General features: G+C 38.6%; 1 protein-coding gene and 1 long non-coding RNA gene across 2 annotated transcripts; both read right to left on the bottom strand.

Moving 5' to 3' along the window:
* Positions 1-26,663: 26,663 nt before the first annotated feature.
* On the bottom strand, positions 26,664-29,200 carry LOC149181523 (uncharacterized). The gene is made up of 6 exons (XR_016257544.1): positions 29,058-29,200; positions 28,635-28,696; positions 28,263-28,390; positions 27,534-27,604; positions 27,255-27,370; positions 26,664-27,082 (listed from the first exon to the last, which is right to left on the bottom strand). It is a non-coding gene; the product is annotated as an uncharacterized LOC149181523 (long non-coding RNA).
* LOC149181522 (malate dehydrogenase, mitochondrial-like) lies at positions 28,259-32,602 on the bottom strand. Its single transcript, XM_089414242.1, has 5 exons — positions 32,408-32,602; positions 30,064-30,237; positions 29,058-29,226; positions 28,635-28,696; positions 28,259-28,390 (listed from the first exon to the last, which is right to left on the bottom strand). The coding sequence occupies exons 1-5, from the start codon at positions 32,600-32,602 to the stop codon at positions 28,259-28,261; spliced, it is 732 nt and encodes a 243-aa protein (XP_089270368.1).
* Between the last annotated feature and the right edge of the window lie 39,487 nt (positions 32,603-72,089).

Here is a 72,089-nt window from a genome sequence, read left to right as displayed (position 1 = left end):
GTCAATTATAATCGAAGATTCACCCTCTACCCAAGGAAAAGAATCCCCTCCTAAGGAACCTATCACATATGAAAGGGGGACTCCTAGATCTCCCACATGGAAAGAAAAGGTAGAACTATAGGACCCAAAAATAGTCCTACATGAGGCACAAACGGTTCTACAGGAGACACTATCAAAACTATAGGAGACCCAAAAGCTTGAGAAAAGGATAGAAGGACAACCAAAGGGAAAGGAGGAAGAAACAGAGCTTCAAGAACATGAGCCCGAGGCCAGTCTTGGCTCCTACTACAATCTTCTTGAGGGGGGAAGAATAATTCCACAAAAATTTGCAATTCCACTGTTCTTTGAATTAGAGAAAGAGAGGATAAGAACACATAGCTGGATGCAAATAGCCAAATCCAAAGGAGTTGAGGATATTGGCCATATGGAGAACAAACTCAAAGAAATGGGTAAAGAGTTGAGTGCTATCATACATAGGGAAGCAATTACGAGAAGCTAACTTGAAACAGAAAATGAATTGATAAGGAGGCAGCTGCAAGAGAAAGAGACCCAACTGGCATGCATGGCCAGCTGGTACATGGAGGTATTGTAATGTAGAACACCAGCAAAATCCTATGGCATGTATCTCAAGTACCAATAGTTGCAATTTCAGATAAAGACTTTGGCACAAAGACGCACAATGCCTTTCCAAGATTATAGGTAGTTTATGGACCTGTGTGACCAAAGCACATCAGAAGATAAGGCAAAGATTGCATAATTCTACCTACATAACATGGCCCTCATAGACATGAATGTGTGGGACCCCAATTCCAGGCTAGGGGACCTGCAACTAATGGCCATGGCCTCATGGATGAACCATGAAGAGTTAAGGGCAGCAGAAATAAGAAGGTTGATGGTAAAGGAGCAAAATGAGCCATTAATGATCAGAGCTGAGCCATCAAACCCCATGGCACTCATCAGCACACATAACCTACTTGCCAATAATCCTCAGATTTCCCCTAGATACATAAGTGATCAGGCATAAGACATTGCCAACTTTAAGGATATGGAAAGGCTACTTGGGGATGACTGTGTGCATGCATGTATGAGGAGATGGAACACCTTGCCACACAGTTTGCAGATCAGGGAATATCATTCCCCAATGAGGATGAAGGAGGCATTAAGGAGAGTGCCAATGTATAAGCGCTCCATGCAGAGGCTGAAGGTCAATTGGATTGGCCTCAAATTGAGTCCCCCACTGCTGTTAGGCATGCTGGAAGGCAGAAGAGAAGAAGAAGAGCAAGAGCAGTGGAAGAGATAGACAGGAAGGTAGGATTCTATGACAAGGAAGAGGAGACCACATCAGAAGCATGGGATGCTAGGGAGGCCACCAAGGCCATAAAAGACGAGGAGATGGACTAAGTTCCTTAGAGGATGAGCAACACTTTCAGCAGGGGGTGATGATGAGCCTCATAAATGGGTAATTATATGGGCTCATTTTACCTCTTAACCTAGTCAAATCAACCATTCTCTTAGCTTATTATATGATTTTCTGATCATATTTATGCTTATAAAGTGAGTTTAGTTAGTTATGATGCCATGCGATCTAACATGTGTTTAATGCAGATTATTGATGATTTTTGAGGTCAAAATCAAGGATCCAGTGGACAAATGGCAGCAATAACTTGAAGTGGACAAAGGAGAGGACTTATAGGAGGGAATCCCCCTCATTTATTACTCCTCACTTCGAATTCCCCTTCATTGAGCTCGGAGTACAAGCAACCAAGTCATGCACTAGAAGGCAGCCGAGCAAGTGGAGGATGACTAATGATTATCTCGAGTTTTGGGAGCCAAGCCTCCCTGATTTTAAGGAAGTTGTTGGTAGCTTCATTTGTATAAGTAGAGAGGCCTAGGGCGTCACTAGGGTCATATTTTTGTTGAATTTTTGTTGGGATTTTGTTGTACTTTTGCTTATGTAAACTCTGCTCAACTTCGAGCTTATTATTTTGACAGTCCCATGTAATCTTGTTATTGTTTTGGAAAGAAAGATGGAATCCTTTATGAGATAGCACTAAGTTACCCCAGAGGGCTAAAGCTCTTGGGTTAGGGCCCAATCCAAGAAACCAAGCTCCTCTTTACTTGTATTTGTATGTTTTATTTCAGTTTGTAGATTAGGTTGTTGTTAGATGAATTTATTTTATGGTCAAGAATAGGTTGCTTTTGATGATTCAATAGTTTGCTTCCATTTGTGCTTTCTATAGCAGGTTAAGCAGTGATAAAGAAAATATACAAAAGGCTAGCAACAGTGCCTTGGCCTCTTTTCCTCCCTCTGGGACCACGATTTGAGGCAAAGACCCTCTTGCTACCCCAAAAACACAGATTTTCCTCATTCATAGGACTTCTAGTGTTTACAGCTTTTTAGTTGGTTAATAGTCTAGTTTGCTTTGCTTCAGAACTTATTCATCATGTTCACTTCTTTATTTACCATATTCTTCTTCCATGCTTTCCTTTCTTGCAGCAATTATCAACATTTTCTTTCATAAATCACAGTTTAGGTTATTTTGATGCAAAACTCTGTTTTTCTAGATGCACTTATTTCGTTGCTTGCTTAATCTCATTAGTTGACTGTCAGTTTTTTATGCAGCAGATATCTTCTAGAAGCATGCAAGCCTATCATCCATCCCATCCTCCATCTAATCCATGCCCTACAGGTCACCCAAGTCTCCCCTCAATTATGCCTTAGTTTCCTGCATTTTCCATAGAATTTCTTCCTCTCTGCTTAAGCAAATCCAATCATATTTCTCTCTCCTAATGATTCTTGGTAGACCCTAGGTGCCATAACACTTCATTCCAGCCTTCATCCACCTTTTCCACCCACTCTCACACCCTCAAAATAGCCAAAACTGCTCTCGGCCTCCTCTTGTAGGCCTCCTGTAGAACATTGTTTTTCCTCTTGTAGATTTCTTGTGTCCTCCTGTAGATTTTCCTGTAGGCTCTCTTTTGATGGTTGAGTGTGGGAAAAGCCTCAGAAGGTCACATGAGACCTCCTAGGACCCAACCACACCATCCTACATCCTCACAAGTCCCAAAACCACCCTTCAACACCACCTATTCGCTACCACATTCACAAACAATAAATCACATGCATGTCAAATTCACATAAAAATACATAAAATCCAAAAAGATGTTTTTTGCTCATTTACTTCTAGAAATAGCTTAGTTATGCGTTGTTTACTTCCTTAAGTAGGTAATGGAATTCTTTTCATGGTTTTCATAGTGCTTTCTGCAAAAGTAGGATTAGTTGGTTAATTAGGATTTATTTGGCCTGCTTTACATTTCAGTCTTTCTCCTTTCTGCAGTTAGAGTAGTATCTGTAGAATAGTCTTTCTCTCTTTTCATCACATATAGAGCTTCTTCTAGAATCCATAGAAGTTGGATTGAGCTCCTAGTGATCTTGCGCCGGCTGACTAAGTGACAACCTGCAGTAAGAACTAGTATTTGTGCATACAGCACCGTCGCTTCCAAGTTTGTTACAAACTACCGAGTTGATAAGAGTAAAGTAAGTAGCCCAAGAGTTGCAGCATTATTGCTACAATACTGGCACTCACCACTATATCTGGCAATTCTATCTAGAACAAGCTAAGGACACCAAAATTCTTCAGCAAATATTGAAAAAGGATTCAGTATGGCTACCACAGATGATTGATGGAGTCCAGTGCATCAAAGAAGAATCAAGAATTTTCCATCTTTATCCCTTCCAGAACAGGATTTACCTTTCATTCTAGAAACAGATGCTTCTGACTTTTGTTGGGCTGCTATTCTTCTACAAAAGAATCATAAGAGAGATGAAATTTGTGCTTATGCTTCAGGAACATTTTCGCCAACTGAGTTAAAATATCCATCCTCACGTAAATAAATACTAGCTGTCAAGAATGGGATTAAAAGATTTCACCTTTTCCTAAAAAGTGTGCACTTTTCTATTAAGACAGATCTCAAACATATGAAAGGTATGACGCAAAATAAAAAATTGTTAGAACAAGGGAATTCTTGAATCCTACGATGGGCACTCTGGCTCAAAGGATTTGATTTTGATATTATCTACTAAGCAGGGAAAGAAAACTATCTTGCTGATATGATGACCAGAGAAGGGACAGGACATTTAAAGGTTATATCCATCAAAAATTTTGACATAGGAGAAAGCTCTTCTAAAATGAAATCTCAAATCAATTTATGTCCATCATGCCATTATCAGTTCAGCTCGGATTGTTTTTCTCAAAATATTTTATCACTTCCATTAGAGATCCAGAAAATGATTTTAGAAAAATGGTTCAATTCTGAGAATGGGAGACACAGTTATAACATCAACTTGAGCCTCATTAATAATAATCAAATCTATTTTGGTCAAGCCAGAGCAAACTACCCAAAAAATGTTTATATATTTGATCCAAGTATAACTTGGATGCATTATTATGGAATTCTGCAGTATTCTAGAGCTTGGGGGAGAATTTTTATTGTAATGTATTGTGAAGATTTTGTTTCCCGTTTCAGACATTGGAGCCAATAGATGGATCTGCCAATGTATTCATTTGTTCTAAGGAAAGATGATCTTGGTAAAGTAGGCCCACATTGGACTTTATATTTTCTTCATAAAGATATGGAAGAAGGCATTCTGAGATATGATATCTTTGGATATGATCTTATTTATCAAGGTACCACAGTATTGATCACCCCTAACAGCTCTCCGACAGGCCACCACTTCAACATCAACATCGATTATTTTGGAGAAATTGGTATTCTACCAGCCAATTGTGATCATTTTATGGCATCTTCATCCTTTTCAACTTGCTTTGGACATGAGCCACCTTGGCTCACTCAAATCATACCTAGAATAAATCTTGATCCTCATCATGAAGTACCCATTGATTCTGATTATGAATATGATTCTGACAGAAGTCTGAAAGGACAGGATTGGTAGACTCTCATTTCATCTTTCTCAGCTTTCGAGGGATTCACCCATGAAGAATCTCCTCTGTGTAGTATGGTGCATGGTTTACTTACTCTCGTGAATGGTGCACAGTTTACTTGCTTTTGTGGGTTCCTCCTCAGGAATCTCCACTGTGTTTACCTTTTTGTAATCTTCTTTCGTGGGTTTCTCCTCAGGAATCTCCACTGTGTAAAATTTTCCAAAGTAAAATCTTAGGTTAACTTTTTGGATGAATATCTGAAACTTGGAGCACTTCTCCGACTTTTGGTGGGACTTGACCCACATTTTAGAGAATCTACGGAAAATTTTAGATTTGAGATCTATAGTTTGTACACTTTATGTAGACAGGACAAATTTTGAGAAGAGACTGAATTCTCTCTTGAAATCCTATAAATAAAGAAAATGTGTCGCCATTTTGGCATTCAAGTTGCTAGAGCTCTCTTTTTCTACAAGCTCTCTATCATTCTATCTTAGGTTGAGTTCGAAAAGCCTTTGCATGTGCACTTTGATGCATATGTGAACCTAAAGAGGTGGGACTCTTAGGGAGCATTGAGTCTGAGACTTTAATAAGGTCGATCCGCGCGCTCCGCGCTATGCTAAAATCTGTAATTCTGGTATCACTTGTAAATTGATCGGAGTATTTCCATAATAGAAAGAGACTTATGTGTTTTCAATTCTGGTATCAAAGCCAAACCAAGGTAGAGGTAGAAAGGGTTTTTTGTTGTAGGTGAAAGATGAAGGTCATATGTTGTGATAAGTCCCTGTTGAAGACTAGCTGAGGTTGTGTTTTCAGCGTGAAGGTGTTAGACCATGAATTGCAAAGTATTCTTGTGATTTTTCAGGTGTCTCTTACTTTCTATATTTGGATAATATGGGTTCTAGGAAAAATTATCTATTTTATGAAACACGTAAAGAAGCACATGAGAAAAAATGGTCTTGGTTGTCTTGGTTATTAAATAAGGAAAATAAGGATGTATTGTATAATACACTAGTTATCACTCAAGAATTTTATCCTCAACCAAACTAGACTCTCCCAAATATTGATGTGGATAAGAAATATAATATGCCCGTGTTTAAATTTAGAGCTGCTAGTCTCTTCCAATTTACCTCTGTGAATATTCCCATTTCCTTGTCTCAGCAAGTCTACCAAGTTCCTTTGATCCATAAGCAAGATGTAGAGTGGGGTCTTCAAAACAGATTTAAATACATTCATATTGGGCTTATACTATTTGGAATCAAACCTCTAGTGCAACCTGGACTAAAAATTTCATGTTTAACTTGTGTCCTTGATTCCAGAGCTAATGATTTTAATGATGCATTAATAGGAGGTTTTCAAAGTCCTTTAAATAATGGTCATGCATGGTCATTAGTAATCCCTTGCTATCAGGTATCATTGGAAAACCCTTACATTAATGAATTCCTGCAATCCTTTATTCAATTCCATGGGTTTAACTTTGCTCCTAATACCCAGATAGCTCAAATTCATACCACAGTTTGTATTTGTTTTGTCATATCAATCATGCCCCCTATAAATTCCAGACTGCATAGAAGAGCACTCAAAGAGGGAGTTATAGTCGGCCCAGGTAATGCAACTCCACTCCAGATTGGATTTAGTGAGATAACTCTACCTAAAGAATGGTCAAGTTCGTACCAACCTCTCTCTCAAAAGTATCCCCAATTAGCTAACACATCCCACCAATTGAGAGTTGTACCCACAGGAGATGATCAAACTAGTATCAGGTTCCAGAATCCTAATATATTAAATCGAAGTTTGTCAACAAAACTTGAAAAAACACTATTCCTCCAAGATTGTCAGTTTATACTATACCTACTACTAGTTTTGGTAGTCATGTACAAATGCATAAATCCATTTCTTCTCAGTCATGTGTGTATTACCAAAATAACACAAAAAATACCAAAAAGAAATATCATACTATTGATACTCCATCCAGTTCTCAGTCACACCATGGTCAACATTTAGCTTGTCCTGATTGTGTCATGATTCCCACATCTGACATAAGAATGTACAGTCTTCCCATAGAAAAACTTGGAAACAGAATCACACTTCTTGAGAGAAGCTTAAAGCCAACAAATACTACCCCAAAATTAAAAAATGGCGTCGTTCAAACTGATCTTCAGATGTTGCATTATTGATCATCTTCATAAGTTGAACATACCGAGCCAGTCAAATTTCTCAATTACAATAATTATCAGTTTGTATGTTTGGCTCAAAACTTAGATGATTTAGCCAAAGACATTCTTGAAGTCAAAAATCATGTCAGAATGATACATCAGACATATGATACTATGTATGCTCATCAGAATCTGCAAGAGAAGAAATTAAAAGAAATCATCACTAAATTGGGAGTTATCAGTAAGGCAATGTCTATCTTTCAAGACTCTTTGCCTATACCCATATCTCCTCCCAACTATGAAGAAGTCGAAGTTGAAGGCTCGAAGTTTTCCTACTTCAAAAATTCTAAGTCATCTTCTAACTTATCCTTGAAAGCTATTTCTGATGAATTTTTAGATACTACCAGAATAACATACGGAACCATATTAGCTAAAGAAAAGCTAGATCTAATTAAAACCAAGTTAGAAAGATTCAAAACTTACAAAATCAAGATGGCAGGACAAGAAGACACTAGTGAGTCTTCTAAAAATAAAATAAATGAACCATTTCATTTCTCACATAAAGCTCCAAGAACTTCAGGGTCTGATATTGGATCTCAGTCCCAAACCAATCCATTTTCTAAATGGTCTCTTTTCATGTCGTCAACAGAAGCTCAAGAGGAAACTACTCCTACTCTTCGTATCCAAGGACCAACCTTTGTTATTAATTTTGACTGCTTCAATAGAGATCAAACACTGATCTTATTGCAAAGGATTAATTCATGGGCCAGTCAGAGAAAATTTGACGTCAAAGCCACATGGAAGGATGTAATCATACAGGTGACATGGGCACTAACAGGAAATGCAAGACATTGGTGGGAAACATTGAGAAGATCTAAACAACTTACAATTTTAGACAATGAACATCCCCTTGAAGCAATGTTAATGGCATTATCCCATGAGTTTCTTGGTACTCTATCAACACGTTTTGACCATTATGAACAAATGTTCATGAGTCAAAGGTTGTGCAGCCTAGATTTGTTAGATGAACACTATTGCACCATGCGAAAGTTGTACTATAAAATCCCAGACCACCAAAATATTTCATATCTGTGTCATGATATAGCATCAATTCTCGTAAAAATTCTAGAGCTTGTTCACCAGGAACTATCTTCTCAAAGTATCTCAATAGATACTCTATTCATAGCTTCTTTACAACTGAATATTCTTCAAATTACTAGGAACGAGTGTGCGGCTTATAAGACCCGAAAGAATGTCAAGAAGCAACTAAGTTTTAGTCCTAATCTTTGCAACTCTTAGAAAGTTACCACTTTGGATGCTTTAAGAACTCCTCCAGTAAGAGTTCTCATATATCCCAATGACAAAAGTGTAAGTGCTCCAGCTCAAGACGTAGATTCCCTAACCGTTCCAAATGGAAAGAGCATCAAGGAAGCAAATTCCCCAAGAATAGATATGTATCCAGAAGGAGATCAAAAACAGCTAGAGAATCATAATGCTTCATCTGCAGAAGAAAATATCACTAGGAAAATAAATGTCCAAAAAGAACAAAAGGGGATCCAGAACAAAGTTATGGAATTGTTTAGATCCTCACATAATCTAGTTGACTGGGATTTAGTCTTTGAATCAAATTTTGAGTTTGAATACTTTTCTATAAGTACTCACTCTGATAGTGACATTGAAAATGCATTTCAGAAAATTTCAGTAATAGATGATGCTACAAGTGAATGTGATTGTACATATCTCTCTGATTGCCTTATGTTTTATTTTAATAATACTCAACTACATATAGCCAATCTCCAGAGGCAGATGGATTCTCTCAATCCAATCCTAGTTATCTCAAGGAGATGGATCCAAGAGAAATTTAGTACACTGACTATGGAATCCCAGCTTCATGAAGACCTTGATCCTACAGAATGGTTTACAATAGAATCTACACCAGAGCCCAACAGAGAATCATGCCATGATGCTATCCTAACAGACATCAAAATACTTGAAGAAAGTCTATGAAGAGACAGACAACAATTAGTCAGCATATAAGAACAACTTCAAATTAAAGTCTAGAAACTAGACGAACTCAATTCCAAATTTTTATCGTCTATTTTTGACACAGCACACACAAAAGTTGGGCTGAGTATAGAAGAAGAACCAGTGAAAGAAATCAGTGGCATTGGAGACAGTATGGTCATTCCAGTTTCCATCAAAATATAAGGATTCAAAAGCTACTAGTTAGATGCGCAAATTGATACAGGAGCCATGAGTTGTTGCTGCAAATGTAAAGTTATCACAGCTTATTATTGGCAACCAAAAAAGGTACATTTCAAAGCTGTTAACAAACAGCTCATGAAGATTTATTATGTAGCTCTTGATTTTCCTATATATTTTTCCTCAACAATTGTATATGTTACTCTATATAATTATGAAACTAGATTTGATATTCTTCTTTGTCAAGATTTTGTAAAGAGACACATGCCCATGATTGTTGATAAAGAGCAGATCACATTTAGTATCCAAAATGAGAAAGTATCTGTCCCTGCGACAAATACATACTCTATCACGATTCCTCCTGATAATGTGGATACAGTCATGAAAGTTATTGAAGACCTATCAAAAAAAAAATATTGTCAAACATGCTGAGCTACATGGGCAAGAAGTTCTCAAAGATATTGCATGTAAGCTTCGAAAAGAATGCACAGCAGAGCATCCTCATGAATTTTGGTTCCGAGAAAAGTAATTTGTTTCACTTCCTTTTAGGACAGGGTCTAATCACAAACCACAAAAGGCCTCAGCCAACCACATGATCCCTACGGAGCAAAAGTTGTGCCAACAAGAAATCAAACAACTCCTGGACAAGGGCATTGATGGAAGCTTGAAAAAGTTCATGGGCATGCCCAACCTTCTACGTCAACAAGCACTCAGAACAAAAAAGAGGCAAAAAGAGGTTGGTGATCAATTACAAGGCTTTAAATGAAGCACTAGAATCCATAAGGTATCCTCCACCGACCAAAGACATAGTCCATGCAAAAATCTCAGGTGCTAATGTGTTTAGCAAATTTGATCTGAAAAGTGGTTTCTGGCAGATAGGCATAAATCCTCAAGACATGTATACGACTACCTTTGTTGTCCCAGGAGGACAATACTAATGGATAGTTATGCCTTTTGGCCTAAAGAATGTGCCTTCTGAATTTCAGAAACACACGGAGGATATTTTCCATGATTTTGATTTTGTTATTGTATATATTGATGATTTGTTAGTTTTTATAGAGACATACAACAACATAAAAAGCATCTGGAATGATTTTATCATGTTGTTTTCAAGCATGGATTAGTCCTATCTCCCACTCAGGATAAGTTTATTATTGCCCAAACCAAGATCAAATATCTTGGATTATATATTTCCCAAGGGAAGATACAACTGCAACCTCATGTTATGCAATCTCTATTAATATTTCCAGACCAGCTTCTAGATATCAAATCCGTCCAAATATTTTTAGGGTGTTTGAACTATATCCGGAAATTCTATCCAAAACAAGATAAGGACACCAAAATTCTTCAGCAAAGATTGAAAAATGATTTAGTATGGCTACCACAAATGACTGAAGCAGTCCAGTGCATCAAAGAAAAAATCAAGAATTTGCAATTTTTATCCCTTCCAGACCAGGATTTACCTTTCATTCTAGAAACAGATGCTTCTGACACTTTTTTGATTGTTATTCTTCTACAAAAGCATCATAAGAGAGATGAGATTTGTGCTTATGCTTCAGGGAAATTTTCATCGATTGAGTTAAAATATCCATCCTCACATAATGAAATACTAGTTGTTAAGAATGGGATTAAAAGATTTCGCCTTTGCCTAAAAAGTGTGCATTTTACTATTAAGACAGATCTCAAACATATGAAAGGTATGTTGCAAAATAAAAAATTGTTAGAACAAGTGAATTCTAGAGTCCTACATTGGGCACTCTGGCTCAAAGGATTTAATTTTGATATTATCTACAAAGTAGGGAAAGAAAACTATCTTGTTGATACGATGACCAGAGAAAGGACAGGAGATCCAAAGGTTATCCATCAAAAAGTTTGAGATAGGAGAAATTTCTTCTAAAATTCAATCTCAAATCAATTTATGTCCATTGTGCCATTATCAGTTCTACTGGGATTGTTTTTCTCAAAAGATTTTATCACTTCCATCAGAGATCAAGAAAATGATTTTAGAAAAATGGTTCAATTCTGAGAATGGGAGACACAGTGATAACATCAACTAGAGCCTCGTTAATAATAATCACATCTATTTTGGTCAAGCTATAGAAAACCACCCAAAAATTGTTTATATGTTTGATCCAAGTATAACTTGGATGTATTATTATGGAATTTTGCAATATGCCAAAGCTCGGGGGAGAATTTTTATTGTAATGTATTGTGAAGATGTTGTTTCCCCTTTTAGACATTAGAGCCAATGGATGGATCTGTTGATGTATTCATTTGTTCCGAGGAAAGATGATCTTGGTAAAGTAGGCCCACGTTGGACTTTATCTTTTCTCCATAAATATATGGAAGAAGGCAGTCTGAGATATGATATCTTTAGATATGATCTTATTTATCAAGGTACCATAGTATTGATCACCCTTGACAGCTCTCCAACATGCCACGACTTCAACATCAACATCGATTATTTTGGAGAAATTGGTATTCTACCAGCCAATTTTGATCCTTTTATGAATCTTCATCCTTTTCAACTTGCTTTGGACATGAGCCACCTTAGCTCGCTCAAATCATACCTGGAATAAATCTTGATCCTAACCATGAAGTACCGATTGATTAAATTATGAATATGATTCTAACAGAAGTCCGAAAGGATAGGATTCGTAGACTCTCATTTCATCTTTCTTAGCTTTCAAAGGATTCACCCGTGAAGAATCTCCTCTGTGTAGTATGGTGCACGGTTTACTTGATTTCGTGGGTTCCTCCTCAAGAATATCCACTGTGTTTACTTTTTCGTAATCTTCTTTTTGGGTTCCTCCTTAGGAATCTACAGTATGTAAAAATTTTCAAAGTAAAATCTTAGGTTAACTTTCTAGACGAATATCTGAAACTTGGAGCACTTCTCCAACTTTTGGTGGGACTTGACCCACATTTCAGAGAATCTATGGAAAAGTTTAGATTTGAGATCTATAGTTTGTACACTTTATGTAGAAAGGTTAGATTTCAAGAAGATATTGGATGCTCTCTTGAAATCCTATAAATAAAGAAAATGTATCACCATTTGGGCATTCGAGTCGCTAGAGATCTCTTTTTCTACAAGCTCTCTGTCATTCTGTCTTAGGTTGAGTTCAACAAGCCTGCACATGTGCACTTTGATTCATATGTGAACCTAAAGTAGTGGCACTCTTAGGGAGCATTGAGTCTGAGACTTTGCTAAGGTCAATCCGCACACTCTACACTATGCTACTGTCTATAATTTTGGTATCACTTGTAAATTGATTGGAGTATTTCCATAATAGAAAGAGACTTGTGTGTTTTCAATTCTGGTATCAGAGCGAAACCTAGGTAGAGGTAGAAAGTGTTATATGTTGTAGGCGAAAGCTGAAGGTCATACGTTGTGATAAGTCCCTGTTGAAGACCAGTTGAGGTCGTGTTTTGGGCATTAAGCTGTTAGACCATGGATTGCAAAGTATTCTTGCGCTTTTTTAGGTGTCTCTTACTTTCTCTCTTTGGATACTATGGATTCTAGGCAAAATTATCTATTTTCTTAAACACGTAAAGAAGAACATGAGAAAAAATGGTCTTGGTTGTCTTGGTTATTAAATAAGGAAAATAAGGATGTATTGTATAATACACAAGTTATCACTCAAGAATTTGATCCTCAGCCAAACTGGACTCTCCCAAATATTGATGTGGATAAGATATATAATATGCCCGTGTTTAAATTTAGAGCTGCTAGTCTCTTCCGATTTTCCTCTGTGAATATTCCCATTTCCTTGTCTCAACAAGTCTACCAGGTTCCTTTGATCCATAAGGAAGATGTAGAGTGGGGTCTTGAAAATGGATTTAAATACATTCATATTGGGCTTATACAGTTCGAAATCAATCCTCTGGTGTGACCTAGACTAAATACTTCATGCTTAACTTGTGTCCTTGACTCCAGAGCTAATGATTTCAATGATGCATTAATAGGAGGGTTTCAAAGTCCTTTAAATAATGGTCTTGCATGGTCATCAGTAATCCCTCGCTATCAGGTCTCATTGACAGACCCTTACATTAATGAATTCCTGCAAGCCTTTATTCAATTTCATGGGTTTAACATTGCTCCTAATACCCAGATAGCTCAACTTCATCCCATAGTTTGTATCTGTTTTGTCACATCAAGCACGCCCCCTATAAATTCTAGACTGCATAAAAGAGCACTCAAAGAGGAAGTTATAGTCGGCCCAGGTAATGCAACTCCACTCTAGATTGTATTTAGTGAGCTAAATCTACTTGAAGAATGGTCAAGTTCATACCAACCTCTCCCTCAAAATTATCCTCAATTAGCTAACACATCCCACCAATTGAGAGTTGTACCCACAGGAGATGGCCAAACTAGTCTCAGGTTCCAGAATCCTAATCCATTAAATCAAAGTTTGGCCGCAAAACTTGAAAAAATTCCTATTCTTCCGAGATTGTCAGTTTCTACTATACCTACTACTAGTTTTGGTAGTCATGTACAACTGCATAAATCCATTTCTTCTCAGTCATGTGTGTATTCCCAAAATAACACAAAAAATACCAAAAAGAAATATCATACTATTGATACTCCATCTAGTTCTCAGTCACACCATGGTCAACATTCAGATTGTCCTTATTGTGTCATGATTCCCACATCTGACACAAAAATGTACAGTCTTCCCAAAGAAAAACCTGGAAACAGAATCACACTTCCTGAGAGAAGCTTAGAGCCAACAAATACTACCCCAAAATTCAAAAAAAATTCTATTCAAAGTGATATTCAATTCTTGCGTTATCGATCATCTTCATAAGCTGAACCTACTGAGCCAGTCAAATTGCTCAATTACAATAAATATTAGTCTGTATGTTTGGTTCAAAACTTAGATGATTTAGCCAAAGACATTCTTGAAGTCAAAAATCATGTAAGAATGATACATTAGACGTATGATACTATGTATGCTCATCAAAATCTGCAAGAAGAGAAATTAAAAGAAATCATAACTCAATTATCAGTACGGCAATGTCTAGCTTTCAAGACTCTTTGCCTAGACCCAGATCTCCTCCCAACTATGAAGAAGTCAAAGATGAAGGCCCGAAGTTTTCTTACTTCAAATATTCTAAGTCATCTTCTACCTTATCCTTGAAAGCTATTTCTGATGAATTTGTAGATACTACAAGAATAACAGATGGAGCCAGATTAGCTAGAGAAAAGCTAGATCTAATTAAAACCATGTTAGAAAGATTCAAAACTTATGAAATCAAGATGGCAGGACAAGAAGACACTGGTGACTCTTCTAAACATAAAAAAAATTAATCATTTTAGTCCTTACATAAATCTCCAAGAACTTTAGGGTCTAATATTGGATCTCAATCCCAAACAAGTCCATTTTCTAAATGGGCTCATTTCATGTCGTCAACAGAAGCTAAAGAAGAAACTACTCCCACTCTCAGTAGCCAAGGACCGGCCTTTTTTATTAATTTTGACTGTTTGAATAGAGATCAAACACTGATCTTAATGCAAAGGATTAATGCATGGGTCAGTCAAAGAAAAGTTGACCTAAAAGCCGCATGGAAGGATTTAGTCATACAGGTGACATGGGCACTAACAGGTAATGTAAGACTTTGGTGGGAAACATTGAAAATATCTGAACAGCTTGCAATTTTAGACAATGAAGGTCCCCTTGAAGCAATGTTAATGACATTATCCTATGAGTTTCTTGGTACTCTATCAATATATTTAGACCATTATGAACAAATTTTCATGAGTCAAAGGTTGTGTAGCCTAGATTTGTTAGATGAATACTATTGCACCATGCAAAATTTGTACTGTAAAATCCCAAACCACCAAAATATTGCATATCTACGTCATTATATAACATCAATTCCCGGAAAAATTCCATAGCTTGTTCACCAAGCACTATCTTCTCAAAGTATCTCAATAGATATTCTATTGTTAGCTTCTTTACAACAACATATTATTCAAATTCTTAGGAACAACTGCGCAACTTATAAGGCCTGAAATAATGTCAAGAAGCAGCTATGTTTTAGTCCTAATCTTTGCAACTCCTTCTTATAAACTCACCACTTTGGATGCTTTAAGAAATCCTCCAATAAGAGTTCTCATATATCCTAAAGACAAAAGTGTAAGTTCTCCAACCCAAGACGTAGATTCCCTAACCGTTCCAAATGGAAAGAGCATCAAGGAAGAAAATTCCCCAAGAATAGATATGTATTCAAAAGGAGATCAAAACCATCTGGAGAATCAAAATGTTTCATCTGCGGGAGAAAAGATCACTTAACAAATAAATGTCCAGAAAAGAACAAAAGAGGGATCCAGAAAAAAATTATGGAATTGTTCAGCTCCTCACATAATCCAGCTGACTAGGATTTAGTCTCTGTATCAAATTCTGAGTTTGAATACTTTTCTATAAATACTGACTCTTATAGTGACATTGAAAATGCATTTCAGAAAATTTCAGTAACAGATGATGCTACAAGTGAAGGTGATTGTACATATCTCTCTGATTTCCTTATGTTTTCTTTTAATAATACTCAACAACAGATAGCCAGTCTCCAGAGGCAGATGGATTCTCTCAATCCAAGCCTAGTTATCCCAAGGAGACAGATCCAAGAGAAAATTAATGCACTGACTATGGAATCCTAACTTCATGAAGACCTTGATCCTACAAAATGGTTTACAACAGAATCTGCACCAGAACCCAAAAGAGAATTAGGCCACGATGTTGTCCTAACAAACATTAGAATACTTGAAGAAAGTCTACAAAGAGATAGACAAAAACTGGTCAACATAGTAGAACAAATTCAAATTAAAGTCTAGAAACTAGACGAACTCAATTCCAAATTTGTATCGTCTATTTTTGACAAAGTACACACATCAACTGGGCTGAATACAGAAGAAGAACCAGTGAAAGAAATCAGTGGCATTGGAGACAAGATGGTCATTCCAGTTTCCATCAAAATACCAGGATTCAAAAGCTACCAGTTAGACGCCCAAATTGATATAGGAGCCATGAGTAGTTGCTGCAAATACAAAGTTATCCCAAATTTTCATATATATATTTCTTCAACAATTTTATATGTTACTATGTGTAATTATGACACTGGATCTAATATTCTTCTTGCTCAAGATTTTGTAAAGAGACACATGCCCATGATTGTTGATAAAGACCAAATCACATTTTGTGTCTAAAATGAGAAAGTATCTGTACCTGTGACAAATACATACTCTATCAAGATTCCTCCTGGTAACGTGGATACATTCACGGAAGCTATTGAAGACCTATCAAAAATAAAAAAAGATTGTCAAATATGTTGAGCTACATGGGCAAGAAGTTCTCAAACATATTACATGTAAGCTTCGTAAAGAATGCACAATAGAGTATCCTGATGAATTTTGGTTCCGAGAAAAGTACTTTGTTTCACTTCCTTTCAGGATAGGGTCTGATCATAAACCAAAAAAGGCCTCAGCCAACCACATGAGCCCTATAGAGAAAAATGTGTGCCAATAACAAATCAAACAACTCCTGGATAGGGGATTGATTGAACCTTGAAAAAGATCATGGTCATGCCTAGCCTTCTACGTCAACAAGCACTCAAAACAGAAAAGAGGGAAAAGAGGTTGGTGATCAATTACAAGGAATTAAATGAAGCACTAGAATCCATTAGGTATCCTCTACCCAGCAAAGACATACTCCTTGAAAAAATCTTAGGTGCTAATGTGTTTAGCAAATTTGATGTGAAAAGTGGTTTCTAGCAGATAGGCATAAATCCTCAAGCTAGGTATAAGACTACCTTTGTTGTCCCAGGAGGACAATACCAATGGACAGTTATGCCTTTTGGCTTGAAGAATGTGCCTTTTGAATTTCAGAAACGCATGGAGGATATTTTCCATGTTTTTGATTTTGTTATTGTATATATTGATGATTTGTTAGTTTTTAGTAGAGACATACAACAGGATAAAAAGCATATGGAATCATTTTATCATGTTGTTTTCAAGCACGGCTTAGTCCTATCTCCCACTCAGGATAATTTTATTATTTCCCAAACCAAGATCAAATATCTTGGATTATATATTTCCCAAGGGAAGATTCAACTGCAACCTCATGTTCTGCAATCTCTGTTAAGATTTCTAGACCAGCTTCCAGATATCAAATCCGTCCAAAGTTTCTTAGGATGTTTGAACTATATCTGGAAATTCTATCAAGAACAGGATAAGGACACTATAACTCTTCATCAATGATTAAAAAAGGATTCAATATGGCTACCACAAATGACTGAAGCAGTCTAGCGCATCAAAGAAAAATCAAGAATTTGCCATTTTTATCCCTTCTAGAACATGATTCTCCTTTCATTCTAGAAACCGATGCTTCTGACTCTTGTTGGGCTAATATTATTCTAAAAAAGATTCATAAGGGAGATGAGGTTTGTGCTTATGATTCAGGAAAATTTTCACTGACTGAGTTAAAACATCCATCCTCATATAAAGAAATACTAGCTGTCAAGAATTGGATTAAAAGATTTTTCATTTTCCTAAAAAGTGTGCATTTTACTGTTAAGATAGATCTCAAACATATGAAAGGTATGCTACAAAATGTAAAATTGTTAGAACAAGGGAATTCTCGAGTCCTATGATGGGCACTTTGTCTCGAAGGATTTGATTTTGATATTATCTACAAAGTAGGTAAAGAAAACTCTCTTGTCGTGATCTGAAATGATCATACATTAAACTGAAGTAGAATTGATTAATGCCATGAGTGAACTAAATGTTAACTTAAGGTGCTTGAACCGTGAGAACTAAATGAAAGAATGACTTTATGATGGAATTGAAACATAAGAAATATTAAAACATAAGTAATAAGCAGCAAAACCACAGTGATACCAGACAACAATATTTATTACGGAGTTTGTCCCTGATGGATTATGTCTCCAGGTTCGCTTTCAAGATGGGCATCCACTTTATTAGGATTGAACCCGAGGAGGTCGATTACACAACAAGTTAACTAGACTAATTGTGCACACATGCACTTTTGGTTACTTTCATGAGAAATATCTCTGAAATAGCTTTCCAATGCCTATCACGGTTCCCAATTCTGACTCCGGATGCTCCTGTTACACTGAAAACAAAACTACCTATGTCTTGCAGAATCTGCACACAAAACTCTAAAACCACTCTCTGATCCCTTATTCATGACCAAAAGGGCGAATTTATAATTATTTTGGCTTCATTCAAACTCTTTGATGCTAATTTTAGGCATGAACCATCATTATAGTCTCAGTCTAACCACTAGGGACACCTTAGGGCCTAGTCACATGGTGGTGACATTACTTTTTAAACCAAACCTAACAACAAAAACCCAAAACAGAACTTTGGATAAGCGCAAAACTGATGACGGTTTGCTAACTGGGTAGAATAGGTGATAGATACCATGTGACCAGCTACGGTGTAACCGCAGGCTGCCATCCAGCAGCTGATCTCCGGCGGTTCCGGCTAGTTGATGATGACGGTGTTATGTGAACAGCGCATTCCTTCGGCAGTTGCGTCAATGACGCGGTAACTGCTATGGTTAGCTAAATGTGCGATGAACCTGTTCATATGCCTTGCCTTCGCTATGGTTAACTGCTAACATCCACCCAACGGTTAACTGATAGCTGCTACAAACTCCACCAGGTCAACTATTTTCCTCCTCACATGGGTTCATAACCGCTGCGGTCTTCTCCCGCACGGTTAGAGCTCTATGGGTTTTATTTGTAATGTTTTTCAATGTAATGTATTTACACCATGTTTGAATTGTTTGTGGTGTTAGGGTTAGGTCTTAGGTTTATTATTTGTCCACCATAGGGTTGTAGTGATAGGTGTTAGGTCTAGGTTTAGTACAATGTCTTAATATAAGTCTTTTAGGTTTTGTACATCATTTTTGGTAATAATAAAAAAACCTTTTACAATAAATTATCACAATGTGACATCAACCCGAAGACCACATCACTAAATTAAACACTACTGACAACGATTGTATGTTGCCCATGAGTTGCATGCTAACGAAGAATCCTGTCCAAGTTGATAAAGTGAAAGACCTCATCGATTGTGATCATTTGAAGACCATTTTGACTTTGAAACACTAAATACTCCACTCATGCTGGACTGACAAGATCCCCTTGGACCAATCCTCTCCACTTGAAAGCTTTTGGACCACAAAAGTTTGACTAGACAGATAGCAGATGAGGGTAGAGCTCCCTCACTCTCCACCTTGCGTTGATGATGTACCAATATATTCGATCAACAACCTAAAAGTGATGACCCTGATGATGTTGATCATGGTGAATTTTGAATCTTTGAACTGTTCCATCCATCTACAGTATGTACAACTTGTGAACATTGTTAAACAACCTGTTATGAACTTGGCAATTGACTTCTTTCCATGAAGTACCATGAATTAGTGATTCATAAACATCTTTGAAAATAGTCTCTATAGGATATTGTTTAATACAATTAGCATGTACTAACAATCTTTTTTGTGGAATAATAAAAACATCCAAAGACATTATTGACCTCATACCAGCTACTTGACTCGATATGCTTTCCTGATTCCTTATTACTAAGTGAATTTGCTGCAATAAACCTGTTAGCTACCTATACCAATAGGTTTCATTTTTCATGATTGGCATGGGAAGTGCCAATATGATCTACTCTGGTGATGCAAAGATCTCATATTCTGATGGAAGACACACATTTACATTTGGTTGATGCTGCCCTACTTCTCAATGGGTGATCCAACAGCCTAAGCTGGGTCAGGCCATGTTTCAATTTTGTTATAGGTAGAGAAAGAAGTCTGTCCAAACAGTTCAATCTTGGCAGACAAAGTAGTTAGGTAGAGAAAGAAGGTTCCCAACTGTTTAATCTGGGGCCTTGGAAGCAATAAGGTTAGCCTTAGATAGAAAATCAAAAGAAAAGCCAAAGGAAAAGAAAAGGCACCTAAGGGTTTGCAAGTCCAAGTGCACCCTCCTTGAAGTAACAAAAAATGCTAGGAAATAGGCAGGGTAGGCAGTGGAAGGTTGCAGAAAGCTAAATCCAAGGACATCACTTGGAGTAAATCAAAGTGGCCATCAGCAGGAAAGGCAAGATCAGTGGCCTAAGTGGCACAGTGCTAAATCATCACTAACTTCCCTCATCCCCTTCAAAGTTTCTTACTAACCTCCCATGAGCACTGCAGGATCTGCCTGATCAGTCCTCCTTATACTCTTCATTTGTACAAATTTTATGTCATAAATGACTTCTTTCTTTGAAAAGAAGCCACATTTCTTGTGTAAAAATTCTTTTCATTTTGATCTACTTCCTAACTAAGTTTGATTCCCAAAAAGTTTAGCAAACACCATTTCCGATTCTCATTCCCCCCCAGTACTAACTATTGACTGTATCTACACTAAATCCCTTATGTTTCCCTTCCCCCTACTATTATAACACCATGGTGTATAAACCCCTAAACATGTATAAATATCCCCCCTTTTTAGCACTATAGCTAAATAAGTTTGTCTAAGGGAGACATTAGTCCACCAGGGACTATGGTCAAACCGGCCTTGGGATCACTCTAACCTCTGGTCAGAGTAATAACTTGTACTAAGCCCTCACTTCCCCTCTTTTCGAAAGTTTCACAAAAAACCCCTTTCCCTCTGCTTATACCCACTTTTAATCCTTTTTTCCCCCCACAGATTAACTCATACCCCGAAAAACCCACAAAAACCCCAAAACCTATAGTCCCGCGCCACAAATATTAAATTGAATATTTTAATAGTCGGGCGGGACACAACCCAAAACTGTGCGATTGATCAACAGCGCCCACCAACCGTCGATCGTCCGCCGCCCCCGATCCAACGGTGGGCGGTCGTTTTTAGATCTCGACCCGTCGCCCTTTAACCTCCGGGGAGATGGCGGTATTGGCGGCCGTACCCAGGACGCGTGGCAAGCGGCGGGGTTGTTCGGAACCCCCCTCCCCGATACCGCCTTTGCCCAAAGGTGGTGCGGGGAGACCGCTTACCACTCTCCCCAATACCGCCCCTCCACTGTCACGTCGGCCCCCACGTCACCATGATGTCATACCGCCTCCGCCCGCCCCCGCGCCCCGTGGCCCTCCACGTAGCCCTGCCACCGCCTCCGCCCGCCACCGTGTCCAGCCACGCTGGCCTCCAGCTCAGCGTCCACGTCACCCTCCGTACCTCGGGCCCGCCATGACGTCATGCTGACGTCATTGGCGGAAAAAGCGCCAATGACCCTTTTTGTCCAAATTTGTCGTTAAAAACGCCCAAACTAGCCGTTTATTGTCATTTTCACGCGAAAAGGACGCAGCCATTGTTAACCTGTTCACCGCGAAATTGCCTCCGAACCATCAAATTCGAAGTTGCGGCTGCCACAACTTGTCAATTCAGCTGCAGTGAGCTCCCCCTGTTCGGCCCGAAGGCGTTTCGTGCTATTTTTCCAGGTATTCACCACAAGTTCCTTGTTTTGCCCCTATGCATGCCATTTCTCTGCGAATTCTCCAATAAGCATCGGTCAAATCCTAAATTGCACATTGTCTACTACTTAATTTGCAATTAAATCAACCCGCATTGCCCCAGCTCCATAAATTTGATATTCAAACGTTAATTCACGGCTTGAAAATTACAAATTTAGCCCCGAGTTTCCCGGCATTGTTCCCTTTTGCTGGGTGGAGGCCCAAGGCTGCATGTCACCAAATTGAAGCCCGCACACCCTCTGCAATCATCCTCATCAATTCACAATCCCTATGAATTTACCAAAAACACAGCAGAGACAACTCTGCCAAGCCTGCTTATTCCACTTTGAAGAAAATTTCAAGCATTATCTACAGTAAGCTTGTCACTTAAGCTTTGAGGAACCTTGCAAACCATTGCACTTACCTTGTTCCATTCACAAACTGCATAATGGCTGCTCCTGCACCCACAGCTCTCAGTGTTGCGCCCATCAATCCACCAAATAAAGACCTGGAGTCCTTGCCTCTTGCTGACAGGGACTACCTCATCCAAGACTTTGTAGGTAACAGGGACCATTTGCAGACCTTCAGGCAATTGAGAGATGACTACCTGAATGGCAAGGATACATATGGGATATGGGAATCAAATCTGCCACACTACTGTCTCCCCTCTGTCAACATTTTTCCAGAGGTTATCTGCCTATGTGCTGAAAATTATGATGTACAGCACAGAGCTGTTAAGTCTCCATCTGGGAGCATCCTCTTTCACATTAATCCTGAATCCATCAATAAGATGCTCAACTTTGATCAAACTGAGCTGTTGTTCCCTTTTTCCATGAATTATCTGCTGGACACTGGTGCCAAGATGACCAGTGAGGATATTCAGAAAATCACCAAGACATTTATGAGGCCTGAATGCCAGACCACAGGGCCACCTCCCTACTTGGATGTCTATTTTACTGAGGTAGGCAGACTTTTGTTGGACATGATTGCTTATGTGCTGGGATACAGAACCAATGAGCATGTAGATGAAACAATGCTGGTATTTTTAGCTGCTTACAGCCCAGGCCAACCCCCTGCCCGCAAATATAACTTTGCCAAGTTCATAGCTAACAAGATTCATGATCAGTTGTGCAAAGTAGACAGACAGGGCGTCTTCAAGTATTCATCTTATATCTATCACCTTTTCATGTACTATCAGTCTGAGGCCTTTCCATGCTACATTAAAAAGTTGGACTCTAAAGGGGAAAGAAGATCTGTTATCTTCTGGACATCTGTCTATCATCAATTGCAAAAGTCACCATATTCATATTGTGAATTTATTGATCAGTTTGTTTACCCAGTCTCTTGTTTATTAATGAAGTCCCCTCCTCCCAGAATATCATTTGAAATACAGAAGGTCCTGCAGCTCTCCAAGAATTACAAAATAGGTGATTGGTACCTATATGAGGATCATACAGTCATCAGAGTCTATGGCTGTGAGCTCTGTCCATACAGGCTCCCAAAATATGTGCCCATGAGGATATTTGCCTTGGAGTATTATAGGCAGTTAATTCACTCTGACCTCACTCACTTTCACAGCTCCAGAAAGAAATCCCATCTCAAGTTCAAGCACCACTTGGGCCCCTTCATCATGAATAAAAAAGAAGGATGGGAAGATGCTGACCTAATCCTCAAAGACAAATACAAGCTATCACACAGCTTCCGGTGGGTCCCTTACGACCCTGAAGGCTTCATTACTGCTAGAAGAGTCAAGTACAGGCTACTAGGTTATAAGCATTGCAAATATCCACACATTGAAAAATATGCCAACCAGCAAGAATGGCAGCAGGATACTTTAATTGAAAAATTAACTGAAGAAGAGATAATGCAAAAGAATGTCAAGGAATTGGAAAAGACTCTTGACCTAGATTCTGTGCAGCAGGTACCCTTCAAACGACCGCACTCAACAGGATAAGGGACCTCGGACACGACAACTGCACTAGCCACACAGGCATCTTCTACAGCAGCACTAGGTACAGACAAAGGGAAAGGAATAATGGGTGCTGAAGAAGAAACAGTGAAAGAAAAGCCTGCCCCTTCAAGTGAGCAGCAACAAGAGCAGACTCCCCCTCCACAAACTGAGCCACCAACAGCTCCAATTTTGCAGACCCCAGCACAGGAGGAGAGGGGTACGAAAAGAGACAGAGAAGAGTCCACTCCTGCTAGTGGATCCTCCCAGCAACCGGGGACCAAAAGGCAAAGGGTTGACTCCCCAGAGGTAGAAGACATCACTGAAGAAGTCCTTGACAGTTCAAGGAAAGACAGGGAGGGCAGCCAACATACAGGTACAAGCTCCTTTCAGCAGGAGCAGGGATTACAACTTGGTTTGGAGGTGTCCTCCTCCTCTCAGCAGAGCAAGAAGCCCAAAAGCACTAAGGCTTCTTTCAAGCAAATAAAGGCACAGAATGACTTGCTGAGAGTAGAGGTGTATAAACAGTTTCTAAATGCAACACCAGCCCAGCAAGAAAGGCTAATGTCTGTATATGACATTAAAGAGGAAAAAATGATCCTCAGTCATTTTAAGCCTACAGTACCGCAGCCTAAGTCAGCTGCAGATTTTGTAAAAACAAGGGTGGAGGTCATGGCAAAAGACATCCACCCCATGGACCAAATTGAACTCCACAAGCAAACAGGAGGGATGGTCTATGCAACCTTGGTGGGCAAGTCAACCATGGCCCATGAATTAAAAGAGTCACTGAAAATTACCAACATTCAGTTGGATTTTGAAAGAATGTCCTCCCTAGCCAAAGACAACAGAATAAAATCACTTGAGGACATCATTATCGACCTAGGACATGATCCTAAGGATCCAAAGGGTGTAAGGGCCCTTTTGAAGAAAAAGGAGGATGACCTCAATGCATTGAAGAAAAGGTTGAGACTGCTGCCCACAGAGCACCCTCAAACAGCAGAATTACAGCACGCAAAACAGGTTGATGAGCAGCTTGACCTTATAATGCAGCTCAACCAGAAAGTCATCGATTTAGAGAAGGAGCTTGAAGGAGCATTACAAGATAAGCAGGGGGAATCCACATCCCAAGCTCCTCCCACTACAACAAAACCAGCGATTTGCGCCAGATTTAGCGCCAGATTTTAGTGCATTTTTTTTGTAATTGTGATGAGAAACCTGGCGCTAAATCTGGCTCTATTGTACAATTTTTAAAGCGTCCTTTTTTGCACCTGATTTTTCATCCTTTTTCACGCTAGATTTTGCATCATTTTTTACACCAAACTATGCATCATTTTTTGCGTCAAATTTTGAACCAAGATTTGCATCTTATTTTACGACAGGTTTTGCTTCTAGTTTTGTGTCATTTTTTTCATCTATTTTTCATTCTCTTTTGCTTCCTATTTTGTGTCATTCTTTGCTTCCATTTTTTCACCATCATTTGCATCAAGTTTACACTGTATTTTGAATCCAATTTAACGTCTTTTTATGCATCCATTTTTTGTCAGTTTTTGCATCTAGTCTTACGCCAGGTTTTGTATCTAGTCTTACACTAGTTTTTGCTTCTATTTTTGCACCAGCTTTGGTGCCTATCTTTGCACCATGTGTTGAATTTGATTTAGCACCAAATTTTGCATCCATTTTTGTGCCCATTTTTGCATCTTTTTTTGGACCATTTTTTACATCCACATTTACGTTTGATTTGTCTCCATTTTTCCCATCTCATTTTGCACCATATTTTGCGTCATTTCTTTCATCCAATTTTGCATCATTTTTAACACCATCTCTTGCATCTAATGTTACATCATTTTGAGCATCGAAATTTGCATTTATATTTGCATCTTATGTTGAGTCATGTGTTGTGTCCACCTTTACATCTTATTTTGTGTCTAATGGTACATTCAATTTAGAGCCATTTTTTACGTCTACTTTTGTATTTGTTTTTGCACCAAGTTTTGCATCCAATTTTAAGTTATTTTATGCCCCTTTTTGCACCATTTTTTTGTGTCTACTTGTGTCCAATGTTGCACCATTATTTACACCGACTTTTTCATCCAATTTTGCATTTTTTTGGTGTCTAGTTTTACATCGTTTTCACCATCCAAATTTGCATCTTTTTTTGCCTCATCTTGTGTCCACATTTGCATATAATTTTGTGACTAAGTTCGAGCCTAAATTTGCATGTGATTAGGAATCATTTTTTACATCCAATATGGCATCCTTGGTTTCACCTTTTTTCAGCCCCATTTTGCATCTTGTTTTATGTCTTTTCTTACATCTTTTTTTTTTCCTTTTTTGCACCCAAGTTTGCATCCCAAATTTACACCATTATTTGCATCATCATTTGGCATATTAATTTGTAACGTTTTTTCTTTCTTTTTAACGCTCAACTTTGCATCTTATTTTACATCTAGTTGTTGTCTTTTTTTGCATCTAATTTGGTTCCCATTTATGTGTCCTTGTTTTTGCCCAATTTGATATCCTTTTGTATGCCATGTTTTGTTCCCTTCTTTGTGTCAACTATTGCACAATTTTTCACTTCTAATTTAAAACACTTTGTATGTCAATTGTTTGCATTTTGTATTAATTCCTAGTTTAACATCCAATTTTACTTTCAATTTTGCATCCATGGTTACATCCGCATTTGACTTCTTATATAGAGTATATTTTTCTTTACATATATGACCCCCTTTATAGATTCATAGTGAAATATATGATAGTTTCTAAATATCATTAAAGCAGATATCACAATTCAAAATCATTTGTAAAGAAATTTAAGAGAAATTGACAACATCCATCCAAAAAAATAACAATGTGTCATTAACAATTTTCAAAACATGTATAAAATAGCAACATAATACTAATAAAATCAGTATTATTTTTAATCAAAACAACTAAAATTCAAATATGATTAACAAATCAAAATATTTCATGAATATCGTTATTCTACGATAAATTAACAACATACATAAATCAAACTCATCGTATGATTACAAAATCAAAATGTCTCATTGATATAGGGTAAATTCACAACACCCATCTAAACATAACAATGTCATTCTACACAATAATTTCTTCATAAAAAATAATGCATGTGCATGCCTAGCTACCACCACCAAGATCATCCTCATGATCATCTTGACCATCCTCATTACTCTGATCCACATCATCACCAACACCGCAACTATCATCATCATCTCCTCCTTCACCACCATCATCCTCATCCTCATCCTCATCATCTCCTAATATATGTTGAACATAATTTGGATCATCGTCTTGGCAATCATTACCTATAGCATTCTGACAAAAAAAATCAATATTACATGTTAGTATTAATTACATAACACAACGCATGTTTTTGTTATACAATGTTAACCATAAAATGAGGTAAGATATAATATCTAACAGTACTAAAAAATAAAATGAAAATATGTTTTAAAAGTATATTGGAAATCCAACTAAGATTACATACCATAGAGTCCATCCAAACAACAAATTCAACCCATCTCTTTTGCTGCAGCACCTCCTTTTCCAAATGATTTGGAGGTCTTCAGGGTAAAAATATATATCCCATGGTTTATATTTGGCCTTAAAAAACAGTAGAAAAAAAAAAAATTGAGAACACAGGAGCAAGATGAAAAAGGAATTGCATGTCTAAACATTTTGAAGTCTCAAAAAGAATTCATCAACATAGAGAAGACTACAACACTACTCTTCACTTCCAAGTTTTCAACTAATGGATTTAACTGACCAGCAATGTTTTTTGCATGAACCATGCTCAAATGCTCAAGATGAGGTAATGAATGGATGTTATGCGCCTATCTATGAATTGCAACCACAGGCATACATGTAAGTGCAAATTTGTAAATCTCATACCCAGATTTACCCATCATCAAGCACACAACTTTTGCGGGATCCATTTGACATATCTTATGTTTAAGAAGGAATAACATCCTTGAAGAGACTCGTGGCTTTTCTTAGGGAAGGATCTTTGCATGCAGAATCTAGATTAACTCTGAACATTTCAATCAAACTAAGGTAAATGAAAGGCAACAATCCATCGGTCAAACCTCACAGGTTAAAAGCACCCGCTGAGTTTCACACAAATGAGGAAGCCTAAGGGAAAAGATTTGAGACATGCATGCTACATGATTTCATGTAGGATAAGTACCTAAGCTTAAGGCAAAAGATTTGAGACATGCAAATGTATGAAGTACAAGATTCAGATAAAGAGAAAGAAGCTCCTTCATGCCATATTCTCACTGACAGTGAATCTCAGATTAGGTACTTATCAAGCATGAAATCATGTTGCATGCCAAGCATGAAATCATGAAGCACACACCATGATAAGATTATCTGACTCCAACTACTGCATCAAGATGAAAAATTCAGCACTCTAGACAGTCACATAAGAATAAAAAAACATTCAAAAGATATGAATGCATATTAGCCACTATAGAGGACCAAAACATAAACTTACGCCATAGACAGTGTGGCTGAACCTCTCCTTGCTTTTGCTTCAACAACTTCAGTTCCTCCATCCTGTGTGCGCTTTGTCAAGGCTTTAATGTCCTCCTCAGACAATACAGAGTTTGGCTTTGGTGTTGCCTAAAAAAATTTATCAAAACAAAAAAGTGTATGTTCCCTTTTTAACTGTATTGAAGGGTAGGTAATTATGATCTCATTTTATCTTTGATAAATTAATTTTCTAATATCCAAGAGTAAAGAAAAAACTCAAGATGAGGATCCAACAAAGTCATATACATGTGAAAAAAGTGGAAGAATTGTAACACCCGCATGTCCACAAGAGTAAAGAAAAAACTCAAGATGAGGATCCAACAAAGTCATATACATGTGAAAAAAGTGGAAGAATTGTAACACCCGCATGTCCACCTACAACAGGAACATCAACTTCTGCAGACAGCATAGGATGACATCAACAACAAACATAAAACTGAGAATTGTATCTAATGTTAAAAAAAGCATGATGTTGGTAAGATCCTGCAGCATATCATGTATTGGGTCTAGCCCAGATGGTTGTGTGCAAAGACTGTTATCCTTCCCACCCGGGTTCAATTCCCTCAAGTGACATCTTGAGCTGACTATATTTCTGATGGCCTTGAGCCCTATGATACCATCCTTGAAATGAGGAGAAGTGCCTGGCATGTTTGCCCAGGATGCATATTTCATGATTAAATTATAAAAAATAAAAATATTTTACAGAATACTAAATATTTGAGAGTAGCTAAGCATAACAAGCCAGAATTTTAAATACCTTCAACAGGAACTCCTGCTTTTGAAGCATAGAACGTCTTTGCGCGGACAACATCAAGAGTAGTAACACCAAAGAGTTTCTTTTCATTATAGGTCCCTGCCTTCTTAAAAACCTCAGCAGCTATTGGTACAGTAGAATTTACAGGATTGATGATAATATTTACAATTGCCTGCCATGGATATCAAGTCCTCAGCAATGCCATAAAAACCAATTCTAGATGATTTCTTGAATCCAAATATACCATTCCTGATAGAAGGAAAACATTATCCAGTACACTCTCCCCCCTCTCCATATCTCTATCTATATAATATGTAACAATATACTATACATACTGTACACACACACCAGTACATGAACAAAACAATTAATTGTGAAACATACTTCTTTATCTATTAACTTGCCACACTAATGGTAGTACATACTGATTGTATGTAATATATAATGTTATAGAGGATACCTCGTGATCAAGTGGATTTGTGCACAGTTAAATAGAAGACCAAGGATATTTTTTATATTGATATTCATATGCCAATTTTCTCAAAAGTCCAAAAGCTAAGTTACTAACTACAAGAGGAGAAACAAGAATAACAGGGCTTTAACAGTGGCTGCAAACTTGCATTGGACTACACAGCTAATTACTCTTAAGTTCATTTCAATTAGTATTTCCTTCTTATGGGCAAAAGTTAGCTGCAATTTGTCTAAATAAAGAGTCAATAATGAGTCAATCACCTATTCGTTTGACTCAAAGAAGTCTTCAAGCTTCGTTAACCTCTCCAGTAGAATTGATTATATACAAGAACAGTATGTAAATCTAGATCAACAACTTGCTTAAAGATTCTTGCAAATATGTATTTGTATATATTGCCATCGCTATAGATCTCAAACATACAAAGCCTTCGACAAAGCAACTTACAATGAACGTCATGCTTATTCCTATGAAATAGTCAATAAGAAAATCGCATGAAAACAAAAACTTCAAAGAAGATCATAAATCATGACAACTTACCTCTGGGCAGTATTTTGCAATTGCAGAGCAAAGAGATTTAACAAACCCTGCATTGATGTTGAAGAGATCATCACGGGTCATGCCAGGTTTTCGAGGCACACCAGCAGGAATGATCACAACATCTGCATTCTCCAATGCCGTGCCAAGTTGTTCCTCTCCCATATATCCTGCAACCTGCACCCAGGTCACACTGCTGTGAATTACTGACAAGGTCGTGACACAAGCATTATAAAATCAATATGGCAGTACCAAATTAAATGATAAATATGTAGACCAAAAAATAAGAAAAGAAATTATTATCACAAAGTTCCAAAAGAAGTAAAACTTGTTATCCTTGTTCCATGACCCAAGCAATGGTATGTCCTCCTCATAGTGAACAAGAATAGGATTATTTGTATTCTATAGTAAAATCCACCTTTTGGCTTTTACCGAGGAGATAGAGCACCAAAAGCAATGATTATGCTCGTAGGAGATTGAAGACCTATACCAACCCACGTTTCAATCAGGGTATAATCTTGTCCAATCTAGGTATACGACATTTCAATCAGGGTATAGTCTTATCCAATCCAGGTATAAAAGTGATGCTGTGATAAATAATTAGCATCTCACAAGCCACTTTAGGGAGTTTATTCAACCTTAGTTTAATTTACGCTGCGAAGACTATTTTGATTTAATCTACTCATGGATAAAGAGGCAAATCTAAACGACCCCAAAAAGGTTGGATATAGAGGCAAATCCAATATGCAGAGGGTCATCAATTCAATCCTCACAAAATAACAAATTGACAATGCAATGAGACTATTCTAACTTCTAAGTAGTCATTAGGCCAAGTATGACTTAGATCCATCAGATCAAAAAGTCCTATTAAGCAGAGGCATATGATCCAGCCGTGGATTCTGCTAAAAATATAGATGCATTTTTCATCAAAAAAATATGAACTACCTCGTCCATTGGGCTCTGGTTTAGTGGCAAGTTGTAGGGTGCTTGTCATGAGGATGACCCAGGTTCAAAACCCAGGAGGCATATTCCCATGATAATGCGGCTGCCCATGTCATTCCAAAATATGAAGTCGGGTTAACGTGATAAACACCAGTTCAATGATAATGCAGAGGTGTTGTTAATGATGACCCCTGTGCTATTGAGGTTTGCACAGATGAGCCCACCTGCAAGTCATGCGTGACTTTGATGAATAGATGCAATTAAGGTGTTTCACCCACGCCAGTCAAAAGGCCTTGACCAAACAAAAACAATAATAGTGAGCCCAACCTCAATTTCAACCTTCTCCTATCAATAGCAAATACTACTACTGCTAATAATAATAATAAGCACAGCCCAAATTGCAATCTAGCCATAAATGTCAGGCAGATTGTAGTCAAGTAGTTAAATCATAGCACTTTCAGTGCCCTCTTAGAAGTATGTTGTGGCATTATCTCACCATCGGAGTTAACTACCATATTGAGATTCAACAGACAAGATCAGGTGCAAATCCTGCATGAAATTGGTGGAATAGAGATTCTATGTTTGTAGCATCTACAATGAGGGCAAAACCCACTATGTTAACAGAAAGACATTTTCCAACAAGAAAACAATCAAAAATAATAATAATGTAGCCCTCAATATCTGCCTCTTTTGAAATGGCCCAAAGAATGTCAGGTATAGTCAAATCCAATATTCACGGTGTACAATACAATCGTTTTAGAATGACAATGCGATGGGCGTTGCTTCAATGGATTGTTGGGCCAAATGTCACCTAGATCCATAAAATTAAAAACCCTAATCGAGTAGGTGCACATGATGCAGCCATGGATTTCCACGAAATAAATATCTAGGTGCTTTTTTTCATCAATCAAAATATGCACAAACACATTTACAAACTGACCATGAAAGTGAATTGAGTTGACCATTAACGTGAATTGGGTTGTGTTTAAGAAATTAAATCATTGCGCTTTCAGGGCTCAAACCCACGTTCAAAAGCCCCGGAAGGCATATTTCCTGCAAAAATGTGGCCAAAAGAATAAATTCCACATTCGAAGAATCCCAGAGACCTTGACAGGTTATAGCAGTGGAGTCTAAGCCTGGTATAAGGCCTGGTTCCTTTAAAAAAATAGGCGCTTACCAAAATAAATAAATTATCTGACCATGGACAATATCAGAAACGTAAAATCAAAGAACTAATAACAGGTAAAACACTAACGAAAAGTAGATCCTACCAAGTGGGTCTTCGTACGATCGATCCCAATGGAGATCCCTTGAAACTAAAATCAAAACATCTCTATCGTTCGCAGAGAGAACAGATCCAGCATACAGAGAACGAAAAAAACGCGGTAGGAAAAGAGGAACCCACCTCAGCACGGCTGTTGATGTGGCCGACATCTGCAGCCACACCTGGAGTGTCAGCGATATCATAGAGCGCCAACTTTGACACCAGAGGATTGAGTTTCATCAGAAGAGCCAATGACTGCCCGATACCCCCAGCAGCTCCCAACACAACAACCTTGCGTGGCGGACTTCCACCACTCGAATAAAACCTTCTCGGCATAACAATAGTTTTGAAAGAAGAAGATGATGCATTCTTCAGTGCAGATCCCACCAATCGTCACATTGCAGAACTCATTTTTGCCGCTGGTACCACTGAAAGAATGCAAGCTGAAGGCAGATGAAGAAGAAGGGGGAGATTCCAGAGCTTAAAGGCCGAATCAATGGAGATGTGTGGATATGACTTTCTTAAAAGGGATTTTAAAGCCTCACGGTACTATGCAGGGCTTTGGTTTAATCTATTTTATTGCGAAATTCTTAGTTATTGACAATCAGACAGCTCGTGATAGAAATCCCTCTTTTGGGGGGACGAGGTTCGGGAATGGAACATCATGTGATCGAAATTTTCAGTTGGTCAAATGTTAATTAAGTTATTATACTAGCATTTGCACCAGATGTTGCAAAGGAAACGCCGTAAGGCATAAATTGAAGAAGGCAAATACAACAAAAAAATACTTTCATAAAGAATAAAAATACTTATAATGAATTTACTATTAGATATTCCTATATATTGCACTATATATTAGCCCCACTAATTGTTTCCATTTCTTAATGTAACCTTTCACCACTATGGTCACTATAATATCAAATACAATATGTGTCTCTTAACCAATGGGTGTCAGATAAAAAGCAGCAGCTGCTCCTAAAATCCCTAAGCTGTTCTTTACCAAAGGCTCCCAATCCAAAGTTCTCCCCACAATTGGAAGTATCCCAAACGAAGCAAATAACAATAGCCACAGAGGAGAAAGAAGAACAGCACAACCCACTGCCATGAACCCTCGCATATTTACAAAGAATATCATCATGATACCAACTGATTATCAAAAGAAAACTGTTAAACTTGGGAAACAGTTTCACCTGACCTTAGCAATAACTTTGTTTTGACTCACAAACTCCAGACAAAAGTGAGTTAGCATATTCAGCTGTCCTGCATAGAACTGGATGTGATAATTTGATTTCCTCCTCTCCTTGCAATTTTGCTAGGATAATTAAGGCAAATTATTAACCCCAACCTTTGTTGCCCCGTGATGTTTGAAGCTGGAAAAAAATGAAGCTTCAAACCTCTTATGCTATACATTTGATCTGTATTCCTCAGTTAGCTTCTGTCATGCTGTACACTTGATCTGTATTCCTCAGTCAGCTTCTGTCATGGTGATCATGTCCCAAGTCCATCATGTCACTGCATTCCTATGAAGTGAATTTGGACATGGATGAAGACCCATCTTATAGATCTTGATGACAAATGAAAAACAAACAAACACAACAAAATTCAAGTGTAGGGAAGCCTTCATATCCCAAGTCCATCATGTCACTGCATTCCTATGAAGTGAATTTGGACATGGATGAAGACCCATCTTATAGATCTTGATGACAAATGAAAAACAAACAAACACAACAAAATTCAAGTGTAGGGAAGCCTTCATATGGAGAGACTGGCCAGACTACATGACAATTAGTCAGCCCTGAAAGTCTAAACCCTAATGCTTGAAATTTCCTTCATCTGAAAAAATACGTTCCTTTCATCAATTCATGCTCTTTCAAGAAGCATTTCATGTGCAGTAGGTAATGGGTATTATCTTAATTCTGGATCAAGGAGCCTACAGAAGATCCATAATTAGTGAGCTCAGGCCATACTCCTCCATTCCAATATGCAGAATCACTAGCTGCCTCAAACAAGGGCTCTGATGGAACTGGCCATTCTCGAGTTATATTCAAACGATTGTCTTTGACCTTCCACCTTGACACAAGAAGCGAGGCTTGTGACCACCACTTTTAGGTTAAGATCATTCCTGGAGCTATTACTGTTTTCCAGTTAAGAGAAAGGGGTTATACCTACCTGTACAGGATCACTACCCTCAGCTAGCTTCTACTGCTCAATTGCTCTCCACTAATTGGCCTCAGAATACCTGTTGGTATTGCCATTAATGATCCCTTCCTGCAGAGATAGAGAATACGGAGACAAATCATCACAATTAGTGGAATTCAGCATTGGTAACGGTACTTCTGAGATTTGTGTGGGGAGACTTTCAAAGAAGCTGGCATCTATATCTCTGACTGCTCTAGTTAGGGCTTCTGTTCTATTAGGGTTAGTATTAAAATTGAGGCATGTAAAAGTGGGTTTAAAAGAGTTGAGGGCGTTCAGTGAGGAAAGCCAGTTGAGAGGGGATAGGTTGCAGCTACGGGGATCAAAGAATGTCCTTAGAAACTCAGAATCATTGCCATATAGAGCTCTCTGATCTGCCAGCCTTGTGGCAAGAGAAAGACTGTGGATGCCATCATGAGTAGTAGCACTTCCTGCAGGAAGCCCATAGAACATAGAATTTGCATTTTGAGAACGCCCTAGGGGAGCTGAACCGTTTATGTTTAACTCATTAACAGATGTGGAAGCTTCGTTCATTTGAGCACAAGCGTGATCTATTGTTCTATTGGCACGTTTGTTCTTCCGGCACCCACCACCAACAGGAACGTTGTGCAGAGTGCCTCCTCTAGTCCAATATCTCTTGCATGTCTTGCAGAAATGGCGAGGCTGGGACAAGCTGTAGTTGTTGTAGTAGCAAAAATTGGTGTTGGCTGAATCACAACGAGGGAATTTGAGTGGTTGATCTGGCGGTGGTGGCTGCTTCAATCCACTTTGTTCCATCATTGGCCGAGAACAAGCCGGCAGCATTTCCTCCAGAGGCTTTAGGGTTCTCTTGTGCATGAGACTCTGCACAAAGAATCAAAGGAAATATTGCGTCAAATACAAGCATCAATATCTCAGCTACAACTCAAATTTCTAATTATGCCAAAATAAATGAAAGTTTCAGAGTTTATGCTTTTGTGATTCTAATTCATTTGAATTTTATCTCTCTAATAAATCTATTTTTTATTTGTCAACCTTGAAAACTGTGTAACAATAATCTCTATGTGAGGTATCCTAAAGATAAAACTCAATTAAACTTTCCAACCTTGAAAACTTTATCACAATAAATCTCTATGTGATGTATCCTGAAGATAAAACTCAAATAAACAAAAACAATCAATGAAAAGGATCTTGATCTTGGATTCTGACAGACTGATACATCTCCAACACAAGCCAAAACATTTGACCTCCTCCATGGAATAAGAATGCTAGTAGAAGAAGCTGTGATTCAGATGAAATTCTAAGAATAACTGACAATAAAGCATCATATATTTGTGAAATTCACCCTGAGCTGCATCTAAACATGAATCAAGACTAAATTTCCAAGGCTTAAAGTAATGATTCATTACAAAAGTGTACGTGAGATGCTTGTAAAGCTACAAAATATGCATATAATATACTCAGAAACCCTAGACAGGATGGGATGAATTCGGACCTACATACCATCGCCTTTGCTGCAACCCTAACCCTAAGAAAACCAAGAAAGAGGAGGAGGGCAGAAACAAGAGTCTGAGCCTAATCGCAATGCAATTATGCTATTGTTATACCTGTGGCTAGTCAGAATCCATGCAGACTTGGATGGAGCTGAGAACCATTTCAGCTCTAAAGCTAACTTAGAATCCAACACTTTGAAAACCACTACAGTTTGAAAAACCGATATGCAAGCGAACACACACCAGTCCTGCACTGTTGCAACAAGTTGCAGACCCAGATGGAAGCATCTAATAAACATATCCTGCAGTAACATGGAACAGTTAGAATCCAAAAGAATTAATACCATGAAACAAATAGATAGGAAATACTTATAATGAATTTACTATTAGATATTCCTATATATTGCAGTATGTATTAGCCCCACTAATTGTTTCCCTTTCTTAATGTAACCTTTCACCACTATGGTCACTATAATATCAAATACAATATGTGTCTCTTAACCAATGGGTGTCAGATAAAAAGCAGCAGCTGCTCCTAAAATCCCTAAGCTGTTCTTTACCAAAGGCTCCCAATCCGAAGTTCTCCCCACAATTGGAAGGATCCCAAACGAAGGAAATAACAATAGCCACAGAGGAGAAAGAAGAACAGCACAACCCACTGCCATGAACCCTCGCATATTTACAAAGAATATCATCATGATACCAACTGATTATCAAAAGAAAACTGTTAAACTTGGGAAACAGTTTCACCTGACCTTAGCAATAACTTTGTCTTGACTCACAAACTCCAGACAAAAGTGAGTTAGCATATTCAGCTGTCCTGCATAGAACTGGATGTGATAATTTGATTTCCTCCTCTCCTTGCAATTTTGCTAGGATAATTAAGGCAAATTATTAACCCCAACCTTTGTTGCCCCGTGATGTTTGAAGCTGGAAAAAAATGAAGCTTCAAACCTCTTATGCTGTACATTTGATCTATATTCCTCAGTCAGCTTCTATCATGGTGATCATGTCCCAAGTCCATCATGTCACTGCATTCCTATGAAGTGAATTTGGACATTGATGAAGACCCATCTTATAGATCTTGATGACAAATGAAAAACAAATAAACAAACACAACAAAATTCAAGTGTAGGGAAGCCTTCATCTGGAGAGACTGGCCAGACTACATGACAATTAGTCAGCCCTGAAAGTCTAAACCCTAATGCTTGAAATTTCCTTCATCTGAAAAAATACGTTCCTTTCATCAATTCATGCTCTTTCAAGAAGCATTTCATGTGCAGTAGGTAATGGGTATTATCTTAATTCTGGATCAAGGAGCCTACAGAAGATCCATAATTAGTGAGCTCGGGCCATACTCCTCCATTCCAATATGCAGAATCACTAGCTGCCTCAAACAAGGGCTCTGATGGAACTGGCCATTCTCGAGTTATATTCAAACGATTGTCTTTGACCTTCCACCTTGACACAAGAAGCGAGGCTTGTGACCACCACTTTTAGGTTAAGATCATTCCTGGAGCTATTAGTGTTTTCCAGTTCAGAGAAAGGGGTTATACCTACCTGTACAGGATCACTACCCTCAGCTAGCTTCTGCTGCTCAATTGCTCTCCACTGATTGGCCTCAGAATACCTGTTGGTATTGCCATTATTGATCCCTTCCTACAGAGATAGAGAATACGGAGACAAATCATCACAATTAGTCGAATTCAGCACTGGTAATGGTACTTCTGAGATTTGTGTGGGGAGACTTTCAAAGAAGCTGGAATCTATATCTCTGACTCCTCTAGTCAGGGCTTCTGTTCTATTAGGGTTAGAATTAAAATTGAGACATGGAAAAGTGGGTTTAAAAGAGTTGAGGGCGTTCAGTGAGGAAAGCCCATTGAGAGGGGGGGGGATAGGTTGCAGCTACGGGGATCAAAGAATGTCCTTAGAAACTTAGAATCATTGCCATATAGAGCTCTCTGATCTGCCAGCCTTGTGGCAAGAGAAAGACTGTGGATGCCATCATGAGTAGTAGCACTTCCTGCAGGAAGCCCATAGAACATAGAATTTGCAATTTGAGAATGGCCTAGGGGAGCTGAACCGTTTATGTTTAACTCATTAACAGATGTGGAAGCTTTGTCCATTTGAGCACAAGCGTGATCTATTGTTCTCTGAGCACGCTTGTTCTTCCGGCACCCACCACCAACAGGAACGTTGCGCAGAGTCCCTCCTCTAGTCCAATATCTCTTGCATGTCTTGCAGAAAAGAATTAATACCATGAAACAAATGGATAGGCTATGGGAGCCTGAGATGAGATTACCCAAAGAAACAGAAATTAAATGTAAAATCCACACACCTTGATTTTCTTATTGGAGTCTCAGGCTTCAATAACATTAGTATTAAATAACAAACTGTTGGCTTGTAGTGTTTTATAAAGACACTGTTGAATTAAGATTTCGAGCTTTTTCTGATCTTGAGTAGATTTTAGAGGATGTTTCCTTCATTACCAATACAAGTTTGGATCCATCCCATAACATAGCTAAATTAACCTGAATGGATTTTTCTCCAATATTGTTTTTTCCAGGCCATTACGTTCCTTAGTTAGCTCAAGTCATCTACAGACACAACAAGGACCTTGAAAATCCAGCCATTAATCTGAAAGGATATATGGTAAGACCCTATACTGTCATTATGAATGTATGGGCATTAAAATATAACGAGCAACACTTGAAATGGACGACAGATGGCAATAAATCATTTGTTCTAAATAGGATCATATAGAATGCATTGTTCGTATACCAGGAAGTGAGAGGAGAGGATTCATTATATCCATGGCTAGCCCATGTAGGAAGCCATAAAGAAGACACCCGATTCTCCTTCTCACGGTCTCATCTCTTGGTACATTACTTACGAACAAACGAACAGTTTTCTTCGCACAATAGTAACATTAGCTGCTAGATGGATAGTTGATATAATTGGCAATATTTGGAGCTTCATATATAATTCACCAAGGCTGCCCCAAGATGAAAGCTCCAATGCCATTTGTTGGAGCTCTATATATGATTCACAAACAGCCCCCAATGCTCCAATTGATGTACTCCCAATTAGCTGGATGTTCCCTAAATGATGAACGACCAATGAGCTGGAGATCTGACAGAAATATCCGTCTCACCAACAAGTTTGCTATCTCAACATGCTCATTGTCTATCTCATTAACGCCAATCCCTTTCAAGTGAGAGATTGCACATAAAGCTTGCAAAACAACTGTTTTCAAACATCTAAAATTTTGTCTGTTCATCTTTAGGAGTCAAATTTTTTTATGTCATACATCAATGTACAGTTACTGATAAAAAAATGATGGTGTTCTACAACCTGAGTGGTTTCCTTTTTCCTTTTTCAAGGAAAAGTATTGCAAATCCTCTATTTGACAAAAAGGAACAGATATCATTTAAAAAAAATATGTAGTACAACCTAAATAAAAAAGAATGGAAATCACATTCTTCAAGGGTATGTAGTAAATACAAATAGATACTCTTTTAGGTATTCAAAAATATCCACTTTACAAAGAAATTCTCAATCCTGTTGTTGTTTTTTTCTTTTTCTTTTAACTCAGTCCACCCCTGGCAAGGGATTTATAGCTACCATCTGTAAGTCGGCTTCCAAAAGCTCACTTTTCACCAAAATTGCCTGATTCTTGTCTGAGTCAAAGCTTTTTAATTCATAAACTTTTTTCAGCTTCCAAAGGCTCAATTTTCACCAAAATTGCCTGCTCCTTGTCAGAGTCAAAACTCTTTGATTCATAATCTCTCTTTACTCATCTTCATAAAGTGTCCTTGTGAAATGTCTTTTATATGGTAATATTAGATGTTCTTATACTGTTGTGGTTACTCTCCGATGCCCTGTCATTACGTTTCGGTGGTTGTTCCCTCTGATCGGGTGTACATTGACTGACAGAGTATGAGTGTTTTATGTGATTGAAGGTGGGCTTGTAATTGAAAATGGAGAGGAAAGAGAATGACTTAAAAGAGATAACGCAGCAGGAACTGAGTGGCATTTTAACTGGGGGTGGAGAAAGACTCAGAATGCTCTTGATGGTTGCTTGCTGAGGCTTGAGCTTGAGTTGCCATGAGATACTGGAGATGGGTCTAATCACGAAAGACCGAATGCACTAAAAATTCTGCTGCGCAATTGCACTCCACTGATTGGCCTCAGAATACCTGTTGGTATTGCCATTATTGATCCCTTCCTGCAGAGATAGAGAATACGGAGACAAATCATCACAATTAGTGGAATTCAGCACTGGTAACGGTACTTCTGAGATTTGTGTGGGGAGACTTTCAAAGAAGCTGGCATCTATATCTCTGACTGCTCTAGTTAGGGCTTCTGTTCTATTAGGGTTAGAATTAAAATTGAGACATGTAAAAGTGGGTTTAAAAGATTTGAGGGCGTTCAGTGAGGAAAGCCCATTAAAAGGGGATAGGTTGCAGCTACGGGGATCAAAGAATGTCCTTAGAAACTCAGAATCATTGCCATATAGAGCTCTCTGATCTACCATCATTGTGGCAAGAGAAATACTGTGGATGCCATCATGAGTAGTAGCACTTTCTGCAGGAAGCCCATAGAACATAGAATTTGCAATTTGAGAATGCCCTAGGGGAGCTGAACCGTTTATGTTTAACTCATTAACAGATGTGGAAGCTTCGTTCATTTGAGCACAAGCGTGATCTATTGTTCTCTTGGAAGTAGTAAACACAAGAATGACATACCTATAAGCTATAGGGGAAGGCCTCATTGCCATACATTCAGAAAATTCATGAGTCTAGAGTAACCACATCCTGAAATAAAAAACAATATAATGCCTGCAATAAAAGGTTTATTTTACACAAATAAAAACGAAATTTATTCTCTGCGGAATGTAACTAAAACCAGAATAACAGAATAACAGGGCTGCTGAGCACAGAGAATGTCAGAGTTGGGAACTTTACAGCGAATTACAGTCACTACAGAGCATGGTGGATATGTGAAGGAGACCCATTAATCGATGCAGTCCTGCATGAGAATAACTGACAATAAAGCATCATATATTTGTGAAATTCACCCTGAGCTGCATCTAAACATGAATCAAGACTAAATTTCCAAGGCTTAAAGTAATGATTCATTACAAAAGTGTACGTGAGATGCTTGTAAAGCTCAGAAACCCCAGACGGGATGGGATGAATTCAGACCTACATACCATACCATCGCCTTTGCTGCAACCCTAACCCTAAGAAAACCAAGAAAGAGGAGGAGGGCAGAAACAAGAGTCTGAGCACACGATATGCAGGCGAACACACACCAGTCCTGCACTGTTGCGCCAAGTTGCAAACCCAGATGGAAGCATCTAATAAACAGATCCTGCAGCAAACCGTTTCTGCAACGAATGGGTATTTCAGCATCAGGAATTTCAGCCCAGAAATTTGTCCTAAGTATCTAGGACTAACCATTCCTATTGCAAGGAGGTGACCAACCTTGAAAACCATCGAAATCATAGAGATGAAGGTGAGAAGCGCCAATGTAGTTAGAAAGAGCCGAGGCTCATGCCATGAACCAAAGTGTAGTGAATACCTGGAAAAACATTGAACAGGAAATAAAATTTGGGAAGGCTACCTTGCCATCTGAAGCGATTTAAGTAAAATAAAAAAATGATTTATCAAAGGATTATGTGTGCAGAAGAAGAGCATCCCTCTATCTCGTGTTGGAAAATTGATTAATCAATGCATGATACCCTTCAAATTGACCGGATAGAGAGTTCATACCTTGGAGGACTTGGATCATAACTGGATACTTGACAAACCCAGAAAGCATGTAAGCTTATAGAAGAGACAGCTATGTAGTATGAACAGTAGGAAAACGTAAACGATGAGGGTTTGATCTGAACCTTAAATAGCTACTAATCCACTGAATCATGGAGGCCAAATAATATAACTGTCGACCAGAAAGACATGAAGAGTCTCTGCGAAGAGTCTCTGCGCCAGCAGGCAGTCTCTGCGAAGAGTCTCATGGGCAGCAGAAGAGTCTCATCGCCAGCAGGCCAGGCCTGGCTTTTCATGGCCCATTACCATGGGAAAAATACCATTTTTCTATGAATAAAACAGATTAAACGAACGGCAGAAAACACTCCAATCATCTAACACACAAAATCAATGGCTCACGATCGCACACGTCACATTTTAGGGATGTCTTTCTCAGAGGGAACGCCTTACGGCGTAAAAATAGAGATATTTTTTATTTTATTTTTTTAAATAAATTTAATAATATTAGGAGATTTTTATCAAACTCTGGTTAGGGGTCAGACTAGTTTACAATGTATTTAAACATTGCAAATCTCGGTGTGTTTAAAAGGAAAGTGTTTTTTTTTTCAGGGGTGTTAGTTATTTATGGAATATGTCATATTGTGGATATTTTGATTGATATTGGACCATTTTAGTTGTTTGTTATGTATGTCGAATAGTCCAATCCCAAGGAATCCTCGAAAGTGGTGAATCTTTGCAGAGAATATTTAAAAGTGGTGAATATGATATTAGGGTGTTTTTTAAAAGGCAGTGATAATTGAGATAGCTATATATTTTAAAAGAATATGTTTTTAGGGGTTATAAGAGTGTGAAGGACCATTTTCCATTCTAGGGAAAGGGAAAGGTTTATATTTAGGGATTAGGATAGTTTTTAATTTTTATTTCAAGGTAATAAGATCATTGAGGAAAGATATTATAAAAATATAATTGTTGATGGAGATTTATAATGATAATTAAATTTTTTTATAAAGGTATAAGGTAGGGTTAAAGAATGTTGTTATAAATAGTTTACAGGATAAATAAAGAGATAGAATTGTTTGAAATAATGGAGTTATTTCATGCGCTTAGCGCGGTAAATAACAAGGTAGTTGGGTTAATGTAGCAAGTAAGTTAGATAAACGAGTATTTTAAAATAAAATCCGGTAAGTAAGGGTATTAATCCCATAAGAGTTCAGCCTTGAGCTAATAATGACATATTTTTGTAAGATTAGAGGATTTAGATTATATTACTGCGAGAAAAAACGTGATTATAACATAGATGGATTGGTTTGGTCTATCGTTAGGGAGGTCAAAGCAATAGCACATAAACAAAATTTTCATATTGCTCGCATTCTTTCTGACCTGAGAGTCTGGGAATTTAAACCAAAAACAAAGATATACATAGACAAAATTACATAAACTAAGAGACCAAAATACATTCTGAAACAAGTAGAAGAATAGAGACGGTATAGAGAGAGTTATCATTTTTCCTAGAGTTGCACTTGAGTTGTCATTCTACAGGGTGTTAAGTATGAGCTCAAGGGTGAGAGTCATCTCCTGTGGTTGATGGAGGCTGGGTAGTAGATAGAATTTGGTTGAGGTTGTCATCCATGTCATTCAGCATGTTCTCCATGTTGTTCATTCTGTTTAGGAGTTCTAACATCAAATAAGGAGCTCTTGTTAGGTGTCAACCCTGTCAGTAAGTACCCGCCCATGAGTGTCTCAGTATGCCATTACAGGTTAATATTCTTAAGTAGAGGCCCTCGCCCTGGTGGAGTTTCTGTTATCATGAATATAATCTTGTGTTTCTCGCTCCACGTGATGATTTGGCACGTATCTTCTAGCCTAGCGAACTTGCCCTTTGATGTAAGCGATAGCTCACTACATGACCTCAAGAACGAGACATTGATAATGGTCCACGATGGCTCCGGTGGAATCCTGAGCATGGGAGGCATGCAGGGAGGGAGGAGTAGGAGAGGGGGGTTGACTCGATCTGCCCCTATGTTCTGCCTCTGTGGAGATGGTGGTGCAACATCGAACCATGACTGAGTGAGAGGTAGGGGCGGCAGAAAGTCGATTGAAAGGAGGAACAAGTCGATGGTGGGTAAAAATAAACTAGATAGAGGTTAACCTTTCTAACTGAAAGTGGGGGGGGGGGTTAAAATTGTGAGGAGGCTCAGGTGAGGAAACCTGCAACAAAAATAAATCCAAGCATGGGGACAAAGAGACAAGATCCGAAATTCCAAATCGGAGCAAGAAGAGAGGTTGTGGAAAAGAACCAATCTTGAAGTGAGTTGCAAGGGGAGTAAAGGAGAAGACCAAACTTGATTGATAGAGATCCTTGTAAAGGAGAGGCATGGATGATAACCGAAAGTGGAGATCCTAAGGGGTTGATTGCAAGTGAAAACGTCGGGGATTACATGGTGCTTGCAAGCTAGAGTCATTGATAGAGTGTTGCAGGACCCCATGACCATATGCCCTATTTTAAAGGCTTCGAGAATTGGCTGTATTTTTCTCTTAATGATCCAACATGATATGCTTTGCTTCTTTAAATGACAGTGGTGTACTCACCTACACAAAACCATGAATGTGTGCTCGATTCGAAGAGTGTGAGATCTACGAAATGATAGTAGCCCACCTCCTTTCGTACAAATGCCTCTAATACCATAAATATCATCCTCTACTGAGAATTGTGATGGTGGTGGCAGATATGCCATGCAGGTCGCTAGGTGTGGGCATCTTGCCTCCCTCTCATATGATTACTACAGATCATGGTCAATCAGGAAAATTAATGTTGTGCACCCACCTTAGGGAACTTTGTCTTGTTCAACAATGTTCTGACATTCATGCTTCCATTGAGCAACAAAAATTTGTTCCCATAGAGATTCCATGACCTCTAAAGTGAATTTGAGCCCTTCATTGGCAAGCATGTTTACCAACTTGTTGTCGTTTCTTAGTATGTGTTGGAAAGCGAGTGCGTTGAAGTTTACGAGTTGTTTTGTGATATTCTCTAGACTAGCCAAAAGTCTCCAACTCCCTTAGCTCGAGTAGCCCCGCCTACCACCATCTATTTGATCTCTGCAAAGAAATGTAGTAAGATCATTTCACAGACTAGGAAATTTGTTTTCCTTATGATTCACCCTCAGGACAAGAAGAAGATTGTGGCCACAAATTCCAAACATGGCTCCTCCGCACAGTAGTAGCAGATGGACAAGGTCATGGAGGAGTACAAGGACATTTTCACCTCACCTGCGGGGGTACCTCTCCATTGTCAGGTCAATCACTCCATCGATCTGACCCCAAGCGCGTCATTCCCAATGGATCAATATATCGACGTTGTGTTCTGGAGAAGAATGAGATCAAGAGGCAAATTCAGGAGTTGTTGCAGAAAGGGCACATTAGGAAAAGCTCATCACCCTGTGGGAGTCTGATTGTATTGGTACATAAGAAGGATGGGACCTGGAGACTCTATATTGACTATCAGGTGCCAAACAAAATCATTGTCTATAATAGGTACCCAATCCCATTGGATTGATGACCTTTTGGACCAGCTCAAGGGGGCCAAATATTCCAGCAATATTAACTTGAAGTTTGGTTAATTCTGATGTGTGGAAGACTGCCTTCAAATCCAAGGAGGGACTTTTCGAATGGTTGGTCATGCCTTTCAAGTTGACGAATGTTACTGCAACCTTCATGAAGTTGATGGATGACATCTTGTGACCCTTCACCAATGCATTTGTGGTGGTGTATTTAGATGACATCTTAATCTTCAACCAAAGTTGGGAATGAACAAGAGGTTAGTCATGATGATAATACATGGAATGAATACTTTGATACAATTGTTATACTTTGTGGGTGTTATAAATAAGTTCAGTTATAAATTAATGGACGATATAAGTACATCATATAGTCTAATCTCTAACCTTGGAAAAAATAATGCATGTATCAATTATTTTAGGTTGGCAATGGAATCAGAACAAATGAGGAGTTTAATCATTTTGATAGACCAATACAAATACCTGCATATGGACGTGGCCTACGCCATACAATTAAATCACGCAAAAAGAAATGGGTGGAAGAGGATATGACAATGGAGTTTGTAAATGAAATAGAAAATCAACACAATGAACAAGAGGTTGGTCATGATGATACTACATGCATAGATGAATAATTTGAGACAATTGTTGTTTTTGGATGTTCCTAAGGTAGAAAATCTAAGAATATGAAATTAATGTGGCTTGTTTTTAAAATAATGTGTTCAAAAATAATATTTTTAATTTATTGTATACATGTATAATGTTGTTTTGTTGAGTAATTTATTGCGTATATCTTTGAAATGGATCCATGTTCTATACAGTAATTTCTATCTAACATTAAATAATGGTTGCATTTAATTATAGGTAAACGATGTTGATGATACACCTATTAATGATCAAGATCCAACTAGACCATTAAGAATTCAACGAGATGATCCAATTCATCCTTTAAACCATACTAGGAGAAGAAGAGAAGCATTGAAGAGAGCACTACCACGTGAAAAAATTGAGGAATTGATGAAATTAGCATACATTGATGACATGCCATCCACTACTCAGAGTAGAGATGTCGATGGAAATGTAATGCATGAAGAATGATAGTAATACGTATCCAAAAGATGGTATTGAAACTAGTAATTGTTCACGAATCCATAAGATTGTAAGGTCATTCTCATTATTATAATCATTGTCATCATCATCACCATCATCCTTGTCATTGTTATTGCCATCATTACATTATCATCATAATCACCATTCATGCCATCATCATCATCATTATGGACATTGTTTGCAATTTTTCATAATTGTAGATGTTGTAAGAAATATCATCAACCCAAAAAATGTGATCAGTGCTAGAAAAGGGTTGTTTAGGACACATTGATATATGTAAGAGAAATAACAACTCTATTTTTGACAGATGATCGATGACGATCATCATCACCACCATTATCATTTTCATTGTCATTTTTATCATCCCCATCATCATCATTAATGTAATTTCTATCGACATTGTTCTAATCGTGCATCATCATCATTCATGCCATTATTGTTTTTGATGATGACCTAGATGAAAATGATGATCATGACACCAAATATAATGCTTATGATTATGACAATGACAACATCTAAAATTGGGAAGATTCGCCAACGTCATTAGAATCGTCATCATCATAATCATTGCCATCATCATCATTGTCATTGTAACCACTATCGTCTTTATCATCATAATCACAATTCATGTCATCGCCATCATCTTCATTTTCATCATTGTCAATATTATTGACATTGTCATCAATTGTTCATAATTGTCAATGCCATAAGGAATATCATCAATGCAGAAAATATGATGAGTGTTGGAAAAGGGATGCAAAAGCGAACATAGAAATGGGGGCAACAATAGAAGTAAAATTGGATGAAAAGTGGATACAACATAAGTATATGCACAACAACATGAAAAACCTGACACAAAAGTGGATGCAAAAGTAGATGCAGTTGTCAATGCAAACTTGGATGCAACCATGAAGGCAAAAGTGGAAGCAAACATGGGTCCAATCGTAGGTGTAAAACTTGGCACAAATTGTGGTGAAACAAATGTGGATGCAACAACGGAAACAAAAGTATATGCAAAAATGGATGAAACAAAAGTGGATGCAATAGGGGATGCAAACGTGGAAGCAAATGTGGTTGCAATGGTAGGCCTAAGATATGGTGCAACAAAAGTGGATGTAACAATAGACAAAAAATATGCAAAATAAGATGCAAAAATGGATGTAAAAGTGGAAGCAAACATTGATGCAACAGGCAAAACAAAATTGGATGCAAAAAATGGATATAATGTAAGTAGATGCAAAAGTAGATACAAAACGAGATGCAAAACCCAATGCATAAACCTAACATAAAAGTGGATGCAAAAATAGATGCAATATTTGATGCAAAAGAGGATGTGAACATGGATGCAAAATTGGAAGCAAACGTGGATACAACAGTGAGTGCAAAACATGGTGCAAATTGTGGCATAACAAAAGTGGATGTAATGATAGATGCAAAAAAAGAATCAAAGTATGATGCAAATGAAGATGTAAAAAGGGATGCAAAAAGTGAAATTTAAAATGGGTGCAACAGTGGATGCAAAATTGTGTGCAAAAGTGGATGCAATAGAAGTCGATGCAAAAGTAGATGCAAAACGAGACACAAAACCCGATGCAAATCCCGGTCCAAAATTGGATACAAAAAGGGATGCAAAAATAGATGTAGTAGTTGATGAAAACCTAGACGCAAATGAGGATGCAAACGTGGATGCAAAATTATAATCAAAAGTGGGTGCAAAAGGAGGTTCCAAACTAGGCGCTAATTGTGGCACAAAAATATTAGATGCAATAGTGGGTACAATAATAGATGCAAAAGAGGATGTAAATATGGATGCCAAACAAGAGGGAAAAGTGGATGCAACAAAAGTAGATGCAAAATTTGATGCAAAACTAGACACAAAACTCGATGTAAAACTTGGCGCAAAAGGGATGCACAAATGGATGCAAAAATGGATGCAAAAAATGATTTAAAAAAGGATGCAAAAAAGGATGCAAAAGTCGATGCAAAAGTTGATGCAAGTGTAGGTGCAAAAAGTGGATGCAAATGAGGATGCAAAAGTATGTCAAACAAAATTAGGTGCCAAACTTGATGCAAAACCTGGAACAAAACCTGGTGTAAAGGATGACACAAAACTTGGCATAAAATTTGGTGCAAAACGTGGTGCAAAACCTATTGCAATACCTGGTGCTAAACTTGGTGTAAGATTTGGTGCAGAACTTGATGCAAATTTTGTGTCAAGTTTTGCACCATATTTGATAAATGGATGCAAATAGCACCAAAAATGGGCTCTAGATGCAAAAAAATAAGTAAAAAGGGACGCTAATCGCTGGTTTTGTTGTAGTGTCCAACTACTTCAACCACTGCAACAACTACAGAGGCAGCAGTGGCTCCCACAACAGAAGCAGCAGCAACAACAACAGCTCCAAATTCCAGCACAAGCGTGGAAGAATTGACTAAGGCCATTAAAGAAATGGAGCTCCAGGCAAATGAAATAAAACAGGCCAAGGAAAAATTGGCAGAACTAGATGCCAAATATGATAAATCAAAAATGACTGTGGCAAAACAAGGCAGAGAAATAAAGGCCCTAAAAGAAAAGATAAAGGCCTTGGAGAAAGAGCTGAATCTAGAAAACACCATGGCTGAAATAAAAAGAATTCTATGGGCCAAAATTGACCAATCCATCACTAAACAATGGAAGTCAATTAAAACTATACATGAGCAAATGGATTTAATTGGCCAAGCACAGACAGAGATTCAGAGGGCCAAAACAGCGCTGGGAAACAGGCCTGAGCAGGCCAATAGAATGATAGACTTTTTGAACAGACAAGAAAAGGAGGAACTGGCAGCCATTGGCATAGTCAACAGAACAGAGGCTGTCCTCACAGCTAAAAAGGTACTCACTCTCAGGAATTATGTACAAACTGTGGAGAGGAAGTGCTATGAAATACAGGCTGAGGTGGATGAGTACCAACTCAAAATGGCAGCACTGCAAGCAAAAGGACTGCCCAACCTACTAAACGGTGCAGGAAGACTGATCTCCAGAGAGCAATATACCAACAGAATGGCAACTTATATTGAAAATCAAATCACTGCATCTGGCAGTACTTCTGAGGAAACAGGGCCTCCAACAGGACAGAGCCTATACAATAAACTTGAAGGCCTGTTTTTTATTGAAAATGAGGTAAAGCACCTTTTTGAAATTCCTCCAAATTTTTACAGATATACAGAGGCCGATGAAACTTTAGTAAAAATTCGAAGACATCAGTTGCCCAAGGAGGATTGGTGTCAGGCAATGCTTCAAATTTTGCCACGATAGCCTCAGTTGCTTGGTCATTGCCAGCTCTAACTGACTAGAAGACAAAAAGCAAAATAAAGTCAGCATTTAAGGCAGCTGAAAGGTGAATCAGCACATGGACAACGACAGCTAGCCCAAAGGATAAGAAAATACGCAAATTTTGGACAACGTATCCTCAGCCGACTCCAACAGCCACCAAGTCAATAGTTTCTGACTATTTTGGACAGCTAAAGCACTGAAGAGTTACCACAGCATTAACTTTCTCAGCTACAAAGCTCCAGGAGGTGGCATAACATTAATGAGCCATTAACTCATTTCCTTGATATTTTTCTCATGTAAATTTTGTATATATACCCCCCTTAGCAACGCATTAGGGGTTGGTGATTTTCACTCTAAGGCAAATATATTGTATGCTTTCAGATTATCTAATGCAAAGGGCTGGACCAGCTCAGTGATTTCCTGAAAATTTGATGTCTTGCTGATGACATGCCTGCTGTTACAGAATTCTTGTGTTGTCTGATGGAATAATAAGTTTTTCTCAATCTCTGTTTTGTCTTCTTATGTTATTAAATCATGCTCATGTTTCACTGATCTAGCAATAGAGAAAAGGGATAGTGCAGGATATGTTTGGTTACACCTTGTGCTCAATCTTTTATTGTTGTAAATGTTTTCTTCAGAATTAACTATGGACATGAATTCTTAATTGCTCATGTTTTCATTAATTCTATAAATATGAATGTTATCTAGAAACTCTTCACTGCTTCTAAATAATATTCTCACTTTTCTCCATATCAGTTTATTGAAAGATTCTTAATTTCCTTTCATAACCTGGACACATCACATTTAATCGCAATTTCAAAGCGTTGTTTCTCAGACACTTATCCAGCTCTGCAGCATCACTACTGTATCAACACAGCACACCAAACAACTAAAGGACCACTGACTCCATGCCCAATGGCCTAGAACACTCTAGTGAGCACATATATATCTTGACTGAAATCATCATCCAACAAAGTCCAAAAACAAACCTTGAGCATCATAGCTAGCCTAAAATACTACACAAACAAAGCTAAAACATAAAGAGAGAGCCCTCTCTGGTCATAGGTAGGCTAGAACCTGTGACCCAAAGATTGGTTAGTGGTTACCTCGGCCGTATTCCCTTGGGAGTCAAAGGGAACAACCTGAGTGATAACATAAATGGCGACTCCACTGGGGACCTCCTCAGGATTTTCTAATTTCTGTATATTTCTTAAAGCTGCAGATGAACACTGAATGTCAGCCAGTGAAGCCTTCAAAACTATTTTTGTTTTACATTAACAGGTTCTGATAAAAGCTGCTTCAGTCAATCTTCAGGCTAGCTTTAGTATATACACAGCCATTCCAAAATCTTGTCTGGCCCTTGTAGACACAAAAATATTCCAAAAACATACTCAAAAAACAAGTTCAGAAGCTAGCTCCCAAGAAGAATCCGCGATATACAAGTTCAAATCCTAACCCCAATCCACCAACTGTTTTTGAAAATCCTAATATAATCCCTAAAATTATTAGGAAGCAGCAAGGACAGGAAACTCTTGCTGATTTGAGTCCTGAGACAGCTTACCCAAACCCTGTTCCAACTCCAATCAAGGTTCTATTTCGGTCTACCCCTGATTCCCCCAGTTCACCATCTACATCTCAAAGCCCTCCTTTCACACCTCCATCCACTGCACATAGTCCCTTGACCAACACTCTAGTTTCTACCATTCCCATTACCCCTATTGTACCAGTCGTTCATATTATCCCAGTTATCCCTGTCAATCCTATAAATCCTGCAAATATGGCTAATAGATATGCACCCCTGCAGTTGCCTGCTAATGTTGTAGCTCTACCTCAGGACTACCAATCCAAGATCTCATATTTTGACTCCACTGGCCCTTTCACAGCAATTCAGCATGCCAAAAGGATGCAAGACCATTTTGAGAACTATGAAATAGATGATGACAGTGTGAGAATGAGAATCTTTGTTCAGAGCCTGACAGGGGATGTAAGAACTTGGTTTAGATCACTGGCTGTAAATACCATCACAACTCCTGATGAGCTTTATCAAGCCTTTACCAACAGATGGGAGAAAAAGAAAGATCCCCTGCACATACTTGGTGAATATGATACAATCAAACGAGGTCCTCAAGAGACCGTTTTGGAGTATTGTGCAAGATTCAACAATGTATATAACGCAATACCACAAAATTTAAGACCTCCTCCCGATTTAGCCTTGTACAAATTTCCTGATGGTTTTGACCCTGATATGGCATATCAGTTGAAGGAAAGAGCCCCTAAAACCCTTGAAGATGCCCAAAAGGTTGCTGTCACAGTAGAGGCTAACCTGATTGCCAAAAGAAACAGGGCAAGATTGGAAAAGAGAACCACCTTCAAAGAAGAACCCTCAGCCTTTGATCAAAAACTGGATGCAATACTCACTGGTATGAAGAGATTGGGTGATAGAGTAGAATCAGTTGAGAGAAAGTCATCATGGGAAGCACCACAAAATAACCCTATCAGGAATCCCAATTTTAGGAGAAATCAAAACCCAAACATTGGCAAGGCCGGTTCTGATCCAGACATAAGACCTCCGTTCCAGGAAAACTATACTGAGGCATCCACTTCGAATGAGCAAACAGATGACACCCACATTAACCTGATGGGCCTGAATGATGAGCAGCAAGTTTTTCTGAGTCAAGAAGATCATAAGGATGATGACATTCAGCAATTCCAAACCAGGTCAGGTGAGTCATTTGACTTTAAACAAGGCTATGACACAGCTGTTTATGAAGTTCATAAGCAATACAAGCTAAGAAACAGAATTATAAATGTAACACAGCCTGAAAAAACAAAGGATAGCCAGCAGCCCAAAAGAGCCATAGTCACAGAGCCAAATGACACAACTGATTCAGTTACAAATGAAGTAACCGTTCAAGAAGTCACTGAACCATTGCCTTCAAAACAACAGCCTATGGCTACATCACCCTTGCAGCCTAATCCAAGTAACACCCCTCAAGAGATGAGTAAAAAGGACAAGCCTCAAGATCAAGATAAGAATCAGGAAGAAAACTTAGTGAACAAGGAAAAGGCTGTCACCCACAACACCAAGATCCAATCTGAAAAACCCTTTCACTCAGAAGCTGAAATTGGCAAATTGAAGGTAGCTATTCCTCTTTCAGAACTAGCCAAGCATGACATTTATAAACAACAAATCAAGAAGTCCCTTCAACTTACTCGTAATAGAGATAATGTCAATGTGTTGGATGACACCCCAGAATTGATTTTCGGTCCAGAGGTTGAGGGAAAGACAGAAGTTACAGGGATCTTACCTTTCTATGTCAGCCTGCATGTTCATGATAAGATACTACACAATGCAATGTTTGACTCAGGTGCCTCTCACAACCTGATGCCTAAATCAGTCATGGAAAGATTGAATCTAGATATCACAAGACCATATAAGGACCTATTCTCATTTGACTCCAGCCAAGTTAAGTGTTTAGGCTTAATAAAAGACTTATGTGTGTCCCTTGTTCAGTACCCAAATAAAACAATTCTAATGGATGTTGTAGTTGCTGATATCCCACCCAAATATGGGATGCTGTTATCAAGATCATGGGGGGCTAAACTCCAAGGCTCCCTACAATTAGACATGTCATATGCCACCATCTCAGTCTTTGGTCAACCCAAGAGGTTATATAGAGAGTCACTTATGAAATACATGGTCAGCAGTGAGGAAAAACCTCAAAACTTTCCCATATATGCTGTCCATTCTGACATAGACTCCTATATTCTCTTCAATGATAATACAGGTCCCACAAATGATGAAGAAAACCAGACACTTAAACAAGATCAGCATATAAATGAAGAAATTGTTGTTCAAGAAATAATGATTGAGAAATCAATTAACAAAACTGTTCAAGAAGGAAAACCAAATGTAAGCCAAGATCTCAAGTTGTTGATGCCAACTCCCATAACAGTTGACAATTCTTCCCTTAACCAAGAAGTCCTCTGGTTTCTTGAATTCGATGGGTCAGTCAACAAATTAGGGGCAGGAGCAGGGGTTTGGATACATAATAAACAAAACAGTCATGCAAAAGGCCGAGCCTATAGGTTAAACTTCAGGTGCACCAACAATATGGCAGAATATGAAGCTCTCTTACTAGGCCTCAAGCTAGTAAAATCCTTACAAGCCATAAAAGTTTCAATCCTAGGAGACTCAGACCTAGTTATCCAACAAGTAAAGGGTAATTTTGTCACCAATGACAAAAGACTGAGATCTTATAGATCTGCTGCTGCTGAACTACTAAAGTCCTTCACTGAATTTCAAATTACCAAAATTTCTAGAACCCATAACCTGCATGCTCATAGTTTGGCTACATTTGCAAGCACTTGTAAACTTCCTTTTGAACCCCAGCATTGCTTTACAACCGAGGTAAAACACAGACATTCTGTCCCAAACAATGTCAAGGACTGGCAAGTGTTTGAGGATGATACCCATATAAATCAATTTTTGACTTTGCAGCAAGAATTTTCAGGGCTAAACATTGATATGGAGGCTGCGAGTGATTCACAAACACCAGGTGAACAACACCAAACAAGTATTTCGCCCAAAACAGCAAACCAAATGTTACAACCAACCATTTTTAACAAAGAAAACCTACAAGAACTTAAACAAATCAGTTGTGAGGAGATAGCTGATAATGAAGCTGAAATTATACAACTGAAAGACAATTTCCTCCCAACAGGCCTCACTCCCTTGGAAGACATTTTCGACTCAAATGATATTCTCAGGAAGCCAAAATTGCAGCCCCTCAATACTACCATAGAAGAGTGTAACATTGGAACTGCAGAACAACCCAAGATAATTAAATTGTCTGGATCTTTACCACCTGATCAGAAGCCTAAATACATTGACCTCTTTAAAGAATTCCAAGATGTCTTTGCATGGAGTTATGAGGATTTAAAATCCTATGACACCTCTGTTATTCAACACACTATCCCTCTCAAGACAAATCAAAAACCCTTTAAGCAAAAATTGAGGAGAATCAATCCTATGCTTCTCCCAGCAATGGAGCAAGAGGTACAAAAAATGTTTAAGGCTGGCATCATAGCACCAATCAGATTTTATGATTGGGTTTCAAATTTGGTTCCTACCAGAAAGAAAACTGGTGAAATAAGGCTTTGTGTTGATCTATGGAACTTGAATCAAGTGTCCTTGAAAGATAATTACCCCTTACCCAAGATGGATCACATCTTGCAAAGAGTAGTGGGGGCCTCAAGAATTTCTTTACTTGATGGATTCTCAGGTTTCAACCAAATCCTAGTTCACCCTGATGATCAGGACAAAACAGCATTTACAACCCCATGGGGAACCTTCAAATATGTCAAAATGCCTTTTGGGTTGAAAAATGCAGGAGCTACCTTTCAAAGAGCAATGGATATATCGTTTGCCAAAGAAATTCATGATTTCCTTGTCATCTATTTAGATGACCTCACCCCTTTCTCAAAATCTGATCAAGAACATTTGAAACATCTAAGGCAAATATTCATAACTTGTAGGAAATATGAAATTTCCTTAAATCCCAAGAAATCCCTGTTTGGTTTGGAAGAAGGCAAGTTATTGGGTCATATTATTTCAAAGGATGGCATTAGGATTGACCCAGATAGAATACAGGCCATCTTGCAAATGCCCCACCCAAGAAACATCAAAGAACTACAAGCATTCTTGGGGAAGATCAACTTCCTAAGGAGATTTATCCCAAATTTAGCAGAATTGAGCAGTTTACTCAATAACATGCTTAAAAAGGATTCAAAAGTAAAATGGACAGTAGAAGAAAATCAATCTTTTGAAGGAATAAAATTGGCCCTTACCCAAACTCCAGTCTTAACAAATCCACAATTTGACAAAGAGTTTATCATTTTCTCTTTTGCCTCCCAGCATACTATTGCTGCTGTCTTGGTACAGAAAGATGACCAAGGAAATGAGAGACCTATTGCTTTCTTTAGTAGAGCTCTCAGAGATGCACCCCTGAAATATCAGATCATGGAAAAGCAAGCATATGCTTTGGTCAAAGCTATCAAAGACTTCAGGATTTATATCCTATACTCCCATGTTATAGCTTATGTACCAAGTCCCATTGTGAAAGATATACTTACTCAAGAGAACTTAGAGGGCAGAAGAGGAAAATGGATTGCCAACATTTTAGAATTTGACATTGAAATAAAACCTACAAAACTGATAAAAGGGCAAGATTTGGCCAAATTAATGTCTAAAACAAACTTCCAAACCTTGGACATCAACCAACTGGACAGTGAACCGGAGCTGGCGACTCCAAAGATCAACGTAGCCTTTGAACAATCCCCTTGGTATTCTGATATATGTTATGTGTTACAAAACCTGTGTGCTCCCCCAGGATTGTCCAGAACTAAATGTAGGTTCCTAAAAATGAAAGCTTCAAAATTTTGTGTCATGGGTGGCAATTTGCTTTGGAAAAACCATGAGGGTATATTGTTAAACTGCCTAATTGAGAGTGAGACTAACAAAATCATGGAAGAATTTCATGCAGGTGATTGTGGTGGACACTTGTATTGGAAGTCCACTGTGGATAAAATACTGAGGGCTGGTTACTATTGGCCCACCTTGTTCTCTGATGTTAAAAAGTTTTCTACCTCATGCCACAAATGTCAAATATTTGAGGGAAAGAAAAAGTTACTGCCACTCCCTTTGAGGCATATTGCAACAGAGAGACTGTTTCAGCAATGGGGCTTGGATTTCATTGGGGAAATTCATCCCTCATCTTCAGGCCAACATAGATGGATCCTCACAGCCACAGACTACTTCACCAAATGGATTGAAGCCATCCCATGTAGACAGGCAAATGATTCAACAATCATTCAGTTTTTGGAGAATAACATATTGTCTAGATTTGGCTGCCCCAACAAGATAATAACAGACAATGCTTCTTCTTTTAGATCCAAGAAGATGGTGAACTTCTGCCACAAATTTCATATTACTTTGGGCCATTCCACTGCATACTACCCTCAAGGGAATGGCCTAGCTGAATCATCAAATAAAAGCCTTGTGAACATCATAAAGAAGGTGTTGGAAGAAAATAAGAAGAATTGGCATAAGAAGCTTGTGAATGCCTTATGGGCAGATAGACTAACAACCAAGAGGTCCATTGGGGTCAGCCCATATGAGTTAGTTTATGGATTAGAAGCCAAATTTCCTTCATCACTAGGGGTACCTGTCATGAAGTTACTCCAAGAAAGTCAAGCTGAGCCAAATGACATGCAGAGAAGGATCAATCAGATAATATGTCTGCAGCAAACCAGAGATCAAGTGTATAGCAGAGTTCAAATCCTACAAGAAAAGCTAAAGAAAGCCTTTGACAGAAGAACTAAGGCTGAAGATTTCTTCATAGGGGACAAAGTGCTTAAGTGGGATTCAAGAAGAGAAGACAAGGGTAAGCATGGCAAATTTGACTCCCTTTGGAGAGGGCCTTTTGTCATACAAGCACTACAGGGAAATAACACTTATTTTTTGGAAAACTTGGATGGCACTGACTTAGGTGAAGGTCCTGTAAACGACAGGATGTTGAAGCACTATTTCGACTACTTTCCATGTATATAACAGGGTTTCCCCTTCTGTACACAATAAGCTGTATATATTTTCTTTCAGCATATAAATAGTTCAGTTTGAGAAGTTACTATAAATAAGCAGAAAGGGGCTTTACATGCCAGAAATTCCACAGAGGTAATAGCCTCTAGTTTTGAAGTACAAAGAGAGAATTTTCAAATTTTGGTAAGAACAGATCAAGGGCCAAGGCATTCTAACCTGCTGTTCTTGGTCTTTCAAGAAGAAAAACCATCCCCAAGTGGAGCCACTGTTAGCTACCTATACCAATAGGTTTCATTTTTCATGATTGGCATGGGAAGTGCCAATATGATCTACTTTGGTGATGCAAAGATCTCATATTCTGATGGAAGACACACATTTACATTTGGTTGATGCTGCCCTACTTCTCAATGGGTGATCCAACAGCCTAAGCTGGGTCAGGCCATGTTTCAATTTTGTTATAGGTAGAGAAAGAAGTCTGTCCAAACAATTCAATCTTGGCAGACAAAGTAGTTAGGTAGAGAAAGAAGGTTCCCAACTGTTTAATCTGGGGCCTTGGAAGCAATAAGGTTAGCCTTAGATAGAAAATCAAAAGAAAAGCCAAAGAAAAAGAAAAGGCACCTAATGGTTTGCAAGTCCAAGTGCACCCTCCTTGAAGTAACAAAAAATGCTAGGAAATAGGCAGGGTAGGCAGTGGAAGGTTGCAGACAGCTAAATCCAAGGACATCACTTGGAGTAAATCAAAGTGGACATCAGCAGGAAAGGCAAGAGCAATGGCCTAAGTGGCACAGTGCTAAATCATCACTAACTTCCCTCATCCCCTTCAAAGTTTCTTACTAACCTCCCATGAGCACTGCAGGATCTGCCTGATCAGTCCTCCTTATACTCTTCATTTGTACAAATTTTATGTCATAAATGACTGCTTTCTTTGAAAAGAAGCCACATTTCTTGTGTAAAAATTCTTTTCATTTTGATCTACTTCCTAACTAAGTTTGATTCCCAAAAAGTTTAGCAAACACCATTTCCCATTCTCATTCCCCCCGAGTACTAACTACTGACTGTATCTACACTAAATCCCTTATGTTTCCCTTCCCTCTACTATTATAACACCATGGTGTATAAACCCCTAAACATGTATAAATATCCCCCCTTTTTAGCACTATAGCTAAATAAGTTTGTCTAAGGGAGACATTAGTCCACCAGGGACTATGGTCAACCCAGCCTTGGGATCACTCTAACCTCTGGTCAGAGTAATAACCTGTACTAAGCCCTCACTTCCCCTCTTTTCGAAAATTTCACAAAAAACCCCTTTCCCTCTGCTTAAACCCACTTTTAATCCTTTTTTCCCCCCACAGATTAACTCATACCCCGAAAAACCCACAAAAACCCCAAAACCTATAGTCCCGCGCCACAAATATTAAATTGAATATTTTAATAGTCGGGCGGGACCCAACCCAAAACTGTGCGATTGATCAACAGCGCCCGCCAACCGTCGATCGTCCACTGCCCCCGATCCAACGGTGGGCGGTCGTTTTTAGATCTCGACCCGTCGCCCTTTAACCTCCGGGCAGATGGCGGTATTGGCGGCCGTACCCAGGACGCGTGGCAAGCGGCGGGGTTGTTCGGAGCCCCCCTCCCCGATACCGCCTTTGCCCAAAGGTGGTGCGGGGAGACTTCTTACCACTCTCCCCAATACCACCCCTCCACTGTCACGTCGGCCCCCACGTCAACATGACGTCATACCGCCTCCGCCCGCCCCCGCGCCCCGTGGCCCTCCACGTAGCCCTGCCACTGCCTCCGCCCGCCAATGTGTCCAGCCACGCTAGCCTCCAGCTCAGCGTCCACGTCACCCTTCGTACCTCGGGCCCGCCATGACGTCATGCTGACGTCATAGGCGGAAAAAGTGCCAATGACCCTTTTTGTCCAAATTTGTCGTTAAAAACGCCCAAACTAGCCGTTTATTGTCATTTTCACACGAAAAGGACGCAGCCATTGTTAACCTGTTCACCGCGAAACTGCCTCCGAACCATCAAATTCGAAGTTGCGGCTGCCACAACTTGTCAATTCAGCTGCAGTGAGCTCCCCCTGTTCGGCCCGAAGGCGTTCCGTGCTATTTTTCCAGGTATTCACCACAAGTTCCTTGTTTCGCCCCTATGCATGCCATTTCTCTGCGAATTCTCCAATAAGCATCGGTCAAATCCTAAATTGCACACTGTCTACTACTTAATTTGCAATTAAATCAACCCACATTGCCCCAGCTCCATAAATTTGATATTCAAACGATAATTCACGGCTTGAAAATTACAAATTTAGCCCCGAGTTGCCCGGCATTGTTCCCTTTTGCCGGGTGGAGGCCCAAGGCTGCATGTCACCAAATTGAAGCCCGCACACCCTCTGCAATCATCCTCATCAATTCACAATCCCTGTGAATTTACCAAAAACACAGCAGAGACAAGTCTGCCAAGCCTGCTTATTCCACTTTGAAGAAAATTTCAAGCATTATCTACAGTAAGCCTGTCACTTAAGCTTTGAGGAACCTTGCAAACCATTGCACTTACCTTGTTCCATTCACAAACTGCATAATGGCTGCTCCTGCACCCACAGCTCTCACTGTTGCGCCCATCAATCCACCAAATAAAGACCTGGAGTCCTTGCCTCTTGCTGACAGGGACTACCTCATCCAAGACTTTGTAGGTAACAGGGACCATTTGCAGACCTTCAGGCAATTGAGAGATGACTACCTGAATGGCAAGGATACATATGGGATATGGGAATCAAATCTGCCACACTACTGTCTCCCCTCTGTCAACATTTTTCCAGAGGTTATCCGCCTATGTGCTGAAAATTATGATGTACAGCACAGAGCTGTTAAGTCTCCATCTGGGAGCATCCTCTTTCACATTAATCCTGAATCCATCAATAAGATGCTCAACTTTGATCAAACTGAGCTGCTGTTCCCTTTTTCCATGAATTATCTGCTGGACACTGGTGCCAAGATGACCAGTGAGGATATTCAGAAAATCACCAAGACATTTATGAGGCCTGAATGCCAGCCCACAGGGCCACCTCCCTACTTGGATGTCTATTTTACTGAGGTAGGCAGACTTTTTTTGGACATGATTGCTTATGTGCTGGGATCCAGAACCAGTGAGCATGTAGATGAAACAATGCTGGTATTTTTAGCTGCTTACAGCCCAGGCCAACCCCCTGCCCGCAAATATAACTTTGCCAAGTTCATAGCTAACAAGATTCATGATCAGTTGTGCAAAGTAGACAGACAGGGCGTCTTCAAGTATTCATCTTATATCTATCACCTTTTCATGTACTATCAGTCTGAGGCCTTTCCATGCTACATTAAAAAGCTGGACTCTAAAGGGGAAAGAAGATCTGTTATCTTCTGGACATCTGTCTATCATCAAGTGCAAAAGTCACCATATTCATATTGTGAATTTATTGATCAGTTTGTTTACCCAGTCTCTTGTTTATTAATGAAGTCCCCTCCTCCCAGAATATCATTTGAAATACAGAAGGTCCTGCAGCTCTCCAAGAATTACAAAATAGGTGATTGGTACCTATATGAGGATCATACAGTCATCAGAGTCTATGGCTGTGAGCTCTATCCATACAGGCTCCCAAAATATGTGCCCATGAGGATATTTGCCTTGGAGTATTATAGGCAGTTAATTCACTCTGACCTCACTCACTTTCACAGCTCCAAAAAGAAAGCCCATCTCAAGTTCAAGCACCACTTGGGCCCCTTCATCATGAATAAAAAAGAAGGATGGGAAGATGTTGACCTAATCCTCAAAGACAAATACAAGCTATCACACAGCTTCCGATGGGTCCCTTATGACCCTGAAGGCTTCATTACTGCTAGAAGAGCCAAGTACAGGCTACTAGGTTATAAGCATTGCAAATATCCACACATTGAAAAATATGCCAACCAGCAAGAATGGCAGCAGGATACTTTAATTGAAAAATTAACTGAAGAAGAGATAATGCAAAAGAATGTCAAGGAATTGGAAAAGACTCTTGACCTAGATTCTGTGCAGTAGGTACCCTTCAAACGACCGCACTCAGCAGGAGAAGGGACCTCGGCCACAACAACTGCACCAGCCACACAGGCACCTTCTACAGTAGCACCAAGTACAGACAAAGGGAAAGGAATAATGGGTGCTAAAGAAGAAACAGTGAAAGAAAAGCCTGCCCCTTCAAGTGAGCAGCAACAAGAGCAGACTCCCCCTCCACAAACTAAGCCACCAACAGCTCCAATTTTGCAGACCCCAGCACAGGAGGAGAGGGGTACGAAAAGAGACAGAGAAGAGTCCACTCCTGCTAGTGGATCCTCCCAGCAATCGGGGACCAAAAGGAAAAGGGTTGACTCCCCAGAGGTAGAAGACATCACTGAAGAAGTCCTTGACAGTTCAAGGAAAGACAGAGAGGGCAGCCAACATACAGGTACAAGCTCCTTTTAGCAGGAGCAGGGATTACAACTTGGTTTGGAGGTGTCCTCCTCCTCTCAGCAGAGCAAGAAGCCCAAAAGCACTAAGGCTTCTTTCAAGAAAATAAAGGCACAGAATGACTTGCTGAGAGTAGAGGTGTATAAAAAGTTTCTAAATGCAACACCAGCCCAGCAAGAAAGGCTAATGTCTGTATATGACATTAAAGAGGAAAAAATTATCCTCAGTCATTTTAAGCCTACAGTACCGCAGCCTAAGTCAGCTGCAGATTTTGTAAAAACAAGGGTGGAGGTCATGGCAAAAGACATCCACCCCATGGACCAAATTGAACTCCACAAGCAAACTGGAGAGATTTTCTATGCAATCTTGGTGGACAGGGCAACCATGGCCCATGAATTAAAAGAGTCACTGAAAAATACTAACATTCAGTTGGATTTTGAAAGAATGTCCTCCCTAGCCAAAGACAACAGAATAAAATCACTTGAGGACATCATTATCGACCTAGGACATGATCCTAAGGATCCAAAGGGTGTAAGGGCCCTTTTGAAGAAAAAGGAGGATGACCTCAATGCATTGAAGAAGAGGTTGAGACTGCTGCCCACAGAGCACCCTCAAACAGCAGAATTACAGCAGGCAAAACAGGTCGATGAGCAGCTTGACCTTATAATGCAGCTCAACCAGAAAGTCATCGATTTAGAGAAGGAGCTTGAAGGAGCATTACAAGATAAGCAGGGGGAATCCACATCCCAAGCTCCTCCAACTACTTCAACCACTGCAACAACTACAGAGGCAGCAGTGGCTCCCACAACAGAAGCAGCAGCAACAACAACAGCTCCAGATTCCAGCACAAGCGTGGAAGAATTGACTAAGGCCATTAAAGAAATGGAGCTCCAGGCAAATGAAATAAAACAGGCCAAGGAAAAATTGGCAGAACTAGATGCCAAATATGATAAATCAAAAATGACTGTGGCAGAACAAGGCAGAGAAATAAAGGCCCTAAAAGAAAAGATAAAGGCCTTGGAGAAAGAGCTGAATCTGGAAAGCACCATGGCTGAAATAAAAAGAATTCTATGGGCCAAAATTGACCAATCCATCACTAAACAATGGAAGTCAATTAAAACTATACATGAGCAAATGGATTTAATTGGCCAAGCACAGACAGAGATTCAGACGGCCAAAACAGCGCTGGGAAACAGGCCTGAGCAGGCCAATAGAATGATAGACTTTTTGAACAAACAAGAAAATGAGGAACTGGCAGCCATTGGCATAGTCAACAGAACAGAGGTTGTCCTCACAGCTAAAAAGGTACTCACTCTCAGGAATTATGTACAAACTGTGGAGAGGAAGTGCTATGAAATACAGGCTGAGGTGGATGAGTACCAACTCAAAATGGCAGCACTGCAAGCAAAAGGACTGCCCAGCCTACTAAATGGTGCAGGAAGACTGATCTCCAGAGAGCAATATACCAACAGAATGGCAACTTATATTGAAAATCAAATCACTGCATCTGGCAGTACTTCTGAAGAAACAGGGCCTCCAACAGGACAAAGCCTATACAATAAACTTGAAGGCCTGTTTTTTATTGAAAATGAGGTAAAGCACCTTTTTGAAATTCCTCCAAATTTTTACAGATATACAGAGGCCGATGAAACTTTAGTAAAAATTCGAAGACATCAGTTGCCCAAGGAGGATTGGTGGCAGGCAATGCTTCAAATTTTGCCACGATAGCCTCAGTTGCTCGGTCATTGCCAGCTCTAACTGACTAGAAGACAAAAAGCAAAATAAAGTCAGCATTTAAGGCAGCTGAAAGGTGACTCAGCACATGGACAACGATAGCTAGCCCAAAGGATAAGAAAATACGCAAATTTTGGACAGCGTATCCTCAGCCGACTCCAACAGCCACCAAGTCAACAGTTTCTGACTATTTTGGACAGCTAAAGCATTGAAGAGTTACCACAGCATTAACTTTCTCAGCTACAAAGCTCCAGGAGTTGGCATAACATTAATGAGCCATTAACTCATTTCCTTGATATTTTTCTCATGTAAATTTTGTATATATACCCCCCTTAGCAACGCATGAGGGGTTGGTGATTTTCACTCTGAGGCAAATATATTGTATACTTTCAGATTATCTAATGCAAAGGGCTGGACCAGCTCAGTGATTTCCTGAAAATTTGATGTCTTGCTGATGACATGCGTGCTGTTACAGAATTCTTGTGCTGTCTGATGGAATAATAATTTTTTCTCAATCTCTGTTTTGTCTTCTTATGTTATTAAATCATGCTCATGTTTCACTGATCTAGCAATAGAGAAAAGGGATAGTGCAGGATATGTTTGGTTACACCTTGTGCTCAATCTTTTATTGCTGTAAATGTTTTCTTCAGAATTAACTATGGACATGAATTCTTAATTGCTCATGTTTTCATTAATTCTATAAATATGAATGTTATCTAGAAACTCTTCACTGCTTCTAAATAATATTCTCATTTTTCTCCATATCAGTTTATTGAAAGATTATTAATTGCCTTTCATAACCTGGACACATCACATTTAATCGCAATTTCAAAGCGTTGTTTCTCAGACACTTATCCAGCTCTACAGCATCACTATTGTATCAACACATCACACCAAACAACTAAAGGACCACTGACTCCATGCCCAACGGCCTAGAACACTCTAGTGAGCACATATATATCTTGACTGAAATCATCATCCAAAAAAGTCCAAAAACAAACCTTGAGCATCACAGCTAGCCTAAAATACTACACAAACAAAGCTAAAACATAAAGAGAGAGCCCTCTCTGGTCATAGGTAGGCTAGAACCTGTGACCCAAAGATTGGTTAGTGGTTACCTCGGCCGTATTCCCTTGGGAGTCAAAGGGAACAACCTGAGTGATAACAAAACCCATCAAACTATAGTGTGAAAATTGCTGCAACTTAGTTTGATTTTGAAAGTATTGAAGTGGTTGTTGATTTTTTTGAATCCATGTTTCCTCATTCATTAAATGATGTCTCCATTGATTAACACTTTCCCTTAATGCATAAGTTTCCCTTTTATGTACTGGATACTTTGACACTTCTTTAGAAAATATTTTGATATGAAAATAAATAAGTTTCCTCTCCACTTGAAAAGAGGCTTCAAAATTGTTTGAAACATGAAATGGTGATACAATACAAGAGAAATGTAAAATTGACTTTCCCCAATACTGACATGTATCCCTGTAACTTATAACTCCCAAACATGGAATGAAATGATACATTCTGACATTAGGAAGAGGAGCTTTGGACATCAACTGTAACTCATGTTTTATTCCCTGCTTATGAGTAAGATGTTTGGGTTCTTTAAATAGAACTGAAAAAGTTTCTACCTTCTTGACCAAACTATCTTTAAACTAAGACTCACAACCTAAACAAGTATCATGTCGGTTCTTATGTTGTTCCTTTACACACATGAGTACAAATCTCTTATTTGAACTTATTAATTGCTTCATCTGATTAGCAACAACTAATTTCAAATGAGTTTTATGTTTATGTGCCCTAACAATAAATTCAACCCCATCTTTCTTAAGGTGATATTTATGCCCTCTCCTATAAAACACTGCATAACGATCATAAAGATAAGTACTTCTTAACACAACCCCACATATGTCTACTGGAACCACATCTATTTCCACTTCATCAATGTAATTAGCTGTAATGGCAAATTTTAACCGACATTGCCTTGTGACTTTTATCTGAGTTGATTTATTCAGCCAACCTAATGGGTATGGTCTTGGATGATTCCGTCTATCCAAACCCAAGTTGTTAACTAAATATTCAGATATTAAATTTTCTTGCGATCCATTGTCAAACATTGTATCTATCTTTGAGTGCTTAGAAGTTATCCTTATGTGAAATAGTTCAACTCTTTTATCCTCATTTGAAGGATTTATGTTTGATGATGATGCAATAGTATTCGAAATTGAACCAATGTCAGAAGTTTTACCTGTCGAAACTATGGCAATTATCCTCCTTTCATCACCTGAATCAAAACTTAGATCTTGTTGGATTGCTGCATTTGCTTTCTTTTCATCCCTCTCCTTAAGGAACTTCTTTCGCTTAAGTTCGGGATAAAGTTTCCAACATCTAGATTCATCATGATTGACTCTCTGACAATGAGAACAAGTAAGTCTTTCCTTCTGAGCTATCACTGATTTCTTTCCCTTCAAATTGTTCTTCCTCTTGTTGTTATTGGAATCCTTGATTTCCAACTCTTTGGATGATTGCGATGAAAACTTGAATGGTCTGCCACGTGATTCAATATGTATGGCTTGAACACACACTTCGTCAAAGTCATCAGGATTAAACATCAATAATGTATGCTGCAAATATGAATGTAAACTGTCAATGTACTTTAATAAAGTTTCATGTGTATCCAATGAAATACCAAGCGCCAATGCTTTCTTTGTGAACACCTGAGTAAACTACTGAACACTCTTCCCTTTACCTTGCCTCAAGTGTTGCCAATCAATAACAACTTGTTCCATGTATCCAAAAGGATAGAATTGTTTCTTAAGAGATTTTAAAAACTTAGACCATGAAGAGATGACTTTACCTTTCTACTTTACATCTATTTGAGTTTTAATTTCCCACCACATTAAAGTTGTTCCCCCCATTCTCTGTGTAGCTAACTGAATTTTTGTTTTATCATTAGAAATGTTCTGAATATGACAATACACTTCTAACTGCTTAATCCAGTTATCTAACTTTTCAGGATTCATTTCACCATCATAAATAGGTAACTCAAATTTTACATCAAGTTTCAAGGGAGATGTTTTCTTACGTTTCTTTTCTATTTCAGATTCATAACTGGAATAAGAATAAGAAGATGATGATGATGGAGATGATGGAGGAGGAGGTTTATCAGCCTTGCCTTTACCCTTGTCCTTCTTCGATGTCTTTGAAGAAGAAACTGCATCTCTCTCCTTCTTATCTTCATAAAGTTATCCCAACATCTATTGCATACTCAAAAATGTTTTCTGAAAGTATTCCTCACTCATCCTTGCTTCAGGATTTTCACCTGCATCAGATCCTGTCATGGTCGACTTATGAGCAACTCTTCGCTTTCCAATCTCTGGATCACTCTCCTTGAGTGTTCCTTCTCCACATTGTGACTTTGACCTGGTTAACATTCACTGGCAAAATTATACAAATGCAACCTTCTCTGATACCAGATTAAATGATCTGAAATGATCATACATTAAACTGAAGTAGAATTGATTAATGCCATCAGTGAATTGAACGTTAACTTAAGGTGCTTTAACCGTGAGAACTGAATGAAGGAATGACTTTAGGACAGAATCGAAACATTAGAAATATGTAATAAGAAGCAAAAAAAAAGTGATACCAGACAACAATATTGATTACAAAGTTTGTCCCTGATGGACTACGTCTCTGAGTCCGCTTTAAAGATGGGCGTCCGCTTTATTAGGATTGAATCTTAGGAGGTCGATTACACAGAATATTAACCAGACTGGTTGTGAACAGAGGTACTTCTAGTCACTGTCACAAGAAATCTCTCTGAATTATCTTTCCAATGCCTATCACGGTTCCCAATTCTGACTCTAGATGCTCATGTTACACTGAAAACAAAATTTCCTATGTCCTCCAGAATCTGCACACAAAACTCTAAAACCACTCTCTAATCCCTTCTTCATGACCACAAGGGTGAATTTATAATTATTTTTGGTTCACTTGAACTCTTTGATACTAATTTTAGGCATGAACCATCATTATAGTCTCAGTCTAACCACTAGGGACACCTTAGGGCCTAGTCACATGGTGGTGGCATTACTTTTTAAACCAAACTTAACAACAAAAACAGAAAATAGAACTTTGGATAAGCACAAAACTGTTGGCAGTTTTCTAACCAGGCGGAATAGGTGACGAATACCATGTGACAAGCCCCGGTCTAACCGCGGGCTACCACCCGGCAGATGATCTCCAGCGGTTCCAGCTAGTTGACGATGACGGTGTTATGTGAAGAGCGCATTCCTTCGGCGGTTGCGGCAACGACAACAGCACGATAACTACTATGGTTAGCTGACTGTGCGATGAACCTGTTCATATGCCATACCTCTGCTACGGTTAACTACTAACATCCGCCCAACGGTTAACTGATAGCCGCTGCAAACTCCACTAGGTCAACTGTTTTCCTGCTCACATGGGTTCGTAACCGTTGCGGTCTTCTCCTACACGGTTAGAGATCTGTGGGTTTTATTTGTAATGTTTTTCAATGAAATGTATTTACACCATGTTTGAATTGTTTGTAGTGTTATGGTTGGGTCTTAGGTTTATCATTTGTCCACCATAGAGTTGTAGTGATACGTGTCAAGGCTAGGTTTAGTACAATGTCTTAATATAAGTCTTTTAGACTTTGTACATCATTTTTGGTAATAATAAAAAAACCTTTTACAATAAATTGTCACAATGTGACATCAACCCAAAAACCACATCACTGAATAAAACACTATTGGCAACTACTGTACATTGCCCATGAACTGCACGCTGATGACGAATACTGGCGAAGTTGATAAAGTTCAAGGCCTCATCGATTGTGATCATTTGAAGACCATTTTGACTTTGAACCACTGAAGACTCCACTCATGCTGGAGTGAAAATATCCTCCTGGATCATGTTGATATGATGACCAGAGAAGGGACATGAGATCTAAAGGTTATATCCATCAAAAAGTTTGAGATAGGAGAAATTTCTTCTAAAATGCAATCTCAAATCAATTTATGTCCATCATGCCATTATCAATTCTTCTGGGATTGTTTTTCTCAAAAGATTTTATCACTGTCATTAGAGATCCAGAAAATGATTTTAGAAAAATGGTTCAATTCTGAGAATGGGAGACATAGTTATAACATCAACTGGAGCCTCATTAATAATAATCACATCTATTTTGGTCAAGCCAAAGAAAACCACCCAAAATTTGTTTATATCTTTCATCCAAGTATAAATTGGATGTATTATTATGGATTTTTGCAATATGCCAGAGCTTGGGGGAGAATTTTTATTGTAATGTATTGTGAATATTTTGTTTCCCCTTTTAGACATTGGAGCCAATGGATGGATCTACTGATGTATTCATTTGTTCCAAGGAAAGATGATCTTGGTAAAGTAGGCCCATGTTGGACTTTATATTTTCTTCATAATGATATGGAAGAAGGCAGTCTGAGATATCATATCTTTAGATATGATCTTATTTATCAAGGTACCACAGTATTGATCACCCCTGACAGCTCTCCGACAGGCCACCACCTCAACATCAACATCGATTATTTTGGATAAATTGGTATTCTACCAACCAATTGTGATCCTTTTATGGCATCTTCATCCTTTTCATCTTTCTTTGGACATGAGCCACCTTTGCTCGCTCAAATCATACTTGGAATAAATCTTAATCCTCACCATGAAGTACCCACTTATTCTAATTATGAATATGATTCTGACAGAAGTCCGAAGGGACAGGATTGGTAGACTCTCATTTCATCCTTATTGGCTTTCGAGGGATTCACCCATGAAGAATCTACTCTGTGTAGTATGGTGCACGGTTTACTTTCTTTCGTGGGTTCCTCCTCAGGAATCTCCACTGTGTTTACTTTTCTATAATATTCATTCATGTTTCCTCCTCAGGAATCTCCACTGTGTAAAATTTTCCAAAGAAAAATCTTAGGCTAACTTTCCAGACAAATATCTAAAACTCGGAGAACTTCTCTGACTTTTGGTGGGACTTGACCCGCATTTCAGATAATCTACGAAAAAGTTTAGATTTGAGATCTATAGTTTGTACACTTTATGTAGACAGGTCATATTTCGAGAAGAGACTGGATTCTCTCTTGAAATCCTATAAATAAATAAAATGTATCGCCATTTGGGCATTCGAGTCGCTAGAGCTCTCATTTTCTACAAGCTTTGTCATTCTATCTTAGGTCGAGTTCAACAAGCCTGCGCATGTGCACTTTGATGCATATGTGAACCTAAAGTGGTGGGACTCTTAGGGAGCATTGACTCTGAGACTTTACTAAGGTCGATCCGCATGCTCTGTGCTATGCTATGCTCCTAATTTTTTCTTTGATGTGATGGACTGCTCCAGTCATTTGTGGTAGCCATATTGAATCCTTTTTCAATCTTTACTGAAGAATTCTAGTGTCCTTAGCTTGTTCTAGATAGAATTTCTAGATATAGTTCAAACATCCTAAGAATCTTTGGACGGATTTGATATTTGGAAGATGGTTTGGAAATCTTAACAAATATTGCAGAACATGAGGTTACAGTTGTATCTTCCCTTGGGAAATATATAATCCAAGATATTTGATCTTGGTTTGGGCAATAATAAACTTATCCTGAGTGGGAGATAGGACTAAGTTGTGCTTGAAAACAACATGATAAAATGATTCCAGATGCTTTTTATGATGTTGGATGTCTTTGCTAAAAACTAACAAATCAACAATAAATACAATAACAAAATCAAAATCATGGAAAATATCCTCCATGCATTTCTGAAATTCAGAAGTCGCATTCTTCAAGCCAAAAGGCATAATTGTCCATTGGTATTGTCCTCCTGGGACAACAAAGGCAATCTTATACCTGTCTTAAGGATTTATGCCTATCTTCCAGAAACCACTTTTCAGATCAAATTTGCTAAACACATTAGCACCTAAGATTTTTGCAAGGAGTATGTCTTTTCTGGGTAGAGGATACCTAATGGATTCTAGTGCTTCATATAATGCCTTGTAATTGATCACCAACCTCTTTTTCCTTCTTTTCTGTTTTGAGTGCTTCTTGACATAGAAGGCTAGGCATGCCCATGAAATTTTGCAAGGTTCAATCAATCCCCTATCTAGGAGTTGTTTGATTTGTTATTGGCACAACTTTTGCTCTATAGTGCTCATGTGGTTGGCTGAGGCCTTTTGCGGTTTGTGATCAAACCTTATCCTGAAAGGAAGTGAAAAAAAGTACTTTTCTCGGAACCAAAATGCATCAGGATGCTCTGTTGTGCATTCTTTCTAAAGCTTACATGCAATATCTTTGAGAACTTCTTGCCCATGTAGCTCAGCATGTTTGACAACATTTTTTATTTTTGATAGGTCTTCAATAGCTTCCATGACTGTATCCACATTATTCGAAGGAATTCTGATAGAGTATGTATTTTTTCGCAGGGACAGATACTTTCTCATTTTGGACACTAAATGTGATCTAGTATTTATCAACAATCATGGGCATGTGTCTCTTTACAAAATCTTGACCAAGAAGAATATCAGATCCAATGTCGTAATTATACAGAGTAACATATACAATTGTTGAAGAAATATATATAGGAAAATCAGGAGCTACATAAGAAATCTTCATGAGTTGTTTGTTAACAGCTTTGAAATGTACCTTTGTTGGTTGCCAATAATGAGCTGGGATAGATTTGTATTTGCAGCAACTACTCATGGATCCTGTATCAATTTGGGCATCTAACTTGTAGCTTTTGAATCCTGGTATTTTGAGGGAAACTAGAGTGACCATCCTATCTCCAATGCCATTGATTTCTTTCACTGGTTCTTCTTCTATATTTAGCCCAGTTCTTGTGTGTGCTTTGCCAAAAATAGACGATATAAATTTGGAATTGAGTTTGTCTAGTTTCTGGACTTTAATTTGAATCTGTTCTGCTATGTTGACCAATTGTTGTCTATCTCTTCATAGACTTTCTTCAAGTATTCTAATGTCTATTAGGATACCGTCATGGCCTGATTCTCTATTGGGCACTGGTGCAGATTTTGTTGTAAACCATTCTGTAGGATCAAGGTCTTCATGAAGCTAGGATTCCATAGTCAGTGCATTAATTTTCTCTTAGATCCATCTCCTTGGGATAAATAGTCTTGGATTGAGAGAATTCCTCTACCTTTGGAGACTTCCTATCTATTGTTGAGTATTATTAAAAGAAAACATAAGGAAATTAGAGAGATATGTACAATCACCTTCACTTCTAGCATCATATGTTACTAAAATTTTCTGAAATGCATTTTCAATGTCACTATTAGAGTCATTATTTACATAAAAGTATTCAAAATCAAAATTTGATTCAGAGACTAAATCCCAGTCAACTGGATTATGTGAGGAGCTGAACAATTCCATAACTTTATTTTGGATCCCTATTTTGTTCTTTTCTTGACATTTATTTGCCCAGTGATCTTTTCTCCCACAAATGAAACATTTTGACTCTCTAGCTGGTTTTGATCTCCTTCTGAATACATATCTATCATTGGGGAATTTGCTTCCTTGATGCTCTTTCCATTTGGATCAGTTAAGGAATCT

The sequence above is a fragment of the Pinus tabuliformis genome, chromosome 3_2, assembly GCF_031772625.1.
Source record: "Pinus tabuliformis cultivar Carrire ecotype Pingquan chromosome 3_2, CPIR1, whole genome shotgun sequence".
In the NCBI taxonomy this organism is placed as follows: Eukaryota; Viridiplantae; Streptophyta; class Pinopsida; order Pinales; family Pinaceae; genus Pinus; species Pinus tabuliformis.
Note: the sequence above shows the minus strand (reverse complement) of the source record. Positions and strands in the feature narration are given on the sequence as shown.

What these genes read in the sequence shown, in the direction of transcription:
- LOC149181522 (XM_089414242.1), bottom strand. Translation starts at nt 32,602, where the DNA reads ATGCCGAGAAGGTTTTATTCGAGTGGTGGAAGTCCGCCACGCAAGGTT. An exon ending in TTGCAAAATACTGCCCAGAG is followed by an intron (nt 29,227 to 30,063) that starts GTAAGTTGTCAT and finishes TATCCATGGCAG; the next exon opens with GCAATTGTAAATATTATCAT. An exon ending in AGCAGGAGTTCCTGTTGAAG is followed by an intron (nt 28,697 to 29,057) that starts GTATTTAAAATT and finishes TGCTGTCTGCAG; the next exon opens with AAGTTGATGTTCCTGTTGTA.